This window comes from Elaeis guineensis, chromosome 8 (assembly GCF_000442705.2).
Source record: "Elaeis guineensis isolate ETL-2024a chromosome 8, EG11, whole genome shotgun sequence".
Taxonomy (NCBI): Eukaryota; Viridiplantae; Streptophyta; class Magnoliopsida; order Arecales; family Arecaceae; genus Elaeis; species Elaeis guineensis.
In genome coordinates this window covers 17,065,573-17,136,966 of record NC_026000.2, presented here as the reverse complement: position 1 = coordinate 17,136,966, position 71,394 = coordinate 17,065,573, and the positions used below count along the sequence as shown (strand labels likewise).

The 71,394-nt window shown below is 40.3% G+C and overlaps 5 protein-coding genes and 1 non-coding gene across 14 annotated transcripts in view; 4 read left to right on the top strand and 2 right to left on the bottom strand.

Moving 5' to 3' along the window:
* Positions 1–18,074: 18,074 nt before the first annotated feature.
* On the top strand, positions 18,075–30,250 carry LOC105050040 (uncharacterized WD repeat-containing protein C2A9.03). Of its 2 annotated transcripts, none has more exons than XM_010929896.4 (10): positions 18,075–18,284; positions 19,603–19,764; positions 19,975–20,142; positions 20,222–20,308; positions 25,803–25,937; positions 26,088–26,198; positions 28,565–28,656; positions 28,737–28,842; positions 29,269–29,355; positions 29,474–30,250. In XM_010929896.4, exons 2-10 carry the CDS (start codon positions 19,624–19,626, stop codon positions 29,885–29,887), a joined length of 1,341 nt encoding a protein of 446 aa, XP_010928198.1. In that variant the 5' UTR covers positions 18,075–18,284; positions 19,603–19,623; the 3' UTR covers positions 29,888–30,250. The 2 variants fall into 2 exon arrangements, with proteins under 2 accessions (XP_010928198.1, XP_010928199.1); XM_010929897.4 differs by having other exon boundaries at positions 18,076–18,284; positions 19,664–19,764.
* A 3,143-nt stretch (positions 30,251–33,393) lies between these two features.
* On the bottom strand, positions 33,394–33,465 carry TRNAW-CCA (transfer RNA tryptophan (anticodon CCA)). The gene has a single exon. It is a non-coding gene; the product is annotated as a tRNA-Trp (tRNA).
* Positions 33,466–33,647: 182 nt separating this feature from the next.
* LOC105050039 (photosystem I reaction center subunit V, chloroplastic) lies at positions 33,648–34,428 on the top strand. Its single transcript, XM_010929895.4, has one exon. The coding sequence runs from the start codon at positions 33,805–33,807 to the stop codon at positions 34,255–34,257; it is 453 nt and encodes a 150-aa protein (XP_010928197.1). The 5' UTR covers positions 33,648–33,804; the 3' UTR covers positions 34,258–34,428.
* Positions 34,429–40,799: 6,371 nt separating this feature from the next.
* On the top strand, positions 40,800–46,273 carry LOC105050038 (ubiquitin-conjugating enzyme E2-17 kDa). 3 transcript variants are annotated; one of them, XM_010929894.2, is made up of 3 exons: positions 40,800–41,049; positions 44,291–44,514; positions 45,774–46,273. In XM_010929894.2, exons 1-3 carry the CDS (start codon positions 40,800–40,802, stop codon positions 46,002–46,004), a joined length of 705 nt encoding a protein of 234 aa, XP_010928196.1. In that variant the 3' UTR covers positions 46,005–46,273. The 3 variants fall into 3 exon arrangements, with proteins under 3 accessions (XP_010928196.1, XP_019708146.1, XP_019708145.1); XM_019852587.3 differs by having other exon boundaries at positions 40,879–41,015; XM_019852586.3 differs by having other exon boundaries at positions 40,972–41,100.
* A 1,256-nt stretch (positions 46,274–47,529) lies between these two features.
* Positions 47,530–60,571, top strand: LOC105050037 (zinc finger protein ZAT9-like). Of its 5 annotated transcripts, none has more exons than XM_073242864.1 (3): positions 47,530–47,848; positions 58,676–58,743; positions 58,903–60,571. In XM_073242864.1, the coding sequence occupies exon 3, from the start codon at positions 58,905–58,907 to the stop codon at positions 60,159–60,161; it is 1,257 nt and encodes a 418-aa protein (XP_073098965.1). In that variant the 5' UTR covers positions 47,530–47,848; positions 58,676–58,743; positions 58,903–58,904; the 3' UTR covers positions 60,162–60,571. The 5 variants fall into 5 exon arrangements, with proteins under 5 accessions (XP_073098965.1, XP_073098964.1, XP_073098963.1 ...); XM_073242863.1 differs by lacking the exon at positions 47,530–47,848 and adding exons at positions 47,958–48,085; positions 48,199–48,368 and having other exon boundaries at positions 58,676–60,571; XM_073242862.1 differs by lacking the exon at positions 47,530–47,848 and adding an exon at positions 48,009–48,368.
* Positions 60,572–67,099: 6,528 nt separating this feature from the next.
* LOC105050036 (WPP domain-interacting protein 2) overlaps positions 67,100–71,394 on the bottom strand; it is a 7,585-nt gene continuing 3,290 nt past the window's right edge. The window contains exons 2-3 of one of the 2 annotated variants that reach the window (XM_029266095.2): positions 68,940–69,059; positions 67,100–67,875 (exon numbers count right to left, since the gene is read on the bottom strand). In XM_029266095.2, the coding sequence (XP_029121928.1) occupies positions 67,202–67,875; positions 68,940–69,059 (794 nt within the window). In that variant the 3' untranslated portion in view covers positions 67,100–67,201. The remainder of the gene's footprint in view (positions 67,876–68,939; positions 69,060–71,394) is intronic. The other variant, XM_010929892.3, reaches the window with a different exon arrangement.

The following is a 71,394-nucleotide window of genomic DNA, read 5'->3' as shown; positions in this document are numbered from 1 at the left end:
GAGCTTGATGAAAAATCTTGTCACTGAAGACCACATGACTATTGTGGTATTCTTCAGATACCTTAAATGCCTCCATCGCTTGAGCCATCTCCTTAGCAAACACAGGTGATGCCTTAAATTCTTCGACTGAAGAGCACTTAGCATCTTGAATGCACACCTCAGTCCTTCTCTCTGCCTCTTTCTCTCTCTCCAGGGTGAGGGCGAGATCGGACTCCACCTGTACGAGGGCCCCCTAGAGATTCTTGACCTCAACCTCTAGTCCTTTAATTTTCGTCTGAGCCATCTGGGCATTCATCTCGACTTTCTTCTCGACCTCTCGCACCTATGCCTCCTTGGCCGAGCGGTCCGACAGATTGAGGAGAACATGGAGCAGCTGCATCTCAAATCGATTGAGTTAGAGAAAATATGATGATTAAAAGGGAGGGGTGACGGGATAAATACTGTAGCTGGTGACCCATGGTCAAAGACAGTCCTCAAATTGAAAACGCTCATCCTATCCATCTGCTCCAATTCTGCTGGAATTACAGAGTTCTTGACAGTTTTTCGGACGACCTTCCAGTCTTGAAAAAATAGATCCTCTGAAATATCATCGGGAAGAGCCTCATCATCGTTAGCCTTCTTAGAAGACTCGACTCGAGCTAAGGTCTTAGAAGGCTGAGGTCGCTCGATAATTTTTTTTCGAGAGTCGGCGATCAAGATCAGAGTAGGTGCAGATGCCGCCAAAATTACTCCGACCTTGAAAGAAACTGCTTGGTCAATAGTGGCAGGCTCTTGGCTGAGTTCAGCAAATTTTGGCTTTTTCTTCCTCTCGGTTCCAACGGCTTGAGTCTTCCTTTTCTGTGGAAGGGAGGCTTTTAATTTCACAATATCCTTTACTGAGAGTTCCATTTCTACAATCGTTTAGCAAACGTCGAGTTAGAGAGTTATATATATATATATACATATATACATATATATATACATATACATATATATATATACACATATACATATATATATACATATATATATATACATATATATATACATATATATATATATACATATATATATAAGAAGAAAGAAAGCATAAACGACCCCACTTACTCCTGAGGTCGCTAGAGGAAAGCCCTACCGAGAAAAGAGATTCATCGGATAAAAGCTTATCCAAATAAGGAGTATTGCGATCTAGGATATCCCTAAGCCCTTTCTTTTCCTCGGTACTCAACTCTACAAGCTTCAAGGATGAAGCATTGATCCGACCCCAGTCCGAAAGCCCCCAGTTGTCTATCAAAGCATAAGAAATGAAAAAAAATGGCTCTTCCATCCATGAATGGATGAAGAACATCAGAGACCAGAGGAGAGACACCCCTCTGGAAGGAAACATACAGTCAGTCAGTGTATGGGTGTTTTTTTAATGTGAAGAGAGCTTGAAAAAGAGGAATTGAAGGTCGGACTCCCATCCAAGAGCCAAGTACAAGAAACATTATGATGTATCTAAAGGATTTTGGGGATACGGCACAGAAAGTAATTCCATAGAACCTAAAAGGCTCAAAGATGAAGAAAAAAATAGAAAATCTAAGACCTGTCCGAAGATTTTTCTCATACATTGCTAATCGACCTGGAGGTGGATTGTGGACTCGAGCATTAGAATCAGGAAGTTCAAGATGGAACTCATCCAGAATATAATTTTGGATTCGGAGCAACTCCAAGTCACCCAAGGTTAGCTCGATTTGGATCTCTCCAGATTCGATCGAAGAATTAGTTTTAGACCTAGGGCTTGTTAGATCCTTCACTTTCTTTCGCACGAGGCTCTCACTCACAGAGTTTTCGAAATCCATCATAGAAACAGAAACCTAAGGGGAAATGAAAGAAAGAAAAAATCAAGAAAAAGGTAAGAAGGACTTACCTTCGAGTAAGAAATCAAAGGAAGCAGCTATCTTCCAAGAGCTCTTCATATGGTGGAGAAAGAAAGAAATCTGTTTGTAGGAGCTTTGGAGTAAGAAAAATGATAAAAGGGAGAAAAGCTTTTACTAGAATCAGCAGAAGAAGAAAAAAAATAAAAGAAGCCGCCCCTTTAAATAGAAGGATGCACGTCTCTTGGAGGACGTCAAGTTGGTACGAATTTCTGAAATGGACCATGCATCAAGCCTTCATTAGCTCAAGCTAACCGATGCTCTTCACACTTAATTTATCTTGACAGAGAAGAGTAGCGTCTGCACAGATTTTAAAAATTTTATTATTAGTTTGACAATTTTTTTTGTCTAAAAAACTACACGCAGATATTTGGTTTAAAAAGAGCTCTTCACATCTTCGATCATTCAGAATGCCAAGATAAATACTCTCATAGCTTGACTAGAGCTCGGACTAGAGAGTAGGAGGGTATTTATTAGAAGTAATTTAGAATAGACCGGTGATGTATGAAGATTCAAGCTCATTATGACCCATTGGGCCCATATCAGTGCCTTTCAAGTGGCCTAATTGTTGCAGTTTGCCCAACCTTTGGTCGACAAATATCTATGCCGACTCCTGATCGAAGGCTATTCTGTTCGATCTCTCATCAGTATATTCTTGATCCGAATCTTTGGGCGAAAAAGATTTGATTCGATCTTTGATCAGAAAACTATCAATACTAACTCCTAGTCGGTATGCTACACTCTTTGATCTCTCCTCGAAAGCAGATTGATCGGATTCAGATTCAAAAGGTAAGTGCCAACTGGCCATAGCTGTCAATGCTATCTGGCCATAGCTGTCAATACTATCTGGGTGTCACTACCTGATCCTAAGAATCTTTCAGATGTAACCATCTGATCTTGAGAATCATAACCAAATAATCGCACCAGATTTGACCAGCCTATCTACCAAAAATGGTTACACAGTCGCCTCCTTTAGAAATACTCAAATCCTGAGGATCCAGATAAGTGATCCATCTCAGAAAGCTAAAACTCTGCTTCTTTATTTGCGTGTTCTGACTTGAGCATCGAAGGATCCTCGTCGGAGCACAATCCTCCAGCCCGAACTTTTTTGCAAGTTGCTCCAGCATTGCACTTCTCAATTTTTCGACGTCAACCAGAAACCAGCCGCAACAGTCATCAATTTTCAATACATATTTAATGCTTGTAGGTTGACTTTTTTATTTAAAAATTTTGTATGACGAAAGTACTTCTATCTTTTGAAAAAAATTATGATATTCTGTGGGATAATATAATCTAGGATGTCATAATATGACCTAAGATATCATAATATAAAAAAGATATTTTTGTTCAACCATTTTCTAATGCACATTTAATGCCTATAAGTCGGCTTTTTCATTTAAAAATTTTGAATGACGAAAATACCCCTATCCTTTAGAAAAAAATTATGACATTCTGTGCATATTATGAAGGCAGGATGTCATAATATGGAATTAGAATGTTATAAATTTTTTAAAAAGTAAGAATATTTTCGTCATACAAAATTTTTAAACAAAAAAATCGATCTAAAAGCATTAAATGCGCATTGAAAAGTGGTGACTATGTGGATTAATCAGATGAGGTGGTGTACTCCACATCGAATTTTCTACACCACCCGTGGTGCACAAAGAATTTTGCTACCAAAGAAATACCTAGACGCCTAGGGCCGGATGATACTACAGCATCAGCCTGTGTCTGACCTCCATCTCGATCTATTACTGATCCGAGATCAAACCCCGACTGATGATAAGGGGGTGATATCTCCTGCATTAGGCAAACGCCAGTGCATCCGGGATGAGGTCTCGACCTCATCCTAACCTCAGGTGAGCCACCTACTCCATCGGTCCATAATATAAGAACATAAATTTTTATATTTTTTTATTATAATTTTTACTCTATTAATATAGAACCAAACTAGATAATTATAATCCATGCAAATACAAAACATCAATCTATCCTAATAATACAAATAAATTTCCTCTCCAATTCTTGTGAGCTGAACCTCAAATCGTGCAGCTAAATTTTGGCCTCATTCTATTTTGATCATAAGCAGCTAATATGTTATATTTATGATTATTGAGATAATTTTGATTGTTACGGCATCAAATAATATCCACGTCCGATTGCAAAAAATTAATTTGATTCCTCCAAATTGTTTTAAACTATTCATATATGATTTTATCTTTTCTTTTAAGGAAATAATTTTATTCGTTCAAATCGTGTCTTTGGATCTTCGCTTAATGGGCATAAAATTTGATCTCAAATTCTTTAGAAAATAAAAAACTCATAATAAATAATTTTAAATTTTATAACTAATTATAGGATAAATTAGGAAAAATTATCCACTTAAGTTTAAATTTAAGGATCTATTTGGTTCACGAGAAAATTTTTTTTCTAGAAAGTAACTTCCAGAAAGTTACTTTCTGAGAAATTATTTTCTGAAGGATGAAGTTTGATATATTTGGTTGATCATGAGAAAGTAACTTATTGCAGAGTAGTTTATGCTTGGTTAAGCACTCATTTTTTTAAAAAAATTATATAAAATATCTATTATACTATTAATAGATATAAGACTATATATATATTTTTTATAAATCTTATATAAATATAAATATTATATTTATATTAATATAAATATAATATTATTATATTATAATATAATATTAGACTACAATAATTTATTATGTTAATTGTTGGGTATAAAATGTCCACAGCCGAAGTCCTCAGCAGGATCAGCTCCAGGAGGTCCGCCCGGACTCCTACGGGAGCCGGGCTTCGTCGCCAACGCTAACGGCTGCAGACAGACTTCGTCCGGACTCCTACGGGAGCCGAACTCTGCCAACAATTTCAACCGCAAGTAGACTCCGCCCGGACTCCTACGAGAGCCGGGCTCCGTCCTCAACATCAGCTGCCGGTAAGCCTTGTCCGGACTCCTACGGGAGCCGGACTTCGCCTTTAACTTTAATTGCAGGAAGACTCCGCCCGGACTCCTACGGGAGCCAGACTTCATCCTCGACTCCAACGGCTGCAGACAGACTTCGTCCGGACTCCTACGGGAGCCAGACTCCGCCAACAATTTCAACCGCAAGTAGACTCCGCCCGAACTCCTACGGGAGCCGGGCTCCGTCCTCAACATCAGCTGCCGGTAAGCCTTGTCCGGACTCCTACGGGAGCCGGACTTCGCCTTTAACTTTAATTGCAAGAAGACTCCGCCCGGACTCCTACGGGAGCCGGGCTCCATCCTCGACTCCAACGGCTGCAGACAGACTTCGTCCGGACTCCTACGGGAGCCGGACTCCGCCAACAATTTCAACCGCAAGTAGACTCCGCTCGGACTCCTACGGGAGCCGGGCTCCGTCCTCAACATCAGCTGCCGGTAAGCCTTGTCCGGACTCCTACGGGAGCCAGACTTCGCCTTTAACTTTAATTGCAGGAAGACTCCGCCCGGACTCCTACGGGAGCCGGGCTTCGTCCTCGACTCCAACGGCTGCAGACAGACTTCGTCCGGACTCCTACGGGAGCCGGACTCCGCCAACAATTTCAATCGCAAGTAGACTCCGCCCGGACTCCTACGAGAGCCGGGCTCCGTCCTCAACATCAGCTGTCGGTAAGCCTTGTCCGGACTCCTACGGGAGCCGGACTTCGCCTTTAACTTTAATTACAGGAAGACTCTGCCCGGACTCCTACGGGAGCTGGGCTTCGTCCTCGACTCCAACGGCTGCAGACAGACTTCGTCCGGACTCCTACGGGAGCCGGACTCCGCCAACAATTTCAACCGCAAGTAGACTCCGCCCGGACTCCTACGGGAGCCGGGCTCCATCCTCAACATCAGCTGCCGGTAAGCCTTGTCCGGACTCCTACGGGAGCCGGACTTCGCCTTTAACTTTAATTGCAGGAAGACTCCACCCGGACTCCTACGGGAGACGGGCTTCGTCCTCGACTCCAACGGCTGCAGACAGACTTCGTCCGGACTCCTATGGGAGCCGGACTCCGCCAATAATTTCAACCGCAAGTAGACTCCGCCCGGACTCCTACGGGAGCCGGGCTCCGTCCTGAACATCAGCTGTCGGTAAGCCTTGTCCGGACTCCTACGGGAGCCGGACTTCGCCTTTAACTTTAATTGCAGGAAGACTCCGCCCAGACTCCTACGGGAGCCAGGCTTCGTCCTCGACTCTAACGGCTGCAGACAGACTTCGTCCGGACTCCTACGGGAGTCAGACTCCGCCAACAATTTCAACCGCAAGAAGACTCCGCCCGGACTCCTACGGGAGCCGAGCTTCGTCCTCAACATCAGCTGCCGGTAAACCTTGTCCGGACTCCTACGGGAGCCGAACTTCGCCTTTAACCTTAATTGCAGGAAGACTCCGTCCGGACTCCTACGGGAGCTGGGCTTCGTCCTCGACTCCAACGGCTGCAGACAGACTTCGTCCGGACTCCTACAGGAGCCAGACTCTGCCAACAATTTCAACCGCAAGTAGACTCCGCCCGGACTCCTACGGGAGCCGGGCTCCATCCTCAACATCAGCTGCCGGTAAGCCTTGACCGGACTCCTATGGGAGCCGGACTTCGCCTTTAACTTCAACTGCAGGTAGACCTCGCCCAAACTCCTACGGATACCGGACCTCACTACCGACTCCAATCAAACTTCGGCCGACAAGTCTAGACCCCCTGGCAGGCCACAGTAACGGCCACGATTTGGCCCCACTCCCTGCGGCAGGCCCTACGTGGCTCCATTACTCCCTGGCAGACCACAGTAACGGACAACACTGCTCCACTCCCTGCGGCAGACTCTACGCAACTCCATTACTCCCCGACAGGCCGTATTAACGGCCACAATTCTGCTCCACTCCCCGCGACGGATCCTGTGCAATCCCACCACTCCATGACGAGTCACGACAGCGAACGTCGCTCCACTCCCCGTAACTGACTCCACGTGGCACACCCCGGTGATAGCCATGGGTTTACTCCACTACTCTTCGCAGCAAACTCCGCCTGACCCTGGGCAGCTCACTGCCAGACGGTTACGGATGTCGCTATCAGACTACTGCCCCCTCCGTCTATAAAAGGAGACCCCAGATACGTTATTCTATAAGCTCTAATCTTTCGTCTAAAAACTCTGCCAAATTCTCCGTTCGAGCACTCCATTCTTGTTGAGGCAGAGAACTGACTTGAGCGTCGGAGGGTCTTGTCGGAGCAACCCCACCTCCGATTTAGACTTTCTTTGCAGGTCCCGGCGGCGACCGCGACTTCTCCGACTCCAGCTTCTCCGGCGCAAGTGGATTTTTGCACCAACAGGATTGGCGCTAGAGGAAGGGAGGCTGCCTTCGCAGTACCCTTGTTCTTAAAGGAGCACTCAGTGGATCCACCTCCGGTCATCTTATCCGGCACCCACTCCTCCTTTTCTCATATGATGTCTTCTCGCGAGGCCTTCGCACAACTGCCTCCGGCTATGGTCGCCGACAAGGAGTGGCCGGATGATCGGCCTCTATCAGATTTCGTCAACACCATTTTCGGGGGATCCCAGCGGGAGGCAACCAACATACCATCTGTATCCCCCAAGCGGCAAAAAATTGAAGAACCCATAACCTTTACCGAAGAAGACACCCAGGGAGTCCAATTCCCTCATAATGATGTGGTCGTAGTTTCTTTGAATATAGCAAATTACGACGTCCGTCGCATTCTTGTTGACAACGGAAGTTCGGTCGATATCTTGTTCTACGACGTCTTTTCAAGAATGTCTGCTCTTGGCGGTCATCTGAGGCCGATTTGCTCCCTCCTGGTGGGGTTTACCGGTGACGCCGTTCCGACGGAAGGAATGATAGCTTTGATTGTGACCGCGGGTCAATACCCAAAGCAATCCAGGGCTCTAGTGAATTTCTTGGTGGTGAAGGCACCATCCGCCTACAATGCAATCCTTGGCCGACCCGGCCTCAATGCCCTCCGAGCTGTCGTTTCGACCTACCATTTGAAGTTGAAGTTCCCCACCAACCAGGGGATCGGAGAGGTCCGGGGAGACCAGGCCCTGGCCAGACACTGCTACAACATCGCTTTGCAAAGAAGCGATCAGGCTGACTCCTGTCCCGTCGATGGACTAGATGCTTGCGATGATCTCACCGAAGAAAGGGGCGGCCCAATCGAAGATCTGGTACCAATCCTTTTGAATGATGGGAACGCGGAGCATGTGGCGCTAATCGGCTCCGACCTGGCGGAGGAGGTGCGGACGCGTCTTATTGATTTTTACGGAGGAATGCGGACGTTTTTGCTTGGGTTCCAGCAGACATGCCGGGGATTGACACAGAAGTCATGGAGCATCATCTGGCCGTCGATCCAAAGCATCGACCGACGAAAGAAAAAATCCGGAGTCATGCCCCGAAGAGGCAGAAGGCGATAGCCGAGGAAGTGGATAAGCTCCTCAAAGCCGGATTCATTAAAAAAGTCAATTATCCTGATTGGATTTCCAATATTGTTCTGGTCAAAAAAGCAAACGGCAAGTGGAGGATGTGCATAGACTTCAAAAAGCTGAATAAGGCTTGTCCAAAGGACAGCTACCCCCTTCCCAGAATCGATCAACTGGTGGACGCGACCTCAGGCCATGAGCTCCTCACCTTTATGGATGCGTTCTCCGGCTATAATCAAATTAGAATGACATCTGAAGATGAAGAAAAGACAGCTTTCATCACTAATCGCGGCCTTTACTGTTACAGGGTCATGCCTTTCGACCTTAAGAATGCGGGCGCAACCTACCAACGGTTGGTGAACAAAATCTTTAAGGAGCAGATCGGCCGAAACATGGAGGTCTATGTGGACGATATGCTCGTAAAAAGCAAGTCTTCCAGAAATCATGTCGCCGACCTCGAGGAGACCTTTGACGCTCTCCGAAAGTATAAAATGAAGCTAAACTCAACTAAATGCGCTTTCGGAGTAACTTCAGGAAAATTTCTGGGCTTCATGGTATCGGAGCGCGGGATTAAGGCCAATCCAGAGAAAATTCGCGCCATCCAGGAGATGACCGCCCCAAAGTCGATCAAAGAGGTTCAGCGCCTCACAGGGAGGATAGCGGCTCTTAATCGCTTCGTCGCAAGGTCGGCCGAACGGTGCTTGCCCTTCTTTCAAACCCTCAAGCAGCCGAAGAACTTCTGCTGGACCTCTGAGTGCAAACAGGCATTCGATGAGTTAAGGAGTTACCTTAGCTCACCCCCGCTGCTGGCAAAGCCTGAACCTGGGGAGGAACTATTTTTATACCTAGCGGTCTCTCCCATGGCCCTCGCGGCCGTCCTTGTCAAAGAAGAAGCGAAAGTTCAGCGACCAGTCTACTACATTAGCCGCGCACTGAGGGACGCCGAGACCAGGTACACCAAATTAGAAAAACTGACCTACGCCTTGTTGATTGCAGCTCGGAGGCTCCGACCCTACTTTCAAGGGCACACCGTGATGCTATTCACCGATCAACCGATCAAGACAGTTTTACACCGGACTGACACCTCCGGAAGAATGGCAAAATGGACAATCGAGCTCACGGAATTCGACATCAACTATGGACCTAGACTAGCAGTAAAGGCCCAAATCTTGACAGATTTCATAGTAGAGTGCACCATCCCAGAGGAGGTCGAACCCGAGCCAAGCAAAGTTGATGACCTGAAGTCTCAACCGAACTCCCCCAACGAAGAGGCCAATCCCTCCGATCGCTTTTGGACCCTCTATGTGGACGGATCTTCCAACATGTCGGGCGCAGGTGCAGGCCTGATCTTGGTCAGTCCGGAGGGAGTCATAGCTGAGTACGCTCTGCATTTCGAGTTCTCCGCAACAAACAATGGAGCAGAATATGAAGCTCTGATCGCAGGACTAAGGATCGCCAAAGAGCTGAGAATAAGTCAGCTCCAGGTGCACAGTGACTCTCAACTGGTGGTGGGGCAAGTCAGTGGGAGTTATGAAGCGCGGGAGGACAGTATGGCCAAATATCTTGAGAAAGTAAAGGAGCTTGCCCCCGCCTTTAACAGCTTCGACATTAGGCAGATTCCAAGGTTGGAAAATACCAGAGCCGACCTTCTCTCCAAGCTGGCAACGTTGGCTCCGTCCGGGTTGCCCAAAGGCGTTCTTTTTGAAGTTCTGAAGCACCCAAGTACAGAAGAATCGCGGCCCGTAATGGAGATCGACCACGAGCTCAGTTGGGTCGACCTGCTGATAACCTATCTCAGAGATGGAGTCCTCCTCCAGGACGCGAAGGAGGCTCGGAAGCTCCGAAATCAAGCCTCCCAATACATCCTTTATGAGGGCAAATTGTACAAAAGATCATACTCTTTACCCCTCTTAAAATGTCTCCGGCCCTCGGAAGCTGACTACGCCTTGTGGGAAGTACACGAAGGAACTTGCGAAAATCATTTGGGAGCTAGATCTTTATCCCACAAGTTGCTCCGCCAAGGATATTACTGGCCAACGATGCATCATGATTCGATTGAATATGTCAAAAAGTGTGATCGATGCCAGAGATACGCTAACGTTCAGAGGCAGTCCGCCACCGAGCTCACACCCTTGAGCGCCCCATGGCCTTTTGCACAATGGGGGATGGATATCCTTGGCCCCTTTTCCATGGCATCTGGACAAAGGAAGTTCCTCCTTGTAGCGATCGACTACTTCACCAAATGGGTTGAAGCCGAACCACTAGCGAAAATCACAGAAGCGAAAGTACAGGATTTCGTCTGGAAATCGATCGTGTGCAGGTTCGATTTTCTAGAACCCTAATCACTGATAATGGACGGCAATTCGTGGGAGCAAAATTTGTCGAATTCTGTGAAGATCTAAACATCTCCCACAACTTCACATCAGTAGCCCATCCCCAGGCGAACGGTGAAGCTGAGGTGACTAACAGAACCCTTTTGCAGGGGATTAAGACAAGGCTTGAAAAAGCAAAGGGAACTTGGGCGGACGAGCTTTATCATGTGCTATGGGCGTATCGAACTACCCAGAGGTTACCTACGGGGGAGACCCCCTTTGCTTTAGCCTTCGGTACGGAAGCCGTCATCCCAATCGAGCTTAAACTCCCGTCGGCACGAGTCGTGGCATTCGACGAGCATCAAAATTCACAAAGTCTTAGAGCCAACCTCGACCTGCTGGAAGAAAGATGGGAGATCGCTTAGGTTCAAATGGCAGCCTACAGATAGAAAGTTGCTCGATATTACAATATCCGAGTCAAGAACAAAGCCTTTAAAGCAGGAGATCTAGTACTTCGACGAGCTGCTGTCTCGCAACCTCAAGACCGGAGGAAACTCGCCCCAAACTGGGAAGGACCGTATGAAGTCAAAGAAGTAGTCCGGCCAGAAACTTATTATCTTAAGGAACTCGGAGGAGCCGACCTCCCGCGACCGTGGAACTCGGAAAACTTACGGGTGTACTCCAATAACTTCATTTTAATTGAAAATTGCATACCTGCACGTCTTTAAACAATTCACACAAACCGTGTCAGAAGCGAAAGAGAAACGTCGTCCCGCAAAGTCGAAGGCCCGGTTCCATTTAGACCGGATGGGGGGAGAGGCCTTACAACGCCCATATGAGCCCCCACAGTCCTGTTAGGGATAGGAGGAGAACCTCGCCCTAACTTGAGCAAAGTCGAAGGCCCGGTTCCATTTAGACCGGATGGAGGGAGAGGCCTTATGACGCCCATATGAGCCCCCACAGCCTTGTTAGGGACAGGAGGAGAACCTCGTCCTAACTTGAGCAAAGTCGAAGGCCCGATTCCATTTAGACCGGATGGGGGGAGAGGCCTTACAACGCCCATATGAGCCCCCACAGCCCTGTTAGGGACAGGAGGAGAACCTCACCCTAACTTGAGCAAAGTCGAAGGCCCGGTTCCATTTAGACCGGATGGGGGGAGAGGCCTTACAACGTCCATATGAGCCCCCACAGCCCTGTTAGGGACAGGAGGAGAACCTCGCCCTAACTTGAGCAGAGTCGAAGGCCCGGTTCCATTTAGACCGGATGGGGAGAGTGTTAGGTACAAAATACCCACGGTCGAAGTTCTCAACAGGATTAGCCCTTGCAGACTCCGCTCGGACTCCCACGAGAGACGAGCACCGTCACCAACTTTAACTGCCGGTAAGATCCGCCCGAACACCCACGGGAGATAGGCTCCGCCTACGACTCCGACCCCAAGGGGGACTTCGCCTGGACTCCTACGGGAGTCGGACTTCATCGCCAATGTCAACCACCGGTAAGATTCGTCCGGACTCCTACGGGAGCCGGACTTCGCCCTTAACTTTGATTGCAGAAAGATTTCGTCCGGACTCCTACGGGAGCCGGACTTCATCCTCGACTCCAACGGCTGCAGACAGACTTCGTCCGGACTCCTACGGAAGCCGAACTTCGCATCTGATTTTGATTGCAAGGAACTCCGCCCGTGACTCCAATCACAGGAGGGTTCCGTCCGGACTCCCACGGGAGCCGAACTTCGCCTTGACTTCAGCGAAGAAAAACTCCGAGCGAAAAGGAAAAAGGAAGGCAACGGACTATGACAGCTACGATTGAAAAATGGATAGCGATCGAGGTACAGAAAACTCTGTCACCGCAAGGACTGGGGCTCCCACAGGGAGTCCCAGCTTTTGAGGAAGTTTTCGACACAAAACAGGACAACCTACTTAGGGTGACAGAAGCTCGAATCTCCGAACTCAAACCCTAGGAGGGACCCCAGGCCCGATTGGCCCCAAGCAAGCCCACAGCCATTGACGGAAAAATGACAACCAGGTATCTTCGAACGGCGTAAAAGTCGAAAAGGAGCTCGACAAATAACAATCCAACACGAATAAAAGAGACCGTCGACGACCTTGGGACGACGTGAAAAAGAAAAGAAGAAAAGAAGGAAGAGAGAAAAAAGAAGAATAAAGAAGTTCGACAGACGACTACCCGATACAAGATGCAGACGAGGTAACAAAATCTCCTTTCCATTTTTCAACTGACAGGATGTACGTTACAAGACCCGGTGGCCCAAAAAAAAAAAAAAATGTATACATCATTGCAAGTCTCGCGAACATGGTTTGGAAAGGATGCACCAGAGGCCACTTCAAGCTGCAAACTTCTCTTCCCAGCCGCGTCGTCCAGTACGTGTGATGGGCTCAGCGGCTTTCGCCCCGTCTTGTTTCGCTCCACCTCCGAAGTCCCAACCTCAGGGGGAAAAAGGATGGGATAGATTCCCGGGGATGGTAAGGGCAACGGCAGCGGCGACGAAGACCTGTTTCAAGAAGAACCGGAGTCACCCTAGGGGCAACGGTGGTGCCAGAAATATGCGTCATCACCGAATACTCCGTGGTAGCCGCCATCCAAAATGCTCCGGTAAGGTTGGCATGCGCTATTTCCACCGTCCCCGCAACAGGTTCTACTGCCCCACCGTCGACGTCGACCGCTTCTGGTCCCACGGCCACGACGACATCAAAGATCCCGCTACAGCTTGTGACAACAGCTCTGCCCTCTTGACCGATATCATCCCGTCTTGCTACTCCAAAATTCTCGGACAGAATACCTTTACCGGCGGCCCCCGTTGTTAAACCCTTGTTGTTGAAGGAATTCTTCCTTGAGCCCCCTTTGAAACGACGGGGATCCTCAGCGGCCACTTGATGACCGGCGAACTCACCGGCCGCTGTTCTCCTCCTCGCCTTCCTCCAGGCCCTATACATCCCTTCGAGGATGGCCTCCGGAGTGGAGGGCATGACGTGGGATCCCCTTAGAGAAGAATCGAGGGGCTGAAGACAGCGAGGGCTGGTGCGAAGGAAGTGGCTGAATAGTTAGGCTCTCAGACGAAAGAAAGATGCTGTCCTTTCGGCAGGATGGAGCCCCAAAGGAAGAGTAGGGGGTTTAAATAGCCAGCGGATCTTAGCACAGTTATGACGGCGGGTGTCCCTAGGCCAATTGGTGCATGCCACGTGTCCCACTCGCCGCTATCGAGGATTGACTGTTCGTAAATTTCTGTAGCGCAACGCTTGGGATCACGTTTCGGCGGGAGTTTCGAAAAGACTCTTCAGGTCGTCCTGATCCGAAAAGACTCGAGCGCGCGCACATTTAATGCCAAAATATCTGGAGGCGGCAGTGCACAGGATTCGAGGGGATGATTTTGGCTGTGCCCATCCCTCTCTGTACTTCCTTCGTTCGAAATTCAAACTCGAAAGTAGGGGGACTGGTGTTGGGTATAAAATGTCCACAGCCGAAGTCCTCAGCAGGATCAGCTCCAAGAGGTCCGCCCGGACTCCTACGGGAGCCGGGCTTCGTCGCCAATGCTAACGGCTGCAGACAGACTTCGTCCGGACTCCTACGGGAGCCGGACTCCGCCAACAATTTCAACCGCAAGTAGACTCCGCCCGGACTCCTATGGGAGCCGGGCTCCGTCCTCAACATCAGCTGTCGGTAAGCCTTGTCCGGACTCCTACGGGAGCCGAACTTCGCCTTTAACTTTAATTGCAGGAAGACTCCGCCCGGACTCCTACGGGAGCCGGGCTTCGTCCTCGACTCCAACGGCTGCAGACAGACTTCGTCCGGACTCCTACGGGAGCCGGACTCTGCCAACAATTTCAACCGCAAGTAGACTCCGCCCGGACTCCTACGGGAGCCGGGCTCCGTCCTCAACATCAGCTACCGGTAAGCCTTGTCTGGACTCCTACGGGAGTCGGACTTCGCCTTTAACTTTAATTGCAGGAAGACTCTGCCCGGACTCCTACAGGAGCCGGGCTTCGTCCTCGACTCCAACGGCTGCAGACAGACTTTGTCCGGACTCCTACGGGAGCCGGACTCCGCCAACAATTTCAACCGCAAGTAGACTCCGCCCGGACTCCTACGGGAACCGGGCTCCGTCTTCAACATCAGCTGCCGGTAAGCCTTGTCCGGACTCCTACGGGAGCCGAACTTCGCCTTTAATTTTAATTGCAGGAAGACTCCGCCCGGACTCCTACAGGAGCCGAGCTTCGTCCTCGACTCCAACGGCTGCAGACAGACTTCGTCCAGACTCCTACGGGAGCTGGACTCCGCCAACAATTTCAACCGCAAGTAGACTCCGCCCGGACTCCTACGGGAGCCGGGCTCCGTCCTCAACATCAGCTGCCGGTAAGCCTTGTCCGGACTCCTATGGGAGCCAGACTTCGCCTTTAACTTTAATTGCAGGAAGACTCCGCCCGGACTCCTACGGGAGCCGGGCTTCATCCTCGACTCCAACGGCTGTAGACAGACTTCGTCCGGACTCCTACGGGAGCCGGACTCCGCCAACAATTTCAACCGCAAGTAGACTCCGCTCGGACTCCTACGGGAGCCGGGCTCCGTCCTCAACATCAGCTGCCGGTAAGCCTTGTCCGGACTCCTACGGGAGCCGGACTTCGCCTTTAACTTTAATTGCAGGAAGACTCCGCCCGGACTCCTACGGGAGCCGGGCTTCATCCTCGACTCCAACGGCTGCAGACAGACTTCGTCCAGACTCCTACGGGAGCCAGACTCCGCCAACAATTTCAACCGCAAGTAGACTCCGCCCGGACTCCTACAGGAGCCGGGCTCCGTCCTCAACATCAGCTGCCGGTAAGCCTTGTCCGGACTCCTACGGGAGCCGGACTTCGCCTTTAACTTTAATTGCAGGAAGACTCCGCCCGGACTCCTATGGGAGCTGAGCTTCGTCCTCGACTCTAACGGCTGCAGACAGACTTCGTCTGGACTCCTACGGGAGCCGGACTCCGCCAACAATTTCAACCGCAAGTAGACTCCGCCCGGACTCCTACGGGAGCCGGGCTCCGTCCTCAACATCAGCTGCCGGTAAACCTTGTCCGAACTCCTACGGGAGCCGGACTTCGCCTTTAACCTTAATTGCAGGAAGACTCCGCCCGGACTCCTACGGGAGCCGGGCTTCGTCCTCGACTCCAACGGCTGCAGACAGACTTCGTCCGGACTCCTACGGGAGCCGGACTCCGCCAACAATTTCAAACGCAAGTAGACTCCGCCCGGACTCCTACGGGAGCCGGGCTCCATCCTCAACATCAGCTGCCGGTAAGCCTTGACCGGACTCCTACGGGAGCCGGACTTCGCCTTTAACTTCAACTGCAGGTAGACCTCGCCCAAACTCCTACGGATACCGGACCTCACTACCGACTCCAACCAAACTTCGGCCGACAAGTCTGGACCCCCTGGCAGGCCACAGTAACGGCCACGATTTGGCCCCACTCCCTGCGATGGGTCCTACGCGGCTCCATTACTCCCTGGCAGACCACAGTAACGGACAACACTGCTCCACTCCCTGCGGCAGACCCTACGCAACTCCATTACTCCCCGACAGGCCGTATTAACGGCCACAATTCTGCTCCACTCCCCGCGGCGGATCCTGTGCGATCCCACCACTCCATGACGAGTCACGACAGCGAACGTCGCTCCACTCCCCGTAACTGACTCCACGTGGCACACCCCGGTGATAGCCACGGGTCCACTCCACTACTCTTCATAGCAAACTCCGTCTGACCCTGGGCAGCTCACTGCCAGACGGTTACGGATGTCGCTATTAGACTACTGCCCCCTCCGCCTATAAAAGGGGACCCCAGATATGTTATTCTATAAGCTCTAATCTTTCATCTAAAAATTCTGCCAAATTCTCCGTTCGAGCACTCCATTCTTGTTGAGGCAGAGAACTGACTTGAGCGTCGGAGGGTCTTGCCGGAGCAACCCCACCTCCGGTTTAGACTTCCTTTGCAGGTCCCGACGGCGACCGCGACTTCTCCGACTCCAGCTTCTCCGGCGCAAGCAGATTTTTGCACCAACATTAATATAATACTAATATATATTAATATAATATTAATATTTTAATATAATAAATTTATTAATATAGATATAAATATAATATTATATATTATATTAATATTAATAAAAATATTATATTAATATAAATATTAAAATAATATTAAAATATAATAAATATTATAATATTAATATTATATTCATATAAATATTATGATAATATTAATATAATATTATATCACTATTCAGTATTTTATTTTAACCATCCATTGATATTTTATAAAATCTTAGCCATAGATCTAAAGGAGCATTTTGAGAAAGAAAAAAAAAGCACCACTTTTCATCCCATGAAAAGTGTCAAAATCTACCTCTCCCATGAGTTTCACTTTTCATGAAATGTGAAAAATGATTTTCAATGGAAAGAGCTCTTTTCACTCTCTCTCTTCTTAAAATTCTAACCAAATGGAGACCTCCTCTCCACTTCTCAGGAAGTGCCTCTTTAGTAGCTACCCACTTGAGTTTCAAGTAAAAGCAGCTCTTCATTTGAAATATCACTTAAAAGCAACTATCAAAATGGAGATGAAATGATCCAATTGTCCTTGTAGTTATAAAGCAATACTATACTATTATAAAGTAATACTATACTATTATAAAATTATACTGTATTATTATAAAATAACATTGTATTGTTGTAAAATAATACTACAATAAACGAATACTACAATGTGATAATGTAATATTATTTTATTATAAAAAAATACTACATTAGTATAATATAATAAAGCAATACTGTGTTATTATAAAAGAATACCACACTAATATAATGTAATATTATCTTCTTATAAAAATATATTATACTAATATAATATAATAAAGTAATACTGTATTATTGTAAAGCAATACTATATTAATATAATGTAATACTATCTTATTGTAATAGAATACTATATTATAATAATATAATACTGTAGTAGTTTAAAGAATATAAGAGTATAAGAGTCATTTCAGTTAAAATGGATAGTTGCTTTTAGCTTATGTTCTGAATGGATAGTTATTTGAGTTTTTATTTGAAACTCAAATAGATATTTATTTTTAAGTCAGAAGTGTAGATAGAAATTTGCCTCTATTTCTCTAATTTTATAATTTTTATAAAAATAATCAAAACCTGGCAAACACGTATTAAAAATTCAGGATTTCGTATGAGCAAACTGGACATCATCAACGGGACGCACGTGGCAGCAAAAGGCATCATGGGAGTAATTTGGTCATTCGGGCAAAATACCCAACCCGGTCCTAATTCGCACAGGATGGTGGTATTTTCGTAATTCCGCATAAAAGAAAGAGGCATTATCGTAAACGGACCAGCATTTCGATCCATAACCTGTCGTTTTGTTTCTTTCTCCGTGATGGGGCAAACCTTCGGAAAGTTTTTAAAAAAAATAAAAGAAAAATAAAGAAAAAGCCCAACCCTTAATCTGCGAGTGGCGATTCTTTTTATTTTCTAGGTTTCGTCTGATTCCGGTTGGAAGGCTTTCAATTTCTAGGATTCCTGGCTCGAGATGATGCAGATCCCTGCCTCCACCGAGATCTGAAGGCTTTCCAACCCTAAAACAGGTGCGAAACGATAAAAATGGACTTTTGGCTGGAAATTTCTGTGACCTCAATGGGTTTTGATTTGGATGTCTGTTGATCGTTCTTTTTTTGCTTCAGGTCCATGTTGGTAGTTTTCTTTTTTTTTAATCTATAACTCTTAAATTTAGGGTCTTTTTTTTTTCCTAGGATATGTTTTCTTGTGGCTTTGATTTTTTGCCTACTTGATTTTTGGTTATTTTCTGATATTTTCTTTTTTAAAGAGAAAAGATTGGGCTTGTTAATTGGGGATCGCGGCATAATTTATGGGTTTTATCTTCTTTATATTTGGAATTATGGTAAAAAACCTCATTCTGTTAGAACTCTGCGGTGTCTTTAGTTACTTATGGATTTATCAAAGAAATCCGGGTAAAGATCTTAAATTTATGCGTATAAGGTGTTTTTTCTTTGTAATTGCATGATGCTGAATTGTGTTTTCAGAGGTTGGTGATTTAGTCGTGAAATAAATCGGTGAAAATTTGGGGGTTTTTTTAAGTCTGTTTTTCTTCTCTGACTAGTGTATTATGCAGCTTATATGTGCATAGGTTTGGTTCTATCGTGTGGCTAAAGATATCATTTTGTCTAAATCCTTTCTCCCTCTGGCCTAGGTTATTAGTTAGTAAAACATAAACGTATTACTCTTGGTTTTGTCTACTTGGTGATTATGTTGGTGTTATATAATTAGTTTGTTGCTTGGGCTTATGCTGTTTGTCTGTCCATTTGAACTAATGATGTGTCCAAGATCAAGCATTGGGGAAAAGTATTTGTTAGGTGCCAGTTATGGGACTTCCCAATTTTTTAAAGCGAGAAAATTCCATGATAAATGTTAATTAGCATTTCATGCAGAAAGAATTGTACATGATCTTTCTATTTAGTGTATTAATGATGTAGAATGCATGCCATTCTCTTTTGATACTTATGTAAATGTACACCAGTTCCGGCGCTTCCCTCACTGTAGTCAGACAAACTTAGAAACAATGAAAGTACATCCCAAAAGGGCTTCCTTTGTCAGCTTTCATTATTATTTCACACTGAAGAAAGAAAGATGAGGTGTTGTTGATCATGATGTCCCATGAAACCTTTCATTTTTAAACGTGGTAGATAAGAACCTATTAGGTAGAAAGTAATTTTTCTTTTGTGCTTGATATAGAATTCATTTTGGTATGTTTGTTATGTCCTATTGGATTTTGTTTCTTATATTGCTGCTGTTTTACTTTTAGCTTTATGCATATTGGAGAGCACATCTGAACTGCTGTTGCAACTGTTTGCCTCTGGCTGAACTTAACTTGTTTTGGATGCACAGGTATAAATTTTTAAGTCAAATATGTTTCGGTACCAAGGTGATGATGTTGATGAAATGGCAGAGGATTATGAAATGGGGGATGTAGAGGATGACATGGATGAAGATTTTCAAGGAAGAGGGTGGTGGGATTCAGATTCTGATGATGAAGAATATGGTCAATTTGTATGCATTTCCTCATACTAACATGTTTTTCATCAAACTTCTGGAATTACTTTCTTTTTTATTGCTTTAGGTGACATGCTGCTATGCTTTCCATTGGTACAGGATTTATAATTCTAGAACAACTTTTTGCATTTCTTGTTTCTGTTATCTGTACTTGTTAATGTATTATGCTCTCAATTCACTAAAAGAAAGATATCTTATTTGATCCAGCACAATAAGGTACCTGATACTTCATCATTGCAAGCAAGGAGAGGAGTGGATATCCAAGGAATACCTTGGAATAGGTTAAGCATCACAAGGGAAAAGTACAGACAAACCAGATTAGAACAATACAAGAATTATGAAAATGTTCCAAATTCTGGTGAAGCATCAGAAAAGGTACAATTGCTACACAAGTCTGGGTTAGTTACATCACTCTCTTGTTACATTCTTTTCAACATCCTTTTTGTGTACCTAGGTTTGCAATCCAACTGAGAAAGGAGGCATGTATTATGAGTTCCAACGTAATACAAGATCAGTGAAATCAACCATCCATCATTTTCAGGTAGGCAAATAAAGTTCCTAAATAGGTTCCTACCTTAAGTTTTATTCTTTAATGATCTACAATTTGTTTGTTCATTCCTTGTTGCAATATCTTATTTTATGTATTGCGGTGCTATTTTGTATTGTTTTAAGATGTCTTCATATCTTTTAATCATGGTTTCTATCTTGGATGAAGGCTTGAATTAGTCAATGTCAACAATTTGTTGACGTATTGATAGTTTAGCTCGAGGTGGAATTTGGACAGCCATCTGATCCTTGGTTTAAGAAATGAAACTTGCTAAAGTCCAAAGGTAGAGATGTATGGTGAGATGAGTCTTAGTCAGGTCGAGGAGATGAAGTTTTCTGGTTATTAAAATTTATGTATAGAGAATATGATAGTGAAAGATGCTTGAAATGGAAATCAAGACTCTTAAGAGTTAAGACTTTTGATGGACTCTTAGGATTTGTTTTTAAAACTTGTTGATTGTGAGAACCTTTTCGTTTTGGTTGGCTGTGAATATCTTTTGGTTTGCTTCAAGTTAATAATTTTTTGGATCATCTTCAATTTTTTGCTGATCCTCTGAAGACATAATTGATTAGGACTCTCAGTAGGTTTTGCTGATTATCAGACATTAATTTTTCATACATAAAACTTAAAAGTTCATCTCAAAAGTGCACGGATCCGGATTTTCTAATTAGGTTGAAGGTTTCTTGGCCTTTTGAGCTTGTCAGCAGCAAACCTGCTAGCCTTCAGCTAGTTCCCAGTGTTTCAATTAAATGAGCAAATCAGTCTTATTCGAGAGTGGATGCTTTAAATATAGAGCATGCCCATATATTATACAGCATTATCCTTGTGGAGGCTTGTGGATGTGTTGATTCCGTGTTGATTCCCATCATCTCATGGTTGTGGAGCTTCACACCTTGTTGTTAGGGCCTATTCATGTACCTCATAAAATTAGTTGTTTAAAAATAAAATGAGTTTTCCATGTGCAACATATCTTATTTTTATACCCAAACAACTACGGGAATGGCTAATTAATTCTAACTATTGATGTTTGTTCAACTAATTAAAATAAGAGGCCCGGGGCCGCCTGCCCCCCAAAAATAACCTACCCCAGCAAAGCAAAAGAAAAGGAGGCAGGGGTCAAAAGGGAGCAGCCTATTATTGGAGTCAGAATGGGGGAGGGGTCAAGGTAGATGGGGAAGGAGGCAATTGAAGGGGTACATATGGTAGTGGAGGCATGGGCACAGGTACGGGGTTGGTGACGAAATGGGGAGGGATGTGGGATGGAGGGGATAGGTGTTGGATGTATGATTTGGAAAGATAATTGTTAGCTGACACATTATATTAATTCTAGGATATATTTTTATACTTGATTTATTGAAATTAATAAAATGGGCAATTATTTTCATTCTAGAGTAATGTGTCCTAGAATCATCTAAGAAGTTAATGATCAATGACACATATTCTCAAGAGTTGAAAATTTGAGACATATATCGTTATAGATTAACTCCTGAATTGCTCTCGATCGTTGAATCATCATGGGGATGGTGATTAATCCATCAAGATCGGTGCACGGATCGTTTTTTTCGGATAGACGAGTCTCGAGTTTACAGTATAGGGACACTGGAGTGAGAGGGTAAGTGATTGTTAGAGAACAACGATACTGAACGTGATCAAGAACGAGAAGTCACTTAGATGTCTACTCACTCGTCAGTGACTATCTCCATGCTGTAGTTGTGTGAGTAGTTCTTTGACTTGTGGTGCCTCGGCTGCTTACAGTGGGGTTGCTGTAGTTTGACAACACATAAACATGATCTCCAGCTATTCGGGGTATTGCGGTGTTCGTTGGCTGCAGTAGATTCGCTATAGGAGTAGGTATGTACTTATAGAAAATCTATCGGTCTTAGTAGTTAAGTAGTCCCATGTGACCTAAGAGGTTGAGTCCTTAAGTTTATGACCATAGTAGCGTGATAATGAAAAAAAAATTTCATAGGATTCACGATTGGACTCAAGCTAATTAAGTCTTGCATACGACGGATGTTAGAGTTTGACAAGTTTTCATGACCTGCATCCTGTCGGAACTCTCGATAGAAGAACTCTATCACATGGTAACTACATCTAAGGGTTCATCCTTCTATTCTGTTGGATTGCCACTACATGCTGCTTGGGATCACTGATGGATTGTGAGAACTCAGTAAGGTTGTTTTCAAATTAATGATCCTTGTTGGGGTGAGTTGGAATTGTTCCAGCCCATCGAAAGGAGTTTCGATGATACCATGATAGAGATCATGATATGTCTCACTATCAGACAGAATAGAACCTAAAGGATCACACACAAAAGTAGCTCGATCTGATCAATAGCTTGAATCATAATCAAATTATCAATTGGATTGATGATTTGGATCAATCTGTAAAAGTTATAGATTTAATAATTGCTAATTGTTAACATAAGGGACTTAATTGCAAGTGTTGCAATGTTATTGGATTTAATTAAATTATGGATCAAATCCTAATTAATTTAAATCAGATTTAATTTAATTGGATTTGATTTAATTTAAAGCTAATTGAATTTAATTATCCAAGTTGGATTTGGATTTCAATTCTAATTAGATTAGGATTGACAGTCTTTTCGAATTTGGTTTGAATCGGGTTTGAATTGAATTCGAATCAAGCCCAAATTCCAACCCAATCAAATTAGGAAGTCAAGAACCCTTTTACTGGGCTTCTCTCTCTTCTTCATGAAGAAAAAGAGAGGGTGTGCGTGAAGATGCATGCCCCTTGGTTGCGTGCGTGAAAGGAGAGGGGCGCCAACACCTCTCTGGGACTCTATGTCATCCAGAACTCTATCCCTATTCGAATTTGATTCGAACAGGGATAATCCTTATCTGGAAGTTGGCTGGAAATCAGGGAAAGTGGGGCCACGCCCCATTATTTTTGGCGTGAAAAATCATTTGGCCGCATAAGAGAAGAGCTCCTCCACTTTCATCCGCCCCTTTCCTTCTTTCATCTGATTTTCACGCCCCATCTCTCCTTTTAGATGCCTAGAGATCCAGAGAAGAGAGAATAGAGAGAGAAGAAAAAGGGAGGAAAGGTTCTCATCCCTTCTAGGCATCCTAAAGCCTTGATCCCTTGATTCAGCGCAAAAGGGTTCATGTAGCCTTTTGTCTTTTTTTAGATCTAGAAGAAGAGATCCAGATCCAAGCCAAAGAGTGAGGCCTGCAAGGTGCTAGTACTCCGGTGGCTTCGGTGCTTCGATCAGATCGTCTTCGTATAGATATCAGTAGAGGCCGGGCGTGTGCGCGGCTACAACATAAACCCCGGACATCCACCGGATCCAATTCGATGAGAAGCAGGAAAAGTGAATCAGGTAAGCGATTCGATCATTGTTTTAAATTTCTGATTTCAGATCCAATTTTTCCTGTAAAATCATGCATGATTAGATCCTAATTAGGTGAGATCTTAGATTTATGCATGCTAGGATTAAAAGGAGTTTTAATCTGAACTTCCATTGCCTGATTTCATGAGATGAACAAAATCTCAATGCTGAATTCACCTAATCTAACAATAGGTGGGTGATGGATGTGTCGGCTCGAAACTCACCTCCACATCTAGGATCTCATCGGGTAGCTATGAGGGAGTGGAAGTTGGTGGTCTGCATGATTGAAGACCTGTGGCCAGAGGCTGTGGATAATTCTGTTTAGGACTGCTCTGTGGAGGGTATTTGGGGGCGGGGGTGGATGCTTTGTGTGCAGAAGTCTGACATTTGTGGGAGTTATCCTGAAGATTTAGACATTCTGATAGGCTTTTACCTGATAAAAAAGACATCCAAACAATTAAACATGTGTTGTAACCATTAGATTGGGAAATCGTTTGTTCTGTATTACTCAAACAGTCCCTTATTGTGTACTTACTTAAGTGTCGAAAATTTGGCTTCTCAGTGTGTTTGTCTGTTATTAATGTGAAGGGAGATTAGATCTCCCTCTAAGTCAAAACACCTTCCACTGCGCAAGCAAGGAAATATAAACATTTTCCTCATCTAGATTTAGATCTCAGGTTTCTTACTGGTCAAAGTTTGGACCCTAGTGGTTATATTGATCATTTTTATCTTTACAGCAGATGGACTGAACTGCTGCAAGTATTTAACATTTTGCATATAATATTATTTGCATTCCACATGTATTAATATTTGGCAATTGAGAACAATAGAAGGAACTTTGAGTAAATTTCTGCACACATGAACCTCAGTAGCTAGACTTCCAATTAGGATGGCATATGTGCTTCAGAAACTTGTCCTTAGATCTGTTTCCTGAGCTTTTCCTTGTTCTAATTTTCATTTCAGACCTGCTTCCCCATACTTGCACCTGGTCCTGCTTCCAACAACTAAGACATGAATCCTATAGAGCTGACTTGAGTATTTTCAGTGCGTGCTGTGTGATCATCAGTACTTTGGAAACATTTTGAGGAAAGAGAGGGAAAGCATATTTTTCATATTTGTATTTCAATTTTTTGTAATCATAAACATTTCAATTTGTATTTCATATTTGTATTTCCAAAAAATGTTGGGGGTAACTGAACATTTGAAGTCACTTGGAAATGGCTTATGTGGCTTGATCCTAGGCTCAATTTCGCTCAAATGAGATGTGAACAAGCCATGCTTGATCTTGGCTTTTAAGCTTAGAATAAATTTCAAGCCAAGCTTGAGCTGACTTCCATTTGATCAGGCATCACTTGATAAGTCTATAAAATTTATATTTAAGTGTTATTTTCCAGTATATATGTAACAATATATATTTTATATATACAATTGTAATGTATATTCATAGTCAGCAACTGAAATCAATGCTGAAATTAGCATCCTGTCTTATTTAAACAATTTGATGGCTTCATTATGTTATTAATTTTATGCATTGTCTGATGGGTTCAATGGTTATGGGCTTTGGTATCTTTCTGGTTTACCGGATCATTTTTTTTTTTGGGTCTAAACAAGACTTTGAATTTGAAGCTCAAACAGAGCTTGAATAGAGCCAGTTCAAACTTGATCTGACTCTGGTTTGATTCAAGGCTATTAAACCATTCAAAATAGGCTTATTTTCAGTTTGCCTCGACATCAGGGTTTACCAAATTGGAAGCAAGCATGTTTGGTCCTAGTTTCATGCTTGAAATAAATTTCAAGCCAAGCTTGATCAGGACCAGAATTGTTCTAGCTCATCTTGACTACAACCATAATCAAGGATAAGTACATCGAATACCTCTTGTCTACCTTCTGTTAGTGACTGTTCTTTGCTTCCTGAGCCTTAACCATGTCAAGTTCTATCTAGGTATTATTTAAATTTAAGTGCCATATGATGGTCCTCTATTTGTTTCTAGGTAGCTAAAATATGGGGCAAAGGAATTTTCAGTGGACTTGTTACGTTTATATGAATGCATTTTATTTGATATTGAGTTTCTTTGAAAAAAGTGTGGTATTAATCATCATCATCATCTTCTTCTTCTTCTTCTTTAACTTTTGCAGCTGAGAAATCTGGTTTGGGCTACATCAAAGCATGATGTCTATCTAATGTCACACTATTCTGTGCTCCATTGGTCAGCATTAACTTGTGAGAAGTATGAGGTTATGAATGTTTCAGGACATGTGGCACCATGTGAGGTGCATATTCTTCCTTTATGATTTAGATAAAGTTCCTTGTGACCCTCTTCTTCTCCTTTTATTTAAAATAGTGTTTTATGTAATAATCATTTTATTAGGTGGATAGTTGTAATTTTTAACTTGCGTGATGCCTTTTTGATTTTGTTACAGAAACACCCTGGAAGTTTATTAGAAGGATTTTCTCGGACTCAAGTTAGTACATTGGCAGTAAAGGATAAGTTACTTGTAGCGGGTGGATTTCAAGGAGAACTTATTTGTAAAGTAATTCTCTTTACTTTGTCTGCCATTGTCTTTTACAATAACTTGTATAAACATAGGAGAGTTGTATGATGCCCGTGGCTATTTTCATTTGTTATCTATTTTTTTTCATTGATTTATCGAGGTGGTTACTGTTTGTAGTTAAAGACACTTTGTTATTTCCAGAAAGTATGTTCATGAGAAACTTGCCAATGATAGAAACAATTTATCATTGGTTTACCTTTTTCATCAATTATTTTCTTAAGCATATCTATGAGAAATTTGCCATATTCTCATAGGTTTAGCAAAGCAGGTTATGAGATGTATAGTTGTATTCTTGGGCATATAGTTGTCAGCTTCATGGTGATAATGTATGATGCAACGAGAAAGAAGCCAAGAAGAATGGCAAAATGTAGTATGATGGAAAGCTATCTTGAGGAGAAAGTATTTGGGCATGGAGGTTAGGGAGTGCAGTGAGGTTTGTGGACCATGGATCCAGGCTTTCAAGGTCCATGCTTTGTAAGAGGAGAAGCCTTGATAAGTAGAGAGGTGCCTGTGCGGTAGAAAGGTGCTTGAACTTCTGTTTTGAGGGATTACAAAAGAGAAAGAAAAGGTCATAAAGTATTGTGGATGAAAGCTATGAGAAAGTTTTTGGAAGAGTTTGTAGTGTTTCTAGTGTTAGCCTAATAAAAATACTCGGTAAGGATTCATAAAGTTAACTCCAAATAGTTGAGATCTGACAATGATAATTGAAGTTATGGTTTTGGATTTGTCAAGAGCCATGGTGATACTGTCTGATCTCGGTGGTGATAGACTGTCTGATCACCCAAAAAGTGGGCAGTTACAAAGCTTACGATGGAGTAAGCTGAGAATCACCATGATTCTCATTGTACTTATTTGGATTATCAGGTTTTCTGTATCATGGTGGCTTATTCTTTGCATAAGAATGGATCTTCCTTGGGCTTTCCCAATTAAAGGTGCTGAGGTAAGGAGAATCTTTGTGTTTATCTGCATTTGCTGCTTTCAAGTGTTTGTTTCAGCAATTATTAAACACGTAAACAAAAGTAAAGAGACTCCATGGAGTTCATATCGGGGAAAACTACCTCTGTCCTTTTCTCTTGCAATATGATTTTGATCAATAAAGATAATATGCAGAATTGGGTAATTTCAAGAATCTTTTGTGATGCTACCAAAAATTTTTGTAGTGGCACTAAGCTGCAAAGGGCATGGTCGCACAGGGTTGGTGGAGCATTATGGGGCTTTCACTATTCGGAGTAGGTACTCTTGTCTCAAGCCTTTGAACTCATTTTGGAGTGTGGAAGGGGAACTTGAAGGGTAGGAGATGCAAGCATTGACTAGCAGTTCATACTATTTAAAGCAGTTCTTAGGTGATACATGCTTTTTATTTGTGTGCTTTTATGTGACTTATAGTTCATAGCTACATTGAGAGGTGGTAAATTCTTGTGGATTAAAGGATGGAATGACAGCATTACACGTGGTACTTTGGGAGCAGCTTGACAAGTCTGAGAATCAATCAGCTGATTTACTCAGCAAATACTTAAGCACATCAAAATGGATGAATATCTGGGCAGACAGAATGATGAATACGATCTAGAATTTATGGAAACAGGACAATCGATAAGGCAAGAAATATGACTTAAAAGAGGCCATTGCCTCTGGCTGTATGTGAGCCATATAGATTTTCACAAGCATTGTGCTATCCTGGTGCTTGTATTCACCTTTCTGAAAGGATGAAAGTTACATTTGTTTGCTGTAAACTAGAACATTCTTTTCTTTTTTTCTTGTTTGGCATCTATCATTTCCTATATATGTTTTGTCTTTGGGGAATTAATTCTTACTTTCAATCTTATCTTTTAGTTATGGGGCATTATCATCTATTGCAAATGTGCTGCACAACATCATAGGCCAATCAATTAAAAGTTTTAGATAATAATGAAATATCATTGTTTTATGCACATACAATTTGGTCAAGGATTTTATATCATTACCTTTTGTGGCTCCTTGCCAAAAAGTCTTAATTCTTTAATCTCTGGTATTGCCTGTCATTTAAGAAGCTATAAATTTATTCCCAATGATAATATGTGTGTATGTTTGTGATGGATCAAGTCTTTTGAGGATTCAATTAGTCATCACAATCAGGTGAAACATTTGTATGTTAGACATGAAACTCATGGTGTTAGTAGTTATAGACGCATTAAATGCTATTGCAGTGGAATGCATTTCACTAACCTGACTGTACAGTTATTATGACATTGAAAATATATATATGCCAGCATTTTCAAAGGTACATATTATCTGATTTATTCCAATATTTTACAAGGTACATATTATCTCATTTTTTTTTTTTCTTACTTTGATGGGAGATGTAGCATTTAGATCGAGAAGGAATAAGCTTTTGTTGCCGGACAACTTATGATGACAATGCAATCACTAATGCTGTGGATATTTACGATAGTCCCAGGTAGTTGATTTGGCCTGGCATTTTCTTTTCTTTTGATTGTTTCAGTGGCTGGTCTGACTTTGAAAATGAAATTTATTCAGTGGTGCTGTTCACTTCATGGCTTCAAATAATGACTCTGGAGTTCGTGACTTCGACATGGAGAAGTTCCAGCTTTGCAAGCATTTCCGATTCCAATGGCCGGTCAATGTAAGTCACCAGTATTTGATTATGTGTACTGTATTGTTGGTTAAATGTTATTTCTTTTTCTAGTGGGATGTGAATGCAAGGCATCTGTACTTGATTCATTGTAGTGTATATATAGTTGGTTAATTGTCCATGCTTGGTGAGAGGGCCATATAGTGTTATTATTTCTTGGAAATTCGTTGGTCAATATTTGTTGTAAAAAATTAAGTTTATCTAGCTTGCTTCAGATTATAAAATTCTGAAGGTAACAACGAATAAGAAGTGAAAACACTGTTCTAGCTATGCTGCTGCTGTGGCTACAATGTTAATGATATTAGTCGGGTCTACCTGTCTATGGGAACTTGGTGTTTTTATAATTTAATAAAAATATTTATATCAGGCACTATATTTCTTGCATTATTGTATCTTTACCTGTTATTCTGTTTGCAGCATACATCACTTAGTCCTGATGGAAAGCTTCTTGTTATTGTGGGAGACAACCCTGAGGGACTACTGGTTGATGCTTGTACGGGAAAGGTAACATACTTGGTTGTTCTGATCAAGTGATGAACCACACTGGAGTAACCCTGCTCCATCATTTCCAATTTGAAAAGTTGAGCAATAAAAATAAGTTTGTGGAGTTTGGTTCTTGCAGACTATCCATGAACTGCGTGGCCACCTAGACTATTCATTTGCATCGGCATGGAATCCTGATGGTTATACATTCGCCACTGGTAACCAGGATAAGACCTGTCGGGTTTGGGATGTAAGGAACCTCTCCAAATCCATTGCTGTACTGAGAGGGAACCTTGGAGCCATAAGATCAATCCGCTTCACGTCGGATGGTCAGTTCATGGCAATGGCAGAGCCAGCGGACTTTGTTCACATATTCGATGTCGGAAGTGGGTACAAGAGGCAACAGGAGCTGGATTTCTTTGGTGAAATCTCAGGCATGTCGTTCAGTCCTGACACCGAGGCTCTTTTTGTTGGTGTATGGGATCGGAACTATGGCAGTCTCCTTCAATACAGCCGCCTTCGGAGCTACTCATACCTTGACTCACTACCATGAATTAGAACTTGTTTCCATGTTGTACCTCTCGAATCTGTTGCTATCTGTGCTCGGTGCAGGATGTTGTAGATGGGCATGGACAGGGGGATGTCGATTAGGTTTAAAGGTGAACCTGGAAAACTCTCATGTTTAATCTTAATGAAAACTTCACATTTTTTTTGAAAAAATCTCTTATGAAGTGTACAAAGAAGAAAAAAGTGTAAAATTGCCCAGAGACTACACTTGTAAAGAAAACTGAGAGCAAGGCCAATGTGCCAGACTCTCAGCTGTCTTTCAGAAGCTTCTGGAGTGATTCTGATGTATAATCTTCATTGAATATTTATTATTTTAGACTTACGTGAAATTTCACAGTGCTTGTTTTGAGTCATGCATTGCAAAACAATGTGATTCAGTTCTTTTCAGTGAGATCAAACGTGTTATTTTTGGGTGGTCACGACCTGCTGTAGTGATCTGGATCTAGGTCGTAACTCTACTTAAGAAGCATTTGAAAAGGCAAAATTCTTTGTGCACCGCGTACAGCATCCGTGATGATTGATTTTCGATAGGATTAGTAAAAAATTTTTTTTTTTTTGTGCATTGGATTCTATACGTGAATAATCAATCATTATATATAGTATGTATGTTTCTGCATCACCCATGGTGCATAAGGAAACAAAGAATTCCCCTTTGAAAAGTTATTTTTGGGCTTTTGGGATAAAAAAGCCTTTTGTGAAGCAAAGTTCTCGAATATTTGTAATTCTTGTTAATGCAAAATTTTGTAAAAATGGTACATATATCTGCACTTATATGCCGACGATATATATATATATATATATAATATATATTAAGATGAAGATATCAAGCTTCTGTTTGTCGCATGTTTATCTGGAGCTTTATAGAGGGAAGAGAAATTAGGACAAAGCTTTAGAGAGGGAAGAGAAATTGGGACAATTAGAGGACTCATGAGCTTCTATAGCACATGCTTCTTCCCTCCTCTCTTTCTTTTTTACCGCCACCGCCCCTGAGGGCGGCGACAATGCCGAGGCCGACGGCCGTCGGCAAAGCTCCGGGGGAGCAGAAGGTCGGAGGGTTCATCGACGACGAAGAGGGAGAGCTTGAGGAAGGATGAGTCGGGTGTGGCGATGGGGACTGAGTCTGGAGCTTTATAGAGGGAAGAGAAATTATGACAATTAGAGGACTCAGGAGCTTCTAAAGGATATGCTTCTTCTCACCTCTCTCTTTCTTTTTAGATGGAAGGGGTTGAGAGGGGGCGAAGGAGATGGCAATGGCCTCGTTTCTACTCCATTCTTTTTTCATTCCTCTCTCTCTACTTGGTGTTGGTTGGAGCTGGAGATTTTAAAGTTACTTTGTGGAAACGGATTTTCTGAACAAAATAGAATATGTGATCCATTAAACTAATTTAATCTTTGTTTATTTTTCAAAACTTTTCTGGCTGCAGAATATTCCATATGCTTGCAGGAATAAGTAAAAGTGATGGTTATCGTGAAATATTATGCGGTGTGAGTTTGCCATCTCCGGCCATGATCCGGAGGGATTGGACTTCGAGAGGGAGAGGCACGTGTTGTTTCTGAAGGTGATGATGGAGAGATTGTCGTCCGATTATGAGATGTAGTAGATCAATCATCCCTTGCATCGCATGCAGTTATAACGTAGTTACGAATTAAAGCTGTTATTTTGCTACAATCATCCTTAATTTCTCGTGGTGACTACTAATATTTGTTATCATGGTTCACATAATTTACTCAAACCTCTTGGTTTGGGGTATATGGAATTAAGCCGGTGCAGAGCCGGGTTGGTTTATTGGTTGGATTTTAGATTCAGTCCAAGTTACTTCAAATTTTGCGGAATCATCCAATTTTGTTCGAATGTGAAAAAAAAGATAGAAGAAAATATCCTATATTAGATGTTTTATCCTATCCTTTTTACCGAGAATGTGAAGGGAAGGGTGGAAGTTAAGACAAATTAAGAGAGTCGAGATTTTTTGTGGTTTTGATTTCAATCCAAGAAAAGATAAACTATAATTCTTCTCTTTGTTTTCATTCTTCTTTTCTCCTTCTATGCTTAAAATAGATTGAAAATGATAAAATCAAGAAAAATCATATAAAAATTTTGTATTTTGACATGATTTCATGATATGTTATGTTTTAGCATGATTTTATGATATGTTATGTTTTAGCATGATTTCATAATATGTTGTATGTTGACCTCAATTATAGATAAGATATTGATATTTTTGAGCTACATAGATACTTCGCAAGGGACTCTATCATGCCAATGCACTTTTGCATACTGAGTGTGGGCACAACATGGTATGGAATCGAACATGGTACTTGATTGATACAATATCTAGTCATAAGATCGTGAACTTTAGATGTTATAACAATTAGTTTTCTCTTGTTCCGAAAAATAATAAAAAAAAATAAAGACCTACCAAGCAACAACTTGCACTTCCATTGAAGTGATAGATAACGATGTCGAAAGAAATCAAAGCTTAATCTACAAAGCATGGTATATAAACTTATTTGAAAGATCAAGCTCACTCAGTACATGCTAGATATCTATTGCATTTTATGTACGGGTGCAAATGGGTCGATCATAAATGATCCCGATTCGACCCAGACTCTTGATCGAATCTTAATATTAGATCCAGATCTAACTCAATTGAAAATCAGATCAAATCAGATCAGGTCTATAATCAAAAAGCCTGTCCCATTGGATCATTTGGGTCGGATCGGATCCATTTATAATCTAATTTCAATCTAAAAATTTTGGATCTGACTCGAGTCTAAATTCTGATCGAAACTTGTTCGCATGATAAACCAATATATGTGAAGTTTATGATAAAAAAAAAATAAACATTACTTTACCTTGACTATTAATTTATAAGTAATTTTTCAAAATCTCACAGATAAATTGAGTAAAATTGTATGAAAAATAATAATATTATAAAGACATTTGGAATTCTAATCCCACTTTATTTGTTTTATTGTTTACATATTGGATTCAATACTAAATTCGGATCGGATCGGATCCGAATTCAGTAAATCTAGACCCGATCTGAAATATCGAACGAGTCCAATTTTAGAATCTGATTGACCCTATGAATCTTTTAAAATGGATTGAATCGAATCTAAACGAATCAGGTTGGATCGGGTCACGAGTTGACCCAACCCATTTATAGCCTTAATTTCATGCTCAAAAGTATATTGCTGAGCTTTTTATTCTAGATGTTGATCAAATGCTATCATAATCAAAAGCTATGAAATAAATTGGATTTTATAAATCAAATATTGATCCACTCATCAAGCAGCTGATTAATGGTTAGGATGATTAGTTCGCATCATAAGACACAACAGTTTCCAAATCTCTGAAAATTAATGCCATAATTCCCATCCCAAAACCAACCCTGTTAAGGAAAAAACTAATCCTATAACTATAGGGCCAGTAAAGGTAAAAGCTACGTAAAGGAAAAATGTTGTATCTTAACCCGTTTTGAATCGAGATTTTGAACCCGACGTGAATCGAACACGCAACCTTCTGATCTGGAGTCAGACGCGCTACCATTGCGCCACGGATCCAGTTGCCTACTAGGTGCATAATATTATAAAAATATATCAGTTTATCTGGGTCCCAGCCCTACCATTAGTGGATGGGTGTGACGTCTGGTGGGTGCCAATACCAGGCGTCTTAACCTTATATTTCCTTTGATTCTCTGACCACCAAACATCTTATCCATCTCCGCCCCAATAGTCTACACCCAACTCATATCCCCAAATCCTCCTCTCCTCTCCCCTCCCATCCATCCTCCTCCCCACAAAATCTCCCTCTACCCCCACCACTACTAGTAATCCTCAAATCTTTCATAGGCGTTCACAACCCCTCCATCCCAATCTTCAACCTCTCTCACAACCTCAGCCATGGCCTCCACTCTCTTCTCCACACCCACCTTCAACGGCCTCCGCCCCCTCAAGCCCACCGACTCCTCCCTCTCCTTCCCTAGAAGAGCCAGCCTTGCCCTCTCCGCCCGGCCAAGCCGGCCCAGCGCCAAACCCGGTCTGGCGGTCAGGGCCGAGCTGAACCCGTCCCTGGTGATCAGCCTCAGCACCGGTCTGTCCCTGTTTCTCGGCCGGTTCGTGTTCTTCAACTTCCAGAGGGAGAACGTAGCCAAACAAGGGCTCCCGGAGCAGAACGGGAAGACCCACTTCGAGGCCGGAGACACCCGGGCCAAGGAGTTCGAGGCTCTTCTCAAGTCCAACGACCCCGTCGGGTTCAACGTCGTGGACGTTCTTGCATGGGGTTCCATTGGGCACATAGTGGCTTACTACATCCTCGCCACCTCCAGCAACGGCTACGATCCCAAGTTCTTCTGAGGTGGAATTTGCTGGAGGGTTGTGCACGGTTTGTTATGATGGGATGTAGAGGCTTGGGTTTGGGAGTTGCGGGGATGTGATGGTGGGTGGGGGATCAATTGTATATTATTTGTATGACGAAGCTGGCTTTCTGATCAATCAAATATGCTTAATTTGCTCTCAGAGCTTAAATTTGGTTGCGTCATTAGTTTTTCTTTATTTTTTCTTTCTTACGTAACTTTCATTTTTATCTCTCCATGTATTTCTTTTTGATGTAATTTTTCATTTTTATCTAGCTCTTAGCCATGTAAGGAAGTATGTGGCAGATTTTGGCTGCCTAGCAATGTTGGCTTTGTCGAACTCAATCAAGTGATTAATATTTAAAATAGGGAGAAAATCTCGAGCCTCCAAATTAATTAACTGTTGGATTATTCACAGGCCGTTTTGGCATGCTCTGAACTCCTCATTTGATTCATGCAGACTTCAAATGGTCACTTTGAGATTTATGCCTGTTGAATAAAGGATAGAATTTGGAGCATTTTGGTGATTCAACAGCAGATTTGTATGAAGATAAATCATTCTTTTATGTAAAAGATATAATCTTGATTCATAACTCGCACAATTTGCATCCTCCAAAATTCACTTTTCTTATGTACATACTTAAATCCACATTTTACGGTCTTTCAAAACCACTATAATGACAACACCAAAACCTAGTTACCTGAAGATTGGGTCTCTTTTTCCCAATTATCCAAATAATCAGAGTGGATGTAATCTGATAGTCATTGGACCATTAATTTGATGGTTGGATGTACCTCAGGCTCTCCATTCATGCATGGAGATGAGCTCAAATTCCATACGTCTTTCCACATGAATTTCGAGGACCCATCCTGCATCATGTAGGTGGGATGTCTGGTCAGGACACCACCTCCCAGAATCTTTTTGATACCATGCGATGCAGCAGGAAAAAAAAAATAAAATAAAAAATAATCAATTACGTAGATCAGTAAAAAAAAGGCTCGTTTGCACGAGACATGTAAATTTTACTATGAGAAAAAAATATTATAAGAGGAGATCTTACTTTCAACCCTCATACACCCAATCTCTCCCTCACAGAAAATTCTCCCTCACAAAAGCTCTTTCTAGAAAGGCTCTTCTGAACCCCTGAAACGACCGCTATCCATGAGCCTCCCTGCTCCTTCTCTTCTCGGTACGGCGTCTGCTTTCTCACTGGGTTCGGGTTTTCCACTGCTGATGAAGCCGCGCGACACAAACCACGCCACCACCCCACCTCTGTTCACAGGATCAGCCTTTTAAAGGCTTAAACCTGACTTAGATTAGGATTAAAACTCCTAATAATCCCAAAAGAATCTCCCTAAACCGTTGGATCTCGACCGACAGCTTCCAGAGCCGTCAAATCACAATTGGTCCATGAAACAGTCCCATAGACCGTGAGAATCGCATGAGAAACGCCGCGCGGTCCACGGTAGACTGCAAGAAACTGAGAGAAAATGCCCCCTCAATCCACAGGCCTCCTTGTGCACCGCTCGATCCATGGTGGACCAGGCTATGGGCTCTCAAGCGTGGGCTCGCGTGGGCCTAGGCCACGCCCATGCACGCGCCTGGGCTTGAGCCATGCCCGTGCGCTTGCGCACCTGGGCCTGGGCCGGCCCGTGAGCTCGTGCGTTGGGTTGCGCCCTGCGTGCCTAGGCCGCGCGCTGCCACGCTTGGGCTGCGCACCGCCATACGCGGCTGCACCACCACCGCTCCACCGGCCCGCCGCCTGCTGCCGACGGTCCTCTACCGCTCTGAATTTCGTGCAATCTTCTATTGATCGTATCTCGACCATCCGGACTCTATTTGGAGTGATCTTGATCTCGTTGGACTCTGTTTTTCATCACGGACCTTACTATGGGCTCAATATGGATCGAATCTCGAGGTATCAAATCTTAACAATCTTCATCTCGACTTGATATTCGACCTTTTCCTGACTCTGCGAGCTTCTGGATCTCCTCGTCCCATGCCTTGGAGCAATCGCCTGCTGATCATGGATGGGCAAACATGGGAGTCGAGCCAAGTCGCTCGATCCCATATCCGTCGTATGCTGTGCTCCTCTTGACTTGAGATCTATTCAGGATATCATCCTGCGGTAATAGGAATCTCACCTTGCGATATTGCCTTTTATCCTCTCGAGTCTCGCATTTCATACCCGATCCACCTCCACATGGAGCTCCATCTCGCTCTGGACTCCTCCTGGCTTCTAAAGCTCCACCTCGCATTAGGCTCTCCATTAGATAATAATGTCATCTCCTCCTCTTCTTCCCATCCAGAACAATCTTATCGTCGTGTAGCACCTTCAGGATTCCTCCATTAGCTACCGTCCTGTAACCTCTCGAATCCAGTCTACTCAGTGAGATAAGATTCTGCCTAAAAGCGGATATATATCGGACCTCTTCCAATCTCCTCACTACACCATCATGTGTCCTCCAGCTGATCGTTCCAATACCTCTAATCGCACAGCTCGATCCATCCGGCAAATAAATAATGCCCTCACTATTCTCTGAGAAGTCAAACAGCTTTTTTTTACAACATACATGATAGGTGCATGCAGAATCTAAAATCTACTGCTGGAAAGAAGTAGATACCTCATCAGATATCTCTGGGACATCTTCTTCTGAATCGCTACTGACCGTCGCTACAGCAGCCATCGTCCGATCCCTGAGTTGAGAGCAGTCTCTAGCTAAATGCCCCAACTCATCACACAGGTAACATCTGATTTTGTTTAAATCCCTCCTGGACTTGGACCGCCCTCGTCGCGATCTCCTGTCGCTTCGTCTACCATCTTCTGCTCCTCCAGAAACCACCAAAACTGAGCTACCGCCACCTGAGCTCGAAGCTGGATTCTCCCTCATGAGAACCTCATTCTGGAGAATCACCGTGGTGACCTCGTCCATCTTGATGATGCTCTTCTCCACTAGAAGAGCAGTCACCAAGAACTCGTATGAAGAGGGAAGCGATGCTAGCAAAACCAGTATCCTGATCTTCTCCTCAACATTCTCGCCAATACTGAGGAAGTCGATGAGGATCTTCTAGAAGTGGCTTAGATGCTCCTGCATGCTCTATCTCTCAGTCATCCACAGCTGATAGAACTATCTCCAGAGGAAAAGAGTGTTAATGAGAGATTTCGTCACGTACAACTCCTCGAGCTTTGACCACAACACCATCGGAGAAGTCTCGCTAAGCACATAGATCACCACCTCATCCGCTAGATATATGCGGATAGTACTCACCGTCTGTATTTGAAGCCGCCTCCAATCCTGCACCTCTATGATAGTCGGCTTCTTCTCGCATAAGAGAACATCAATCAACCCTTGTTGGATGAGCACATCCTTCACCCTTGCCTGCCACAAGGAGAAATTGCTCTTTCCATCAAACTTGTGGATCTCCATCTTGATTGATCATATCTTCTCCATCTTTAGTCTTGCTCACGACCGCTGCAATCTACGTCCTGATACCGTCTTGCTCTGATACCACTTGTAGGTGGAATGTCTGGTGAGAACACCGTCTCCCAGGATCTTTTCGATACTGTGCGATGTAGTAGAAAGAAAAAAAAAATAATTAAATAGTGGATCAGTCAAAAAAGAGCTCGCCTCTACGAGGCATGCAAACTTCACTATGAGAAAAAAAATATTACAAGAGGAGATCTCACCCTCAACTCTCGTACACCCAATCTCTCCCTCACAGAAAGTTCTCCCTCACAAAAGCTCTCTCTCTAGAAAGCTCCTCTGAACTCCTGAAGTAATCGCTATCCGCTGTCCAGGAGTCTCCCTGCTCCTCCTCTCAGTACGGCGTCTGCTTTCTCATTGGGTTCGGGTTTTCCACGGCTGATGAAGCCGCGTGACACAAACCACGCCATCACTCCACCTCTGTTCACGGGATCAGCCTTTTAAAGTCTTAAACCTGACTTAGATTAGGATTAGGACTCCTAATAATCCCCAAAGAATCTTCCTGGACTGTTGGATCTCGACCGGTAGCTCCCAAAGCCGTCAGATCGCGACTGATCTATGAAATAGTCCCATAGACCGCAAGAACCATGCAAGAAACAGAAACCGAGGAAAAATGCCCCTTCGGTCCACTGGCCTCCCTGTACACCACTCGGTCCACGGTGGATCAGACTACGGGCTCCCAGGCACACGCTCGTGTGAGCCTGGACCGCACCCACGCGCTGGGCCGCATCCTGCCATGTCTGGGCCGCGCCGCCGGCCGCCGGTGGTCCTCCACCACTTCGAATTTTGTACCATCTTCGATCGATCATATCTCGACCATCCGGACTCCGTTTGGGATGATCATGGTCTCTTTGGACTCGATTTTTCATTACGGACCTCACTATGGGCTCAATGTAGACCAAATCTCGAGACATCAAATCTTAATACATTAGACCGTTCATAACGGTTGAGTCACCATTTTGCTGCAAGAAATCCATAGGAAGAGATTCCCAGGAGACCATTGCGAGAGAAGAAGATATTTTAATAATATATGGATGGGACTAATCATCAATATACATATGTACATACACACATATCTTCAATGTCATCTGTCCACCAGCATCAATATTTAAGCATACTTATGTGAATATTTTTTTCTTTTCCTTTTCCCTTCTTTTTTTTGGAAAGTTAGGATCAAAGAGATGAGACTAGCTCAAGAGTTGAGCCATCCATTTTAACTACAAATAAGCTTCTATTACCGTCTGTTCTTTTCCCCATTTTGTTTGACTAGGACGCTAGACACTATAGCAGGAGGTGGAGATGAAATTGGCGTGGAGGATACACTTGAAAAGTGAGTGGTAGTAGATGCTGGATTTGGCCAGAACTTGTTTGAATAGAGCCAGTCGAACAGGACACCAAACAGAAGGGTTCCTATCTGCATTCCATTCTTGACAAATAGGAGCTCCTCACCGAGAGAACTCAAGGACTGTTATAAGTCCAGGAAGTCGCCAACTTATCACTGCACGGCCAATTCAAGACGTCCGCAGAGTGAATCTAGCATTCTGTCAGATAAGCTCGGCAGAATGGTAGTTGGAAAGGACCAGATGAGCTGGAGAAGAATACATGACTTCCTCGCAGGTGATGTCAGAAGAGTGGCTGCCACTCTTCCAATTAGATGTCTAATCTCATGCGTTGGTATAAAATAACTATGTTGTATCATCGTGGACCACGAGTTCATTACTTCTTTTCACCTCGCAGCCTTTTCTTTTTCTTTTCTTTTTCTTTTTTTTTTATCAAACAACATCAGTTAGGTAAGAATACTCTACCCACCATGGCTGCGGAGAACTTATATCCTACATCACATGCATCATATGATGGTACACCACGACAGTCACCAACACTCATTTTTATGGGTCAATCACGAAGATAAATGCTCTATAAATGAAACTTTTAGGAATGAACATCTACGACCGATATGGTGCACCATCATATGGTGTGTATGATATAGAATATAGTTTCTATCGGATGTTATGCATTATTGCATCATTTTTCACATTATAAATTTTTTTCTATAAAATTAAACCAAGGATAAGTATAAAGTATCTATTGTCTTGATTGAAAAAATAACCATCACCTAAACGAATCTAACCCATCTCAATTGACCATGCAAGCTACAAAATTTGATCCATAATTAGGCATCAAATATATGGCAAAATATAGTATAGGATGCGATTTGTATCTTTCAAGTATCATGAATTGGATGGAATATAATACATTATTCTACAAATGAAATAGAATTCAACAAACAAATACGCATCACCAATACAAGAATATATGTATTTGTTTAACAAAAAAGTGTAATACATCTAAATATATATCTGCATACAAATGCGTATGTCTATTACAATATACACATATCTATGCACATACACGATAAATTGTATTTATAGGTGAACGTATACATCATGTATATATCTATTATATGTTTGTTGAAGTATCTAAACATCCATCCCCAAAACAAAGTATATCAAGTATCTAAATAGATGCAATGGTGGTCACATACATGCATGTACAAATATGTTTGAAAAATAATGCCAATAGTGGTTTTTCTGCTGTCGACATCTTAATTTAATTAAAATATTTTTGAACAACGCAAAAAGTCTTAGGTGATCTAAAGCTGACATAGAACATACATTTATTATATAAAATATATAAATACGTTGGTTGCAACTCTTTTCAAACATGTTGATTAATTGATTTACAGCTCAAATTTGGGATGAGCTGCTCTTCTTAAACCAGAACCTTCTACATGGGCCTCCGAAAATTTCAGATGGCTCAACTTTGCTTGCCTTACCCGAAACGAAAGCTCCCAGTTCTCTCCTCTTTTTCCTCATCTCTGACGGCATGTTATTAGAAACTACGTGGCCCGGAATCATTTTTGTCTAAAAGAAACCTGCCCGCGTGGGTCGTCACTAGAAGCTTCCAAAAGCGGACGGGCCGGGGCCTGGCTTAAACACAGCATACAAAGCCAGTAAAACTTCGCCACGTAGATATTCTCCGTTATTAGATCGTTAAATCATGAACGGGCCCTTAATGGCCGTTATCGGCCACCATGGGACCGCCAGCTGGAGTTCTCTCGACCTCCTGAACCGGGAACTCCTCCCGGGATGGGGTCACGACGGCGGGGCGGTGACCGGATCTTTGGCCCTCTATGAAAGCCCGCCGCCCGCCCTTTTGCACAAACTACCTATCTTTCCGTCTGAGTTCTTGTTTCCTTCTCTCTCCCCTCTCCAGGTGATTGAGGCCTCTCTCTCCAAGTCTCTATCGGGTTCGTCTCATCTTTAAGCAATTCTCACTCCGTTTATCTTCGATTCGAACGGTAGTTGTTTTGATTTGTACCGGCTTTTGATACCAGATGTCTTGCACTTCGCGTTATGTTTGCTTCCGACCTTGTTCTGCTTAAATCTTTATGTTTGTTGTGACTATGTTAGATTAGGTTATATCTTAAGCAAATCGAAGCCAATATATTTTTGGTTTGGTGACATTCTGACTATTGAATATAGGGATTTGGAATTCTTTTCCCTGTTCCTTCTTTGTGAGTATTGTTGTGATGGAATTAGAAAGTTCTATTCAAGCTCGATCAAATTTTGGTTATAAGTTGGAGTTCCTGATAGCATATTTGCATTCTGTGTGTTTAATTTGTGCTCAGCTCTTCGGAATCTTGGATTTAGGATGGACTTTTCTTTGAACTAGTTTATCTTTTTAATTGGGTTCGAGAGTTATAGTGATTCCTGATACTATATTTTGCTTGTTCTTCAGAAAATTTAGCCACTCTTATTCTTTCTTTCTAAGAATAGACAGCTTTAATTTATCCTGAGACGGATGGGACTTTCCCAGCTTTTTCAATTATGTCTCGTATTTTGAGCCCCTTAAAATTAATTTCCAGTTTGAACTAACTTAGGGGCTTTAGGTTCTGTAAAGGGCCTGAACAAGGTGTAAGTTCGCTCTGAACTCTGGAGCAACTCTTCTTTGTTTTTCCTTTCCATTCTTCTTCTTGGAATGTTTTTTTTTTTTTCTGTTCCTCTGTTTCTGTGCGCAACCAGCATAAGTCAGCTTCAAATAAGTCTCTAAAAGGCCCTTGAACAACTCCTTTTAGTTCTTCATGCAGACAGCCACAACCGTCTGAATTCCCAGCCACAAGCCTGAACAAGGGCCGACTTAGCTCAGAATTGGTTTAATTGGGTTGATTTGGTCCGCTGTTGAAGCAGCCACTGTAGGCCCTTCCTGATGTCCAAATCAACCACATAACTGTTCAGAAACATATCCATCTCAACCCTAACCTTGTGTTTGGTTGGGATCATGAGAGGAAGGATAGATGGGTTGGAAGGATAAGTGGCCTTCATCTACTATTTGATTCAAAAAAATTAAGGATAGATGAAAAGGAGGGATTGCTCATTTATGTTGGCCTACCAATTTGCATCCTCTTATTTTGGAATGATGCAAGGAAAGATGGATGGAGCGTATGATGGGTGGGTTTCTACATTGATAATGTTATCTCTCATTAATTTTTTTGATAAAATTATAATATTTCTTCATTTTTTTCATTCATTTTAGTTAAATATATTTTTATTTTTTCTATACTATTAATTCTATATTATTCAATTTCATTGCTAGCTGTTTTAATTTAGTATGTCATTTTCATAATTATAAATAAAAATTAGAATTATCTTCTAACTATTTGTAAAAGTTAATTAACTATTTAAATTAAATTATAAATTAATTAATTATTTATATAATTAATATATATAAATAAATAAATTTATATATAATTAATTAAGAAAATTATTTATTAAATTAATTAAATAAAATATTTATATAGTTTTAAATTATAAATATTATAAGTTTATATATTGATATATTTCTTTAGTATAAATAAGTGTTATAAATTGATAATAATAATAATAATATAATCAAAAGATAGATTAGTAAAAATATCATACAAACATCATTCATCCTCTCTTTTATTCCTTCCATACTAAACATAGAAGGAAAATAATTCACATCCATCCTTCCATATTTTACCAAATACATGAATCTTCCATTTATCCTTTTTTTCGTTCATTCTTTCTTCTCTACCCACCCTTTCTCTAATATCCATCCTTTGTACCAAACAGAGGGTTACATGCAGTCCTTTATAGAGTCACCAGCACACTAACTATGACCAGGGTTAAAGGTTGTAATCTATTAAACCTATTATCAGGCTCCGTTAGCCAGCTTGTTCATGTCTGAGTCCTCACTGAAGAAGTTTCCAGATAACTTACTAATGGAGGACGCACATGTAGCTATCTGGTGATGATTCAGGATGTCGCAAGTTATTCTTAAGAATAGCATAAGGTTGCGGGCTGCTAAACTTGCTGTCGTTCTTCTGATTTCTCATATTATTCTCCTCATTCTTGTGGTACCTCTTTCTGTCTCTCCCTTTTCTTAATTTAATTACTCTCTTGCTGACACAGCACAGCATTAGTATTGGTGTTTGCCAATTCTGAGAATGATCTGAGGTTATTTCAAGCTAGCAGCCAAGAGAAAGGCTTGAAGACATGCACATTATTGAGATCAAACTTAATCCCTTGCATCTTTCGGGGTTACATAACTAGGGCTGCTGTTTACTGTTGTGTAGTCTTAAGCTTGGGCTTATCATTTAGTATTTGTTGCTTCGATTCTTTATGTTTTAGACGCCAGATTATCTCAGTAGCAGTTTATCTGCATGCACAATTAGTTCAGTTTAGTTTATTTCCTTTGTATTAAATTGCTTGATCAGCCATATTATATACATACATACATTAATAACTAAGTCATTAGGTTTTCTGATTACGGCAGGTTATTGGTGAGGCATTGAGGCTTTACTCACTTGAATTAAAAAGAGGATGTATGATAATTCTGGACATGACAAATGAATATAGGCACCTAGGATGTATTGAATTGGGTCTATGAAATATCTATTGCTAGTCTATGATCTGTAGAGACTGGTTAACAGTTGTGGGTCCCTTGCCCTGTGTATCTTGTGAGATTTTCCCAATTTTTGGTAGAAAATTTATTTTCCAGAGCCACTGTTTAATATCATCTCTTTTTATTTATGCTTATAACTTATCATCTCTAATTCATTGTTCATTGGTTTCAAACATGTTTTTGGACATTTTACTTCTGATATGCAACATGCATTGTTTGTTTCTGATGTGCAGCATGAATGTTTGCTTACTGTTTGTTGTCATGGGATATGCTTCATCGAGACAAAAATCTCACACAGAAACTTGCACACTTGATGCATGACTTTTCATTTGGCCCTCTTACTGGCAAGCGGTACCTGATATCATGCAGCCTGCCAGCAGGAGGGACATGAAATCACAACTCAGTTTTGTATCTTTTGTATGAGAGCGGTGTCATGCTAGCACTGTTCTAGTAGTCATACACTGGATCTTGGAATTCATTGTATATTTGCAGTCTTATATCTTTGTAGTTATAAACTAGATAGTTGTGTTTTTTATTGTTGTTGTACCCTCTATTTGAATTAGGAGGCATTATGGCTAGCAAACGCATTCAGAAGGAGCTTCAGGATCTGCAAAGGGATCCTCCAACATCATGTAGTGCTGGGCCTGTTGGGGAGGATCTGTTCCACTGGCAAGCAACAATTATGGGTCCTGCTGACAGTCCCTATGCTGGGGGATTGTTCTTTGTTATGATTCATTTCCCTCCTGACTATCCATTTAAGCCTCCAAAACTTAACTTTCAGACCAAGGTAAGAAAGCCTTATTGTTTTTTTTTTTTTTTCCCCGATTATTATTATTCTACTTAACTCCTCTTTTTCCACTTTAAAGTTGATAATTCCAAATAGTATTTGTACTCTGCCTTCCCATGGGATCCCAGTAAATTATAGTAGTGCAAACTATTCTGCTTGTATTCTGATTCAACAGGGCATAACTGGCATGAGACAGAGGCAGCATAGGCGCCAATTTTCAGTTTATCAAACAGTGAAATTTAAAATTATATGAGACATAGTAACTAGTAAGATGGTAGGAGGTGCTTTTCTTAATAAGGTAATTTAGTTCTAAAACTTCTTGGCGGTGAAAATTGATCATTGAAGGAGTTATGGAATTACAATAATGTATACTCTGCATGCAAGTAGTTGCCAAATAAAATGATGGAGGTAAATAATGTGCTAGAGGGCTTACCTGCTTCATGCCCTAGGCATCCATGCTTCTTTTTTTATATTTCTTATTTTAGGTGTTCACTTTTGCTAGAATATGATACAGAACTACACCCCCGTTTCTTGGGTCTTATTGTGCCGATCAAATGAGAGAATGTAGTGAGTTTCACAGGATAAGTACTTTTTTGAGCTCTCCTGTCATGAGAGCACAGCAGTTACGGGCATCACTTGTACGGGTCATATAAAGTTCCTTTTTCCTTCTAGGTTAAAACACTTTCATAAAACAGAATTTTATGACGACCATCGTAAAGTGTCGAATATATTATTATATCATTGGGAGCATGGAACTGATTAAATATTGGTGCTTTTAAATATTGTTTGTTTTTTAGCTATTCGAGTATCAGCATTTGATCTTGATTTTCCTTGCTACTAGGTTTTAGCCAAAGTTTTTCTTGCTTGCTCTATAATCATTACATTGTTCAGTCCTTGAAGCTAAGAATTTATTTTAGGATTTTATAACTTTAAGCAAGATGCATAGATGGTGGCCTCCTTATAATTTAGAGCATTCAAATTGCTGCTATATATGGCTTGTATTTTAGTAGTGAGGATGATTATGTTCACTAGTTTCGCATAACCAGACCTCCAAAAACTGGCGTAGCTGCAGCTTTGATTTCCATCTAAACAACATACTAATATTGGGCTACTGAATTTATATTGTTTTCAAAGAATTCTTTGGTTTATTTTATATGCATCATTAGATTCATTTACACTGATTGATCACTGAATCTGCTTCCTTCTATCTGAAGAACTATAAACTGCTTTCGATGATGACCCTTCATCCATCCGAGCAGGTTTACCATCCAAATATCAACTCCAATGGCAGCATCTGCCTCGATATTCTTAAGGAAAACTGGAGCCCTGCACTGACCATTTCAAAGGTTCTCCTCTCCATCTGCTCTCTTCTAACAGACCCCAACCCAGATGACCCTCTTGCCCCTGAGATTGCCTACGTTTACAAGAACCATAGGTCCCGTTATGAGGAGACAGCCAGAGCATGGACCCAGAAGTATGCCACAGGCTGATGGGCTTGCAAACGCGGTAAAGAGAGCTTTGTTCTCCAAGGACCAAAACCAGGCTAAGTGCTAGTGTAAATGGTAAGACATGTAGTTTTGCTTATTGACGTTAAAAGGAGGCCAGTACTATGCCACTTTGTGCGAGGGTGTGTCCTCTGTACGTAAAACTCTCAACACATTGTGAAGCTCTCTCTGCATCCAAACCCCGAATTTGTAACGTGCATGATCGCTAGCATGGCATGTTTGATGGTGCTGCCTAATTGTGAATTATTTTTCTAGAGATGTTGTCACGTATCTGATTGTTGGGTTGGTAAAACCTTATGATGCCTCAGAACATGTTTAGTCATGGCACACAACTGGTCTTACAGATTGTTCATGTGTTTTTTATTTTTATTTTTTTTGAGAGTAAGGTTATTCACGTGTTGATAGTTTAATTTCATGAATAATATTGAGCTTACATCAGTGTTATGCTGCAATAATCTTTAATGGAATTCTACGGGTGACTATCTGCGGTAAATGAAAGTTCGAAATACTACAAATAAACTTTCTTGGTTAAATGCAAGGATGGTTAATGGGAAATCCTTAGTTAGCTTTACGCGAAATTTTGAAGTGTTGTGGGGGTGGGGATGTGTGTGCTGGTGGGTGGGTTCACAACTCACAAGGTACCGTTGATGGAGGTAACGTAATAAGTGTTGCTTTCCGGGATGGAGGGATGGGGGCGGTTCCCAAGGTCCAGTGAATGGCTGATACGTAAACGGTCGTACGGCTGAAACTGAGAAAGCCAACGTAAATCAACATCTTAATTGCATCCCAACATCAATGCACAAGGTCCCCTTGATCAGTTTCTTTAAAGTTGAATGCAGGACTGCAGTCTTGGGAAGTAGCGTGATTCCAACTAACAGCAAATTATGCCCAATAACGGCTTACATGTGATGTCTTGCATAGGTAGCAACCGGCCAACTATGACCCCTCCAAATATTAATATATAAATAAATAATTAAATTTAGACCGATGTAATATTACTGATCATTTTATTACAATTGATCGGTAATTAATTATTTTTTTTGGTGTAAATAAGTTTATTCAAAAACAAGCTATGTTGGCATCCAAAGAGATTCTGATTCTTAAATATGGGAGGAAAAAAAAATTTGAAAACTTTGATATCCATTTCTTGATGGCCTTCTAGTCATTTTTATTTTAATGATGATAATTATAGCTGATCCATTGGATGTCTGATTTGATTTGTTTAAATCTTGAGATGGATATGAGTTCTAAATAAACTATCCAAAGCAGATTGAGAGTCATGTATAGAGAATGAAATATCCTATCTTGAATTTGATTCGATATGATTTTAATTTGAATTTTTTTTAAAATTATAATTATTTAAAAATATTTATATGATGAGTTTTTTATTCAATCTGATCCAAGATAGATATGGAGAGGATATAGATATAGAGTTTTTAATTGTAAGATGAATATGAATTCGGATTGACTCAATTCATACTCAATTTCTTACCATCCTTTCAGGAGTATATGTCGCTCCGAAAGAGCTCCGCTTGCTTCTGCGAGGCTCTATCCATCAATTCCGGTTTGAACCAACCACCTCCAATTCCAGTTTAAACCGAGTAGACTAACATCAGACTCCCAATAAGAGTCCTCTTTCATTGCCAACTCCTGGTGGGAGCTAGAGTCCTGGGGCTATGGGGCGGAATCCTGGGGCTTATCCATGCATAAAGCCCTCTCCCCTCCAAGATTATGACCAATCCTCGCTGCCGTCTATTTCTTCCTCTCTTCCACTCGGTGTCGTCGCAACAGGTTCGCCGAGCTGGCTTCAACACCCTGCCGGAGCCCAGGTTAGACTTCATCCTTTACCTAATAATTTTCCCTACTTTTCTTTTCTTAAGAAGAGTCGTCGTTGTCGGCCAGATGAGTACCAGGTAGTCACCAAATCCATCTAAGCGAGCCTCCCCTGTTTTGATCCTTCTCTTCTCTATGCCGCCTTCTTCGTTGCGATTTGATGCTAAGGCCTTGCCAAAGCTCTAGTCAAGCTCTTGGCGACCCTTATGATTGTAGTAGAGCTTCCACCGCCGGTAAGCGAGCCAAGCTGCTCCCATCTCCTATTTTAGGTGGACTCTATCTTGAGTCTTTCTTTTTGTTCCTCTCACCTCATCGCCGGCCGTCGCTGTCTCTACCGTCGTTGCAGTCTTAACCGGAGGCCGGACTTCTAGCCTATATCGTCATCGCCATCACTGGCTTTCGCCACCGTGGTTTGAGCACTCCATCGCCTCCCTTGCTTTACTCTGTTTATTTTTTTCCTCTTCTGCCAGCCACCTCCATCACTGCAAGCCATCGCACTCGGACCATCACCGGCCGGTACGTACCAGGCCCCACTACCCTCGCCTACTTTGTTCTTAGATGATAATATTGTTGTGGGGAATTTTATTCATTCTCTCTTGCTCTCTCTTCGTGGCTTAGCGGGACCTGGTAGAGGGTCTTAGATTCCTAATTTGTGGACCCTAAGTTGATACTAACGGGGGGGTCTTGGACCCACATGGCCACGAACACGCGGCAATCTAATCCATCCAGATTGCTTGACACCATTACTTCTCTCTCACTCTCTTATATTTTCTACCGCTGACTGTAATTATTTTATAATTTTTTCTAATTATGAGTTCCGATTCCGTAGAGGTGCAATGTCCAGATAAGAAGATGTTAAACAAGATGTTTCACAGATGTAAAATCCTAAACCTTTATTTAATCTCATTTTTTTGAATTAGGATGGGATTGAAGAATTTAAGGTTAAGGATAATTCGGATATTAAAACTCTAAAATTAGAAAAATTAATATTATTGGTGGTTGATCAAAGATAAGTTTGTTAATATTAATGCTCAATCAATTGAATTTGTTAGCATTCTTGTACGGGATCATATATATATATATATATATATATATATATATATATATATATATATATATATATATATATATATATATATATATTCTTGATTTTAGTTTTTTTTAGTTTTGCATGGGATGATGAACGTTATATTTCTTTATCGTATATATGCATTAGATATCGATGATTTTAATTACATCGGATATGATACTTTTAAAATTTAGCCAGATATATAGAGTAAAATTATATTTTATTTAGTAAGAATAAAACTGATTAATCATATGGATGTGTAAGTGGATAGTTTTCATGAGTTTATATATGGATAATTATCACGAACTAATATATGGGATAGCTACCATAAACTTACATATGAGATAGTCTTTACGAGCTTATGTATGGGATAACCATCTTAGATTTATGTGTAGGATAATCGGCAGCAGTTTACGTATGAGATAACCACCATGGACTTACACGTAGCGTAGCCATCATGGCCTTAATTATTATAAGATCTGAGGTATGATCATGATTAGTCCAAAATTATAAGATTAATTATTATAAAAACTGGCTTATGATAATGAGAAACGGAAGATAAGAGACATGAAACTACCATTAAATAAAATATTTTATTTAATGATATCATGATATATCTCTGTCAAATAAGATGGATATCTGATGATTGATGATGTATATGTTTATGTGTATATCAGTTTATTTGAGCAGTACTAGATGGTTTGCAAATCAATTCATGATATTTATATTTATTTTGATATTGATTATTTATTATTTTAAATCTTTAGATTATTTATTTTGGAATGTATGTGTAGGTATTTTTATCGAACTATCAGCTCGTAGCACTCTATATATATTTTCTTTCATAGCACTCCATATTTTCTTTCAGTTGTAGGATGTTTATTGTCTAGCCATGGTTTGAGATTTGGGTAACAGGATGAATGGTTAGAACATCGATGATATTAGCCAAATTATTGAAATTTACAGTTGAATAGTTTTTTATTACTTGTTAAAGAGGGAATTGATTTGTTTTGAAATGAGAATCTATCGTCATCCAGTCACATCGAGGTTGCATTCAATTTAGTATGTTCCCCAGGATCACGCAGCTTTGTCATATGGCTGAGTGATGAGTTTAGAACGTTATAGTGTCACTGATATAAAGTTATTTCAATCACCTCTCCACTTATAATAAATTTTTTGTTTGTGGATTTTGCTTTTTGTGAGTCTCCAAGCAGGTCACTTTGTATTTCCTTCATTCTCTCTTTTTTTCCCCAAAAAAAAAAAAAAAAAAAAAGACTATGGGCCTCTTAGGGCCGTCCAATGGAAAAACTATGGTCCAAATACAAACCAACATGCCTTTATTGCGTTGTTTTCCTCTTTCTTTTTGCTCCATCCCACGTTGGTAGGGATACACAAAGAAACCAATCCAATCACAAAATTCATCCAAACTACTAATTTCGGATCGGTTTGGATCGATTTTTTCAAATCCGATTCGATTTTGATGTAAAAATTTTAGAAATCCAAAACATTAGTCCGATTTTGATTTCGGTTTAGGAAAAACTAATACACACCAAGTTGATGCATAAGTGTGTGTGTATATATATACATACAGAGATATATAATATCATATTATATATGAAACGCCCCGGATCACTTATATTTTTTTTTAGCTCCACCGGTTTATTACTTCTCTGTTTAGCTCATTTAGCACATCTCATAAACTATCTATTTAGCCCATTCTATAAACTATCCAATTATTCCATCACATAAGATGTCTATTTGATATAGATCCAATAGCCCACAACTTAATAAACCAAGTCGATATTTTTTTTTTGATTTAGTTTGAATCAATTTTTCTATATAGCCAGTTTGGTTTCAGTCTTGAGTTTAGAAAATTGATGCAAATCGATTCATTTGGAAAATTAACATCAAACCGATCCGATTTGAATCATGCACATCCCTACATATTGATTTGTGGTTGCATTGATCCTTCACTAAGTTGGTGGACCATCATGCCATCATTAGTCTAAATCCATTACCAATCACTATAATTTTTTCACGTCAAAGAGTTACATTTGAAGTCATATAACATATAGTGCCAGGGGTGGCAATGAATCGGGTCGACTGATATATATATACCCGCTCTACCAACGAAAAATTCAGATCCAAATCCGCTCCATATCCATCTCAGATCGGGTCGGATCGGGCCGAGCTTCAAAAATAGATCGGATTGGATCGGATATATCCGAAATCTCTATATAGTTTAAAAAAAAATTTGTACAGTGGAACAGAGCACTATAAATTAAAAATTTTGTAATCAAAGAAAATCTTTTCAATAAAAAATCTTCAACCCTACAAAATATCATCCTTCTACCAAGTTTAAGCTCTCAAAACTTCAAGGAACCAACTCATACGGCCACAACTCGGACAAAATCTCATATACTTAAGGAAAAAAATCTAATTGAAACCTCGGAAACTCTCTAATCTCCCTCAAATGCTCTCCTTTTCCACAGATCTTTGAAAAAGATAATGAAAAGAAACGAGAAAGAAGCAAAAAGAAAAAAAAAAAAAGACATCTATGTAGAAAAAAGACTTGCCCTCTCAATTTTTTTCTCTTTTCTTTTTTTTTTTGATTTTTTCTTCATTTTCTCTAAATTTTTCCTCTGCCTTTTCCATTCTCAAGAGTCTCAATCAAATGGGAGGCTTGGAGTGGCCGAATATGGAAGCTTAGGAAAGACGAAGCGTCGAATACGAAAAGCTTAAGTGGCTAGAGTTTTGTGTTGGATATTTGGGGGTTTGTGTGTGTATATATATCGAGTCGGATTCGGGGTGGGACATACTATTATCCATACTTGATCCATATTCGCTTTAGATTTTTTTTTTAAAAGATCTATATCTATTTCGGATTTTAATTGGATCGGATAAAATTCATCCCATTCGGATCGGATCAAATCTGATATTCAATAGATCGAACCAAATTGCCACCCCTATGCAGTGCAGCAGCAAGGGATCAAGCCGTTCACTACCCTCCGGTTGAGTCTCCCTTTCAGCCAGTTCAATGTCCTTCGGCTTTGTTTCGCATGCCTTCCGTCCCTAGCCTGAAGTGACAACGACCTCATTAACGTTTACACACCCATTACAAATTTATAACCAGACGGATTTTTCTCCGTGCATATTGACAGCTCCAACCATTTTTATATTGCTACTAAGTAGAACCGAATACATCTTTTAGTTTGCAACCACGAGTAATTTAGGAAGTATATTGACTTGTTGACTTCCATTCAGAGAAATTTGTGGGAGCAATAGGAACGGTCAAAGACAAAGAAAAGAAGATAAAGATAGTAGAACTTGAGTATATAAAATGATGAAAATGTTAACTTCAGATTAAGTAATTTATAGTTGTTATTGGTGGTAGAAAGATAGCTTGGCAGCCAAGTCTGCTAGGCTGAGAGCAAAGGTTGTTACAACGGTCAAAAGAAATAGAGAAGAAAGAAACAGGAAAGTTCCAGTCTAGTGCCTTGGTAATTGTCACTTCTATAGTAGAAAGCTAAAGGTTGTAAGAGTAATGTTGAGGGGATTTATTTTTTGTAAATATATGCCGTAAAAGTCAATATGGAGAAGTTTATGCTCTCTTTCTCATAAATCCGTTGCATGATGAAGGAACCTTACCCTAGACACTTGCCATGCTTTAAACCATTCATTTCTAATTTGTATAATAGTGACTATGTCTTCTTAGTGAGCTTTAAAAAAAATTCATCGCCACCTTTTCTATAAAAATAAAAATAAAAAAAAAAACTTAAATACTCATACAAAAATGGTGCTAATTATGTTTACCATTCTGATCATCAATTTAGAGGGAATTTTGACTAAAGATAGCAATTTCATCTGACCCGTCAGGTACATGAACCGATCCAAATAGAGTAGAATTTATCTGATCTGATTAAAATTCGGAACAGATATGGATTCTAGAAAAAAATATTGGAAACGAGTTTGAGTCGGATACAGATAATAGTACATCTTATATCGAACTCGATCCAATATAATCTTAATCAAAATCTACTTTCAAATTGATAATTATTTTATAATTTTTATAATCTGACACAACTCGATCCGACCCCTTTTGTTTATCTGATCTGTACCTTTACTTATAGAACAATTTTAGATATGATATTTTTAACTACGGGATAGGTGTGAGACCACGGATATTAACCGATTCAATCTCTATCTAATCCATTGCCATACCTAGTTTTGACTCATTAGCTACATCCATGTGCTTGCTAACCATGTCTATACATCATTATACTTCAAGGTTTTTTATATGATAAAAATAGATCTTAGATGGGGGGTTCACTTGTAATTACAAAAAAAAAAAAATCATGAGAGGAAATTTTTAATCAGAAGGTTTATATAATTTGGTAGGATTAACTGTTGTTTTCATTGCTGTCACCACAAATCTTGATGTTGAGTAATATTTTAACCCTCACCTATATATAATCATATAACTTTTCATGGCTGCTTTGAAAAATTAAACCTAAGATAATAGTTTCTATACTCATTCTTTGAAAAAAAAAAAAAAAATTATGCAAGTTTCCATACTCATTCTCCTTTTTGCAAGTACTATACCCAAATGGTGGCTATGCAAATCTTTCTTGATGTAGTTTAATAAATCTGTGTAGGTCTACCTAGCAAAGTACCTAACTTTTTATTGACAAGGAATACTCTAGAATTCTACTTCCAAGAAATTACTGCACTCGGGGAACTGCATTTTTTTTTATTTTCTCTGCAACTCTTGCCCACATCTTATTAACAGCAACATTGATTTTAAATTGAAAGAAAATCACATTTAGATTCCTCTTTCATCCTATATATCAAAATCTGCTACATAACCCAATTGCATGAATTTCATATAGCTCGTCTTGTAGAACGTCCATTCCCAAGAGGAAGGCTCTCGACACTTGGGCTGGCAAAAATTGCATCCGCTCCTTGTTACTTGTAGTTAATAGTTAATCCAACCTTTAAAAATGGACAAATTGAGCTAAGGCAGTTAAAAGAAGACTCTTTCTTACAATGGTTGATGGCTATGAAAACAGACACCTTTTTTTTGTTCATCTGTTAGCCTGTTTCTTAGCAATCTTGTACAGGTTTCATGAATGAATAAAGTTTTTCTTTCTTACCAAAAAAAAAAAAAAAAAAGTTATGCAGAGAGAACACATGCACGTCCGTGCATAGAAAAAAAAAAAAAGAAAAAATGTTTGACCCCCTACTCTCCTCTGCCCCAGGGGCTTCGCCACCCTCCATCTCATGCTGGCCACCATCATCTCCATGAACCTTTTTGCTCTCTACGTATCTTCACTTGCTTCTCTCTCTTGTTATCAATGGTTACAAGAGCCTTTTCGCCATCTTCGAGCATGTTTCCTATATTCCCCACAAAATCGAGACCTCAAAATGCTGGCTCCACCATATCGAGCATAATAAGCTCGTTGGCCACAACACCCTCAACCTCGTCGAGCCCGACCTCTCACTAGAGCTCACGCACTTTCTTGCCTGCTACCTCTTCCTTGAAGGCCTATCAAACCTATGATTACGTTGCAGCACCTCACTGGACCATGGACTATAGACCACCCCCCCCTAGTTTGCCAAGGAAAAGAAAACTCAGTGAAGAGAGAGAAAGAATATATGTCTCCCTCTTATTTTTCTCTCGTTTCTCTCTCTATGCCAACCTTGAACCCTGTTGAAAGTCCAATTTAATTCAAGTTAACCCCAATGAAGAGGCTCTGAACCGCCGTGGTATCCCGGTGGCATGTTGATACCATCTCAAGTCTTATCGAAAATCTCTAGAATCTGGTCACTATTAATTCTTGTTGAATTATCTAAATTATAATTGATCCTGACCAGTTAAGTTCGTTGTGTTCGGATGGATCTGATAGTCGGACTCTGCTACCTGGCTTACCTTGTCCTTTCCTCCATCCTGATTTTTTGTATTTTAACCAATTCTCAATTCTCTTTAAATTTTGAAGATGTTGATGATGGATTTTAATAGCTTCGAATAGATTCTATTGATTCGTATAACTGAATTTTGAAGGTTCACAGAGAAAGATGTAAGTAATTCTAACATTTTTTATTTATTTTTGAATTATTAATTATTTATAATACTTAAAATTTTATAAAATATAAAAAAATATTTGATATTGATGATTTTGTATTTTTATAAATTAAAGATTAAGCATATAATATTATACAAATTAATTATTTCTATGAAAAATATAATTTTATGCATATTTTAATATTAATAGTTTATTTATGAATTAAAAAATCAATTTTTAGAAAATCTATATTTTGGTTATGGAAAGACTCGTTGCATGATTGTTTCTTTATTAGTAATTTATTATGAATTTTAAACCCTATAAAAGTCATATAATATCTTTTGATTTATTTATTTATTTATGATATAAATATATTTCAAAAAATATAATTTAAGAAATATGATTACTGTAGTTGGCATATGGTGCTCACCAATGGATTACAGTAATCAACATATGGTTCTTGCTAGCAGGTTAAAGTACCTCGACATACGATCCTTACTAGCGGATTGTAATAACTTGGTATACGGCCCTCGCTAGTAGATTATAATAACTCGACATAGGATCTTTGTCAGCGAATTATATTAATTGACATGATATTGATTACGATTCTATCATAGATATAAAATGATCTTAGCATTAAATCTGAGATAATTATTAAGAATTACGGTATGGTAAAATAAAAAATGATTCATGACTTTGTTTATGAGATCGACATGATTTATGGTTTCGCATTGAAAACTTTATTATGTAATTTGCATAATTTGTTTATGCACATGCGAAAACATGATTGGTTTAAGATTATATTGTTATATAAAAAAATTTATTTTTCAATGATAATTATTTTTTTAAATAATTTATTGATGCATGTACATATTAGGACTGACAAAATATGATCCGATCCACTAATCTGATTCATGTTCGATCTACCATAAATAGATCTGGATTTAAGTTAAATGAATTTGGATCATAAACAGATCAATCCGTTAAATCCATTTAATATTTAGATTGAATTTAAGTTTTATATATTTAACCTATTTAATCCGTTTAATATTTATATCAGATCGAATCAGATAATCTGTTTAATCTATTTAACATGTTTAATCCATTTAAGATATATTCAACCTATTTAAAACTTGCTCGACCTATTTCTAACCTATTTAATCCGACTTACTTAATGATCTATTTAACCTGCTTAATCTGTTTGTGACCTATTTAACTCAATCTGTTTAGCCAGTTTAATCCGTTTGTCTCATGTAATCTATTTAACTTAATTTTATCTATTTAATAAATAGATTAAATGGATCGTATCGGATTATCTGTTTAATAAATAGGTCGAGTTCAGATCTAAATTTTTAATCTATTTAATAAACAGATCGAATTTAGGTTGATGATTTTCTGATCCGGCGCATGTTGATCCAATCCATATCCGATCCAATTGCCATCCCCAGACTACAAACTTATGCTATTTGAAAAAAATCCAATTAAAAATGCAATGAAAGCTTTATTAATGATTTCTCAAGGACACTCGTATCATTGGGCAATTTGGAAATGAAGAAGTGAGAACCAATTTCAAAACAAAAAGATCAACCCCATCGGAACTTACAGGCTAGATTATCGCCGTCAACAGAAATTAGGGTCTCTAGAACTGGGATTCCGGTAGCTTTATGAGCTCTATTTACTCTTATCCATGATTGGTTTCTTGAGTACCCCTTCAAAGTACTTCTTGGAACGAAAGAATCGCTGGGTTGGCTACATTATGAGAAATTATGACAGTTACGTAACAGATGCTGGACCAAAATTTCAAACGGGTTGTGTACCCATGGCAGAGCCCCAGCCGGCATGGAGAGCTCTTAGTGTAGCTGCATATCGGCTTATTAGCTTTAAAGTGGAAGGAGACTCCGAGGTAGTCACAAGTGAATCTCTTGTATAGCTAAACATTGCTCAGGGGATGCAGAATTGGAGCACATTCACCCTCTTTTTGCAAATATCAGTCACTGCATGTCATCATTGGATTTTTTTTCTTAGTGACTCACTGTTATAGATAAGCAAATCAGCCTAGAGATAGAGTAGTAAGATTGCCGGACAACGTAGATTTTTCTTTCATTTCTTCCTTGCCATGGGTGGATTCAGTCAGAGTTCATTTTCCACATATGTAGTTTTTTGATTTTTTTTAGGCTTTGATCCCCTTTGTACCAATAAATAAATAAATAAATTCGAGGTGGTGGGAGTGCAACTCGAGCAAGATCAAGAGGGTCAAAATATAATTTTTTTTATAAATAAACTGTCTTTATACTTATCAAATATGGTTTAGATTTTGTTTTTAAAGAAAAATAATGTAGATATGTTGAAAAAGGATTATCTAGGATATTGTGACCTTAAAATCTATCATGTATTGCATATGGGCTTGGAGTGGAAATTCATTATTTTGCGACAAACCTAATGTCTTCCCTTTTTATCTCTTCTTAAATATTAATTTAAAACAAGACAAAAACTAGAATAGATTTAGTGCCCCTACCAAAAAAGGGAATATATTTTGGAACATCAATGAGAAGTAAATCAAAAACTCAGAGACAATATTGTAGTCAAAAATATATCAGATTATTTTGTTGTTTTTGATGCATCATTATCTTGATAGTCTGTGTAGTGTACCATTGACAGCTTTTATTGCACAAATCCAATGTTGTGGTGAGACTGAAAGTTTTACAATTGCAAGCAAAAGATATACCCTTAAAAACATGCTATTGCCGAGAAAGATCATCCATATCTCTAACTATATTTTTCCAGCTTTCGTTGTCTTGCAAACCCGAAGCATATTTCATAAAAATATACTATAAATTTAGATATATCAATTTTTTTGATTTAACGGTGGTGATGCGATGTCCTGGCCACAAGAAAAGTCTCCCATTAAGGACGAAGCCATTCAATGTTGGAGTCTCCAAAAGAAAAGAGCAAAAATTGAATAAAGATTATAATAATTAATTGCAATCCTGTTCAGAGAAGGAATTGAAGGCGTTCGATTCTATCTAAATCTTCTATCGATCCAAAGGCTGTAGTCTTATCTTCGTGAGTCGGTTTCCGACTCCTAACAAAACTCCCGCACGCATCGGGTAGCGCATGGAAAGGAGCCGTGCGATAGGTCGGAGCTTCGCAAGAGCCAGCAAGGGATTCGTTGGGCTGTAGCATCGACCACGACCCACTGCGATCCCGAAACGCCCTCGTCTCCTTCCCTCCTCTCTCTCTCTCTCTCTCTCTCGTGGGAGAGTCCTTTTCCTCTCGCCACTGGTTCCTCTTCTCCTCTGTTCTCTCTCACTGGGAGTGGATAAAAGACCAGAAGGTTACGAGTTTTTGATCCATCTCTTATTCTTTGAAGCTAAGGAGCTGTCTTTTCCAATCTGGGTGACGATTTCTGCTCTCTTTCGATATCTTTCCAGTCTTTACGATCCGGGCCACTCCTTTCTAGATCTAATCTGGTGGAAAGCTAGCTCCTTTGAGCTGGTGGATTGGTGAATACTACTGGGTCTCACTTATTTCCTCTCTTGTTCTCTTCTGGTAATCTCCGCCATCATTTTTTTTTTTTTTTTCCTTTGGTTTAGTCGATGGGTTTCTTTCTACGTTGATAGATTACGCTAAAAGGTAGCTCCTTTTTCTCTGTTTCGCTTGGATTCCGAACCTTTTTAGCTCTGTTTTTGCAGGTGTTTCTTTGGAACGAGCTCTGGGGATCTTTGAAAAGCTCGATTTCAGTTTTTTTTTATCACCGAAGGTGAAGATTTTTTATTGTATTTATTGTCCGATCTCCTCTGTTTAGTGGTTTTTCGGGATATTTGAAGCCGATAAGGAGAGAGGAGGCATCAAGAAATTTTTTTTTTTTCCTCTTTGTTGTTCTTTGGGTGATTATATTAGTAGCTCTTCTGTTATCTAGGAATGGGAGCTCATCCCAAGGATGGGGAAAGCTGTTACCAGAGTGAGCCTGCTGCATTGGGGCCGGAAGGCGGATCGGTCGCTGCAGATGAAAAGCCCGCGAAGCCCCGGCCTCGGATTCGAATCTTGACTCGGAAGGCCGGCGAGCAGAACAAAGAGGCCGCTCATGAAGTGGTCTCTTCTGACCGGAGCTTAGGAAGAGGTGACCGGAGCTTATTAGGAAGAGCATCTGATGGTCACCATGTCTCCAAGGGAGATCTTGCAGATGATCAAGATAATCATACCGAATCTCGGAACATCGTAGTTATTGACACAGCAGTCGATGGTCGCAGGAGCTCCGAAAGCAAGGATGGGGAGGATAACAAGGCTGAAGAGCCTCCTATTTGTGTTGAGTGTGGGAAGACCTTTCCTTCGTTGAAAGCATTGTATGGTCATTTGAGATGCCATCCTCTCAGAGGCTACAAGGGAGCGCATCGACCACCTGAAACAAAGAAGAAGAAGAAGCTCCAAATAGGTGCTGGTTCTTCATCTGACCAAGTGCTAGCTGCAAAGAGAGGTGAGAAAGGGATTATCGAGTCGGACGACTCTGTAGTCAATGCAGCTATAATCCTGTTGCAGATGTCAAGGAGCACCAATCTGTGGACTGGTGGGTTACAATATAGGAAGAAGACAAAAGAGATGGATGAGAAAAACATTGAAGGTGATGCCATGCACGCTGAGAATGTAGATGGGCTCCAAGACGAGTGCATTGATGTGGGAGCATCAAGCAGAGAAGAAAATGTCCAGAAGAAGAAGAAGAAGAAGAAGAAGATCAAAGATCTGGAATCAGTGCATGAAGCTAGACCACCAACTCAAGATAGTAGTGGATACCGTTGCAACATCTGCAGCAAGTATTTCCCTACCCACCAGGCACTGGGGGGTCATACAGCTAGTCACAACAAGAAGAACAATTCAGAAGAAGTGGATGAGGCAGAAGATGGAAACCTGGGCCATGCTGAAGAGCTGGTCGATTCAAACAATTTGGTGCCCAAACCAGCAACCACGGAACACCGATGCACGATTTGTCAAGCGACGTTCCCGACAGGGCAGGCTCTCGGCGGCCACAAGAGGAAGCACTGGAACGGTCCGGTGACGACATCACCCTCACCACCACCAGCACCTTCACCTGTACCATTAGCTGAGAGTGTTCAGAAGGCAAAAAATATGTTCATGGACATTGACCTCAATGAGCTGCCAAAATTCGAAGGTGGAGAACCATAGTCTAGAAATTCTTTATCACGCTTTATCCTAGGATTAGAGCAGATGTCATTTGAACCTTCAATCGGCTTTTCATTTAGTGGGGTATATGACCTGGTGATCAGATATTAAAGCTCCAAATTTTGTATTTAACCAGTTGTTTTTGGGTTGTTGGTGGAGCTGGTAAACTTAGTTGTGACAAAGGAACCTTTGCTTTCTTTCCTCCATTCCTTATTTATTTATCCATCTTTTGTAAATGCTATCTGACGCAGCAGTTGGGTGATTGAGGAACTACCCAAAAGGCAAAAAAGTTTTTCTCTCTTTCTGACCAAGTGAGGGGACCTCATTTACATCTGATAGTTATTATATTTTTTAAGGAGAAACCAATTTGATAAATAAAAGCTATATTTGGTTCTTATAGTTTTACCATTGTCCCTATTGTTTTATCACTCTTTGTTGACTTGCAATCTTCTTATCTTTGAACATACTTACTCAGGTCATGATTCTGTTGAATAATATGATTTGAAGAATAGGGGCCACAGACTACAGTTTTTTGATTATTGGTAGAAGGGAATATGGCACCTTTTTCTCTTTAAAGAAAATAGAACTTCTTTTCAGGAATACGATGGAAATTCCACCCTTTATTTAGAACATTCTACCAATATATTCTGGTTTTAAGACTAATTTTCTCTTACCAGGTTTAGTATTGGTCTGTGATTTCAATATACTGATTCATCGGTCATCAACTTTCATCCCTGCTGAGTGTCAATATTGCTGTTATCAAGTTTGATGTTATTGGTAACAGATTTGGAAAAAAGAAAAACAAAAAAAAATCATATGCATAGTATGCAAATAATCTCATGACAGTTTGCAATGTAGAAGAATCTCTGTACTTATTTCAGCTAAGAAGTGAAACAAATTATGAGGAGATATTTCACAGGAATATGCACTCATTATCATAGAAAATGAAAAAAAGAGAGGTCCTATGAACTGCAGTGAGTTCATGAATATCTCGACCATATTCAATTGTTTATTATGCCTTAAAAGATTGTTCATTATTCATCAAAAAATGGTAAATACAATATTTTATCCAAAAAAAAACAGTGGTAAATAAAAAGTAACCTAAAGAACTTGAAATCTTACCCCAAAATATAACAGAGTTATCTAATCCACATGTCTTGACCTATGCACATAATCCCTTTCCTCAGCCCTATAAAATAGAGGTCAGTGTATCAATACAAGGATTTTACCTTTTGCTGGTTTAGGCGGTAAAGTACGAGGTCACACCCCTCAATCCTCACCTTTGGACCCAAGTATCTGGTGCAGGAAAGGGGAACTTAACTGCTTGTTGACATATTCTCGTGACCCTCTAAAAGCAACCCTTATACGAAACATTTGACTCTGAAGCCATCTCCACCTCCCTCACGCTCTCTCCTTAACTTCCAAGAGTCCCCACTCCAACCCTTCTCTTCCACTGATCCAAGCAAAAGAAAATTCTTTCATTTGATATTTTATATATATGTATGCATGTATGTAGAAAACGTATGGATGTATTTATATGTATGTGAGCATGTAGCTTTCAGGAATAGGAACCTAGATGGTTATCTGATGTTTCTGCTGAAAGCTATTGGATGTCCCACTCTTTTAAGGGGCGGCTGTCGATGGCCATGCGTCAAAGATACCGAGAGAAGCTTTAAAGACCATTAGCAGAAAAGTCGTATGGTTTATATGAGAAGTAGCTAGTATTTTATAAAGACAAGTTTTATCATGATGTAAAGAGTAAACAATACATGGATAAATAAATTCTGTTCCATATTTTCTTTCTTTTCTTTTTTTTTTTTTTTCTGACTGAAACTGGAGGTAGCTGGATGCTACCCCTTTTTATTGCTGAAAAAAAAAAAAAAATCAAAGTTATAGTTCCAAGGGAAGCTAGAAAAATATAAAAACTACATTAGATATAGAAGGAAGAAAAAAAAAATAAAGGAGAGATTATCTATAGTTTATTATAGTTGTAGTTAAAATTTTTAGTTTCATCTAGAATCTTTTATGGCTGTTTTTATTCTTTAAAGAATAGAAGTATTTCCAGCCACGAAAATTTTAAGAATGTTATGAAAAATAGAGAAAACAGAACTTTTTTTTTCTTTAGAAATACTCGATTATTTCTTTTTCTCAAAACTTCTCAACATACCATAGTTAATAATTGATCATCTGTCTTACTTTCAAGTTTGTTCTTATTTTTTCTTCTCCAAATAGTCCATATGTTAAGAAACAAAAAAAATTTACCTCTTAAATATTCAGCTGTAATTTTATTATTGTCCACAAACTCTTTGCAAAAAGATATTTGAAAAATAAGTGGGTGCCCGTATTTAATGCTTTAAGAAATAAGATCAAATAGTTACGCTTGAATGGTCCATCAGCATCTTTGACAAGTGAACTGATTATTTATTTATGTTACTTTTTCTTGAAGAAAAAGATAGCTTCAAGGTTACTGTGTTGCATAATTGACGCATCTGTCTCTCCTAGTGTCTGGAATGCCTTCCAATGAGATAAATGAGATTTTTGTTTCAAGTAGTATTGAGGCGAGGAGAGCTTTGTCTATGATTATCAATGTGATCCATGACTGAATCTAGCAAATGTGAAGCTCCATTGCTTGCTTGGAGGAATTTTTCATAAGTTTTACGGTACGATTGAACCAGATCATCTTAAAAGCCGCCGACATGAAAATCTATTCTCGAAGATGCGCGCCTTCCAGATCCATATTTCCTAGGAACGAATCAGATTAGTGTCTCATCACAAACTTAGTATTTGGACAAACAATCCATCCATTTTGGTTACACAAGTGTGGTTCACGCATAAGGAGTTATTGCATGTTTACTTGTGCTAGCAAAAATGAAATTTTAGATATTACAACTCTACATAAATAAGGGGCCATTGTGAACTTCTAGTATTGTTCCTCAATATGTTTATTTACTCTATGTTGTGTTATGAACAAGAGCAAGGGGAGAACTGACTGTTCCACTTTACATAATGTCTATTAAACAGTTCAAACTTTACACGCAAACATTTAAGCCATGGGTGATGGTTTAAGTGATGCTACTGTAGGCTTTTATTTTGCCTCATTTAGTCGTAAGAACCTTATCATCCTAACATAGGTATATATGCACCTCCCTCCCTCTCTCTCTCTCTCTCTCTCTCTCTCTCTCGCTGTGTCCGTGTGCGTGTTTACTGGCCCCCCTCTCTCTCTCTCTCTCTCTGTGTGTCTCTGTCTCTGTATATGTGTCTGTGGAGAGAGAGAGATGTACTTGCTTGTGCACAGAGAGTAGAGCAGCAACATCCCAAAATTGCACATAGCTTTCTTCTAGTGAGTCCAACTAAATTGATTTTGTAGCTATGTTTAGTTTTATAGCCATTTTATAATTCAGTGAGATTTTAAATTTAGGTCCTTTTAAATATGTTTCTGCGGTCAAGTTTACACATGCATGCATGCATGCACATTTGCACACATAGACACATGGACATGCACGTCTCTGCACACACACTTACATATACATGTTCATCATTCATATTCTCAGTAATAAACCAAGGAGCTAATAGGACATTCCATTGTAATCTCTAGCAAAAATGACCAACTGCTAGATTAGCTAGCTATGTTTGCCCTCCCCGTATGTCTTAACTAAATCCTGCCTACCGGAGCCTGAGTTGTAGTGATCCATGAAAGGCATTAACCAATTCCGAGTGCAATCCTGGATGTGAAAACTTGCATAAACTCCATTAAACATCAAGTTGATGAGCCTTTGTGCTGTAATAGGACATTGTAGGTATGGTTTTTAAGTTTTCTTTATATAAAATCCTCAGAATCTTTTTAAGCGGTGACAGTAATTGTTCTTTATATAAAATCCATAATCAATTTTAGCCTACAGGCCAAAATAATCAGCCTCTCTCTCCTTACAGTCTTAACTTATTTCACACATTGATTTCAGTCATTCATCTAGAGTAGAAATTTTTCTACCTCTAGGAATATTTCAAGCACACCATGCTCTTCCACTATGCAAGCCTATTCTAAAACTTGGAGCTTCTCCTCTTAGATCACAAGAATTTAACCATATTATCTAATGGCGTGTCAAAACGAACCATGGATTATAATTAATTAACGTTACAGAAATTTGACCAGATTTGATCGACCAATATACAGTCTCATGAACCAGAGAGGCATGCATGGATTGCTAGTTGCCACTTGAAATGCCCATTGATTTGCATACTGAGCAAAGATTAACGGTAGCGAAAAATGAGATATGTTAGGGGGGTAGTATGTCATCCATGCCGAAGACACGTGATAGTGGATATCTCTCATCAGACTTCTCCAACCCCCACTCCCCAAGATTGCCACCATGTCTCGATCAGAGGTAAATAAGTACAATCTCAGAGGTAGATATATTATCCCAAAACTATTTTAAAAGCCACATCGAAAGAACTCATTCAGTATATAATGAAGCAGTGGATCTCACTTCAGATCCCATCGATCTTCACTTTCTCACTGACCCTTTCGGATGAAGCTCCCATAATGGTTGGTGGAAAACCTAGTTGATTCTGATTTCGGCCGCCAACCCTAGCTTCGACCGCTAAGGTTGACTTTGACTACCCATCATGACTCCGCCCGTAGATCCTTAACCATTAGCATCAGGGTGACACCCGAATGTCAAACAGCGAAACAAAAGAAGTCCTGGGCCTAACATCATCTTCGATCAAAGGATCCCCCGCCGATCTTTGCTTCTAGCCGCATGCTACATTTCCTTCAATACTTGCTACTTACCACATTTGGAAGAGTCAACCCGTATGCTATCTCATCAAGTCATATTATCCCACGTGGGGCCATACCTCTCCAATAGCTGACTGTGCGCCAAGGAACGCCACATCAAATCAAGCCACCCTTGAGGGTGGCTGACTGCGTGTCAAATAAGATGACGTTCGCCATCCAAGTCCAATTTGGGAGGAGTTATTATCTGGAGCACACTCGGGTAGACTAGTCAAATCCAACGGTGGATAACACACCACAATAACCCTCGTATTTGACAAACTTGGACATCATGAGCGGTACGGATGGAGAGGCCAGAATAGTCTCTCATCGCTTTCTCATTATGGCTATCCATCTTCCTATAAATAGAGGTAAAAATGGGACCCTCTAGGGATGCACATACACACGCCCTCTATACCTCTCGCTTTCTTTCTCGTTTGTTGTATTTTTCTAACTTGACTGTTGGAGGATCTCCACCAGAGCTAATTCTAGCCGGGACTCATTTTGTAGGTCTCGGTGCATCAGCTATTTCCAGCCATCTCAAGCCATTATAATCGGAGCCAGAAATCTCCCACAACAAGATAGTTTTTTTATTTTATGAAATTCATATAGAAGTATACCAGGTATCATTCTAAATTAGCATAAGGGCTTTGAGCAATGCCCGTACAACCTTAAAAAAAAAATAAAGGAAAATGAGAAGCTACACTTTGATATGTTAAGCGACATGAGTTGCAAATTCATTGTTATTTAACTCTTTAATCCAGTAAACATACCTCTTATTTGATTACTTCAGAAGTTCTTATCTTTTCTATTTTTGTCTCTTGTGGAGGAACTAAATGCTAATATGGAAAGGAACCAAAGAAAGAATGGTCTCTTGAGAAGCAGATACACTCTAAGATATGTCACATATGTTCATACTACGTATAGTAAGTAGTTGACTGCGAAATTACACCCTGCATCACATGCACCATGCTAGTCACCTCATCTTATTCTTATGAGCTCCGTTCATCATATTCTTGCCTCAATGATGGGCCTATAGGAATGAGATAAGATGATCTGCATAGTGCATGGCCATGCCAGTACGCATGGTGCAAAATATAATTTTTCATTCATAAGATTTAATCATGCCTTGAGCTAAATCTCTAGGCTGAAATAATGCCTGAAACTAATCGAGCACTACCGAAGATCCGTCAATCAGACCAACAAATTGGGCAACATTGGTAAATAATAGGGTTTACAGTGCTTCCATTGTTCGCTTCATTATATGATGATCGTTGCTTGCATGGTCTTGGATATTGTTTTGAATAAAGGCCTGCCATCTGCTGTGTACCATGAAACCACTCGGCCGTCATGTGCCCACCATCTGCATTCTAATGCATTGATCATGGAATGCAGATTAAAATAGAATACTTGGAGAAGGCTAAAGTTTCATCATCACCTGCCACTGGAGTTATAAGCCTCCGGAGGATTAAACTCAGATAAAAGCTGAGAAGAATGGTAGCTGGCTGATTCTATCCTCACTTCTTTCATGGTGCAAGCGCAAGCCGAATACCATCAGAAAATCACCGCAAAAGAAGATTGCCCTAGAAATTGTAGCAGCACACAATCGCAATTGCAGAAGTAGTGTGGAGGTTTTGATGACCATCACAGAACAGGTATACAACATTACCATCTAAGGCATGTCCATAGCCTTAAAGAATCCATATATATTATACCAGTTGAACTTGCCATCACCTGAGGCAGCTGTAGCTGGGTACCGTAAATTCTCAAACTTGCTTTTCCGCTTCATAATAAACGAGAATAAATAGAATAGAAAATTTTCCTTCTCTACAACACAATGCAAACAGTGCCAGAGTGGAGTATATGAAGAAGAATGAAACTCAATGACATCAGTTGCACGTGTAGCAAATGCAAGGCACATCTCAATCACTTGTACCAGAGAAAAAAATCAACAACTAATGCCTCAATCTTCCTCTACACAGAATGATCCATTACAATATCCATGTTTAACTCCACATCGCATAATGTCAAACCAGCTTTTTTTTTTTTTTTTAATGTACAATAAAAATTGTTAGCAGTTACGCAAATTCTAAACAGAATTAATTGCTTATTTGAGCTAAAAAGGTTGATGCAATTAGCAAATTTATTGACTCGAGAGTGCTAAAGAATATCAAGAAGGCAGCATATACATTCATATTTGCTGGATAACATCTTACACAAAAACTACAACTGAAATCGATTGTAAGTACGTGAGAAACTTGTCTTCCGAAAATTAGGTGGGTACAACCCCATGAGATGGGGCAAACAGCTGCATGAGAAACAGCCCAAAGGCGATGGACAACATTACCAGCTGAATAAAACAACAGAGGGAAGACTTGAAGACTTTATTTTGCAGCCGCAAGACCTCTCCAGTCCCTACCAGCTCCTTGCAGTAAGCCTCTAATTCCTCCATTTTCCCTTTCAACATGATAACCTTATTCTCAGTATCTCTCCAATTAAGCATAATCTGTGTTTGATCCCCAGCGAGAGACTTCTGGTCCTCAAGGAGAGCAATGTGATCTTCTGCCTGGAGTTTCCAACTCTGGGTAGTTCTTGTCATGATCAGATACTCGATTTCTGCCTGCATCTTCTTCTCAAGCAGTCTGTCAAGATCAACCTCCATCTCCTTGCACTTCTCTTGAAGTAATGGCAGATCAGTGTTCCCTATTTCCTTGCCTGCCAACTCAGTTGTGTTGAGGATTGCTTCAAGTTCGAGCACCTTCGATTCTCTAGCCTTGACAATTGCCAATGCTTCTTCCAGTTTATATTGAAGATGTTCCATCTTTCGATTCAATTGGCCTGAATCAGCTGCAGGAGATGGGGAGCTACTCCCTTCTGCTTCTTCATTGTTATCATCAAAGTCATCAACACCTGGCTCCTTCCCAATTTCCCCAATGTTCTCAATTTCTGAACAGGGAGAACATTACAGAAAATTGATCAGTATGTGATGAAGCAACTTTGTGCAAACACATGCAAGTGATAAACATTTTCAGGGAGTTCTGCTCGTTGCTGGCATAGTCTCAGCCTGAAAGGTAACTATCTTGAACATCAACAATTACAAGTATCTGGTCAACTTAGATAATCACAGAATCAACTAAAAAGTTTGATATATAGCATCATATATCCATAAAGGTGTAAGTTCATAACTATTGAGTTAACCAACAAAGTTTCTTTATTGCTTTATAATGTCACATAAGAATCTTGCAGAATCAGTTTGCTTCAGTGGAACCTGAAGTCATCTAAAAACTTAATACCCCATGCTCTAGCTGATGCAATTTTAGAGTCTGACCATAGTAGAAAAGAGTAAGATGTTGACAAAATTTTACAAAACAAGATATAAGACTCTATAAAATAAGTATCTTAAGATATTTGTCATGCAAAAGCACGTTAGATGATCATGGTAGAGAAGAGCAGTGGATATGTGGGGAAAAAAACTAGGAACTAGAGGGAAAAATCAGCAACAAATACGTTAGAGAATGCTTGACACTCATAACAAACACAGAATGAGCATGATATCAGGAAAATATAGTCATGAGCAATGAAGACATGATAAGCCTTTACAGCTTAGTGTAGATTAGTCCTCTATGTCTAGACCTACAAACTATGTAGATGTGAAAGCAAACTTCTTATCACATTGTTGGATCTCATTGTTAGGTTTTCATGGTTTTGACTTAAATGATCTCACAGCAATGATACCAATTTAATGTATAGATCCTTGATGAACAGATCTACAAGTAGTATATATCTGAATTTCAACATTAATATACATGTAATTTCAAGGAGAAGAGGAAAACAAAATGAAATGATAAGCCGACTGAATCCATGGTCATACAAGCAATCTGAAGCCTAAGAAGCCTATTCTAAACCTATATTAAGAAATCATAAATCTTAAACTCAACTTACTATAAAAGAAAACAAGACACATACCTGCCATAGCAACTTCAGTTCATGATAAGCTGGGTAAAACAAACCTGTTTGTGCATCACAGATGTACAAAAGATGTGGTTTGCCTAGGAAACCCAAATGCATGGTTCCAAGCTCGAAACAACATTCAGAACTTAAAGGTTGATAGCTTTGGCTGTTATTTTCTCCTTAAAAAGAAAATACAAATGAGGCCTAATTTAACTGCATCACCAAGCAGATGGGATGACAATAAAACAAGAAGGCAAAACCTAAAAGGCCTATGCAGAAGTTTGAGAAAGCATTCAAAGATAGCCTTTGATTGGAATGCATGACAAATAAAGGTTCATAAATCATGACTATAAATGCATGCCATAAGGCTCGTTATTTACCCTTTTGATTACAATCAAAATGACAATACAGATAATGGATCAAAGAGCAAAATATGCAAATGCATGGTGATAAGAATGAAGTGATTTAAGGTTAGCAGATATTAACAGCTAGCGTCATTCATGAATTCTCTGATTCCCAAGTGAAACTTTGCACCTTGCAACAACTTGCTATGCACCTTGCACCATCACCTATTTGATAGCTTTGAGAACATACAAGACATACAAGTAACTTTATGCATACATGGACTGCTAATAAGCATGTATTATGCAGTTGTGAAATGTTAAAAAGGAGGCGCTTTACTTAAGCGGGAGCTAATGTTAAGTTTCTAGTTATCCTAAGTGTCAATCACTTTGATCTCCAACAGTCCTTTAAAAGAAAATAATAGGTTCATATATATGGATCATATATTTGATATGTTAAACAGTATACTCAGTTGACCAGTCAGTGCTAAGTAGCATAAAATTTTATTATGTTATATTATATTCAGAAGGAGAATTATTATCATACTTCACTGGAAGTTTCATTCCAAACACTTCTGAGTCCTTTAATATCCTTTAACATCCATCATAACTCTGACTCTCAAAAAATACAGGATAAGTGCTCATAATTCAAGCTAACGTAATTATGACACTCCACTTTGAATACCAAAAACTAATATCATGTCATAGCATCCAAAAGTTTCAACTCTCATAAGTTCCTGGATAGTGGAGTTTCCAAGTAGCAAAGGTTATTTTTAAAGGTTTTTGTATTGTTGGATCCATCTCATAAGGCATTTGATGCATTAGACCATATACCAGAGGTTGGCTTTATAATCTGTTTAATCTGGGAAGCACTAATCCTATCTGCAAGTAAAAAGAGGATTATTGATGATTGCGATCAAGAGACGACTCGCGTTCTTTCTCAGATTCTTTTTATTACTATTGATCAACACGCTCCCTTTTTCTGACAGAATCACTTATTTTAGTTTTTGTTGTGTGTTACTTTTTTCCATTTGCATGCAAGGTTTCATGGCAGAAGTTAGAAGAAGAAACAAATAGCTTGTGCATGATCTTGGTAACAACTTTTTAAATATACACATGTGTCCATCAAAGAATACATGAACATGCACACACAGCTACTTAAACATTCAAGCAGTGGCACACATACAGTGTGAACATGTCCCTTATACGCCCCCAAAAGATGGTTTTCATAGAAGAGGTAATTATCCTCATTAATGTCCAACCTGCAATTCTAGCATGACAACATGACATCACTTGGATCAAATCAAGACAATTTTCTCTGATTTTATTCGCAAAAGAATGCAAAAACGAATACTCCATCCATAAAAGATAATTTAAGTATGCCATGCCACTCCAATCTAGAAAGCAAGCAGAACTAAAAATTGTGGCTAGATGGCTCTTAAGAAGATATTCCCACGGAATCAACAAGAGATGATCTTGCATCTTGTTATGTGAAAAAATTGATGCTGGATAGCACCACATAAGGTTATGACTCAGTAAATTCAGAAATTGCAATATTTCACATAGCAAAGCAAAGGCAATTGACCCAGCAAAATATTATGCTAGAGTGGATAAAAAATCAATTATGGTTACAAAGCATTCCAAACCCTCGGCAGACGTTAGAAAAAAGCTTGATTATGATGAATGAGTTGCTTTTTTTTTAAGAAAAAATTTTCTGTTAGGCATAACATTGAAGGACAAAAGAATGTGGAGAATAAACAACTTGCCTCTCTTTCTCTCTCTTTATGTGTGTGTGTGTGTGGACTTGGCTACACTTAGTGGTTGCCGTACCATCACGTACTGTCCGATACGGGACATACTGCACCATACTGATACTGTACCAGTATGCTGTACCATACCATACCACACCATATACTGACACTGTAATATGATGGTATCAGTACGGGTCTGGTACCAAGATAGCAAACATCTATCACACTTGAGTAGAACACCACTCAGGTCCGATTTGATCAACATTGAACAATGAAGGTTCCACATTGATGTTCTAAGTCATTATATGTGATCTCCTACCTCGAGTGAGAGATTTGACAGAATCTGAGTAGAGATTTGACCGAATCTGAGTAGAGATTCACCCTGAATGTAGCTTGTATACATACATATATAGATGTATATA

Excerpts from the sequence above, each read along its gene's own strand:
- LOC105050039 (XM_010929895.4), top strand. The coding sequence starts at position 33,805 with ATGGCCTCCACTCTCTTCTCCACACCCACCTTCAACGGCCTCCGCCCC.
- LOC105050037 (XM_073242864.1), top strand. The coding sequence starts at position 58,905 with ATGGGAGCTCATCCCAAGGATGGGGAAAGCTGTTACCAGAGTGAGCCT.
- LOC105050038 (XM_010929894.2), top strand. The coding sequence starts at position 40,800 with ATGAACGGGCCCTTAATGGCCGTTATCGGCCACCATGGGACCGCCAGC. Across the intron at positions 41,050-44,290 it reads TCTCTCCAAGTCTCTATCGG|GAGGCATTATGGCTAGCAAA; the intron begins GTTCGTCTCATC and ends TATTTGAATTAG. Across the intron at positions 44,515-45,773 it reads AACTTAACTTTCAGACCAAG|GTTTACCATCCAAATATCAA; the intron begins GTAAGAAAGCCT and ends CCATCCGAGCAG.
- LOC105050040 (XM_010929896.4), top strand. The coding sequence starts at position 19,624 with ATGTTTCGGTACCAAGGTGATGATGTTGATGAAATGGCAGAGGATTAT. Across the intron at positions 28,657-28,736 it reads GATATTTACGATAGTCCCAG|TGGTGCTGTTCACTTCATGG; the intron begins GTAGTTGATTTG and ends AAATTTATTCAG. Across the intron at positions 28,843-29,268 it reads GATTCCAATGGCCGGTCAAT|CATACATCACTTAGTCCTGA; the intron begins GTAAGTCACCAG and ends TTCTGTTTGCAG.